Source organism: Cornus florida, unplaced genomic scaffold, assembly GCF_030987335.1.
Source record: "Cornus florida cultivar Cherokee Brave unplaced genomic scaffold, ASM3098733v1 CherokeeBrave_3.0.0_Hap2_Chr11, whole genome shotgun sequence".
In the NCBI taxonomy this organism is placed as follows: Eukaryota; Viridiplantae; Streptophyta; class Magnoliopsida; order Cornales; family Cornaceae; genus Cornus; species Cornus florida.
In genome coordinates this window covers 124,747,988-124,816,685 of record NW_026775581.1, presented here as the reverse complement: position 1 = coordinate 124,816,685, position 68,698 = coordinate 124,747,988, and the positions used below count along the sequence as shown (strand labels likewise).

The window sequence follows — 68,698 nt, the reverse complement described above, 5'->3', positions numbered from 1 at the left end:
GATTGTAAGGATAAATTAGTTGCTACTAATATTTAAAAAGCAAACATTGAAAGATATACATGGATTTGTATTGATATTTTTCTTTAGTTTTTTTTTTATTAAAGATATACATGGATTCATATTGATATTTTTCTTTTGTATATATTTTTTTTGTTTGAAAACATTAATTAGGCGAATCCCGATGCAAAAGGTTTACGAGGTAAGAGAATTGACATGCTTGATGAATTGGCTATAGTTTGTGGCAATGATTATGCAATTGGAGAATGGGCTAATTCGGCCAAAGATATAAATGCTAAGAAGTCAAAACCAATGAATGACACTGGGGAGGAATATACACCATTAGTGGACCTTAACGAAGAAGTTAACATGGATGACTTAGGTGATGCAGAAGAAATTATTGTGCTACTGAGCAAGGTAATGCAGGTAACATGATGAGTGGTATTTTCTTTTGTTTTGGCCCATACTTAAAATGCCTTAATTATTTGCACGTACATCTTCTATTAATATTACTAACCGAATTTTTATTTTATTTTATTTTATTTATTTATTTATTTTTAGGTAGCTAACCAACTGGATGTAAAGATAACCAAGGAACTTCAAGCTCATCTAAACGTCGTTCAAAGAAACCGCGAACCATGGATAATGTTGCTGAAACCATGAGTGCAATTTCAAATAACATGGCAAGATTAGCTGATGCATATGAGAAGAGCAAGCCTTGCATGAATTATTTGGAACTTTAAAAGGCTATAATGGATGTTGAGGAGCTTGATCTCAGTAGCCGAATGACTTCATTTGAATTCTTGAATGCAGATCCTGTCAAAGCGAGAGCCTTTTTAATCTATCCTCCAGAGATGCAATACTTATTCTTAATTAGACAACTGATACCAAATGGTCACCCTACTACTGATTAATGATTGAACTAAGTTAGCTCTTTGAATGAATACTTTTGAAGCACTTTGGAACCTTTGATTTGGTCATGTAATTCCTTTTTTTTTACTCAGTTTACTAAAGACATTGTCAAAAATTATGGTTTATGATTTGCCTTTGACTTGGTATTAACGGAAAGCTACTACTAGTGGTGTGTATCATCATTATTTTGTAATATTTTTATTTTTTGTTTAAGGAAATGTTTTATTATTATATGCTGTAAGAAATATTATACTATAGAGAAATCGAAAAAAAAAAAAAAAAACAACAATTCCTATATAACATCAAACATTATCTTAGAATAAATAATTAAATTTATTAACATAATCCATCCATGACTTTTAATTTTTAACAAAAAAATAAATAAAATTAACATAAATTAGATATATATATATATAGAAAACGAATACAAGCTTATTTTCTCACCTTCAAAAATAAAAGATCGAGAATTCAAGTAAATATATATATACACACAATTATATAAACGAGAATGCAAAAAATTGTATTATGATATCACATGCTATTCTATTCCATATTTCACTAATACTATTCCTCTAAAACAAATTTATTTATTTTTATACTATTTAAAATTATAAGGGTATTTTCGGTAAGTGGAATCATTTTCTTTTCCTTTTCATGCTATTCAAACTATCAAAATAAGATTTTCTCACAATTTTCTTCAAAAATTTTCCTGTTAACCAAATGTATTATGGAAACTTGATTTTCCTTTCTTTCACTTCACTTTCTTTCACTTTCACTTTCCTTCAAAATTTTCCGTCTAACCAAACGGACCTTTACTTTCAAGTCTTTTTTTAAAATTATCAGAAAATAAGAGTAGAAAAGAATGAAAAACTTGTGAAATTATAAATTTATCCTCTCCCTTGTAGGTTGTCTTTCTCATCCTTATTTTCCTTGATAAGGAAAAAGAGAGAGAACTTGTTCTGACATCATATTTTTCTTTTTCCTCATTAGATGCGTGAAAGGAACAGAGTCCTAATAAATAAAATTTTATTCTAACATGTCTTTTTCTTTTACTAAATGATTTTAATGTCTTTCATTCCAGCGAGAAAAGGGAAAGTCAAAGAAGAAAAAAACAAAAAAAAAAGAAATATATACTCATTTTGTCCCTGTCATGGGAATCACATGACGGGCTCTGCACGTAGTAGACCGGACGGCGAGGTGACCTTGTTGGGGAAGATGCTGCTAGACTGGTCACCTCTGAGTCTGTCTTGGCGTGCATTGACGACATTGTTTTGATTCTATGATCAACCAGCTGCTCCACCCAGGACGAACAGAAGACACAAGACTGATCTATCTCCCTCTCCCTCTCTCTCTCTTTACATACGTGTGCGTGGAACTCGCTGTAGCTAGCACACTATTTTATGTTTATTTATTCGGATTCTTTTCTATTACTGATTGTATGTGAAACACAGAAGCAATGCATGAAAGTTGATCATTATATAGTGTATATATATTACAAATTGTCAGCTGATTCCCCCACTCATGTTGGTTGTGTATTAATTTAGTAGTATTTAACTTTACGGACCCAAAAGGTCAAGGGAATACGGGTATGACTATGGCCCCGTATAGAAATGGGGCCGTTATGCACTCAATGATTGTGTTTATATATATATATATTATATTTTTATTTTATTCGACAAGAACCCACACCACACATCTACTTGCGTGACACTGAAAAAAAATATTTCTTCGTCACTGCAGTTTTCTTATACAATAAAATTAATCACTGTACATAATAAATCATTATTACTGTTTAAATTATAGATGAGTTATGACTTATGATATACATTAGTACTTTGTTGCATCTTATGACTTGGTTGTTTTGGGCCCACGCTGAAATGTTCGACTAAAAGAGCACTTTCCTTTAGTTATATGAACTATTCGGTTTAATGGGCTTTGGTTTGGGCTTTTTAAAGACCTATTAAGTTCACCAATGATATGGAATGAATGGTCTTTTAGTTTCCATGTCCAGCCCATTTATGACTAGTAGAAAAGTTCTTTTTTAAAAAAGGAAAAAAACTAGTAGTAAAGTGAATATTTCATTCCAGCTAGTAAGGGGAAAGTGAGAAGAAAAAAACTTAAAAAGCTTTTTTTGAGAATATAATATATTTTTTTTCTTTGACAAGAAATACACACTCATTTTGTCCTTAAAACTAAGAGTCCAATTTAAAAAAATAGGTGAGATACCACTAGATTATAAGGCCTTTGGTTAACTTCTTAGGGCAGCCGGTATAACAATAGCTATATTGGCTAGCAATGCATATATTGATTGCTAGCCACGCCAGCAATTGTGTTGACGTGGCTAGTTACAATAATTTGCTAGCAAAAACCGATGGTATGGTGATAAATATTTATTATTTTATTAATTTTTGTTGCTCAAAATTTATTGCCTTTTTATTAACAAAAAGGAAACAAACAAATAGGGAAGCTTTGGGCCCACTTTGGGCTAGCAATCAGGCTGTTGTTATCGATGCAGTTTGCTAGCAAAATATGCTGGCCCACCATTAGCCAGCACCACACCGTCCCTTAGTATCGCAATAACTGATTTGCTGGCAAAAATCTATCCATACCGGGTGCTCTTAGGATGATACTTTTTAGTTTTTTTTATTTTTTATTTCATTATTAATAAATGAATTATCAAATTTATTCATAATAGATCAAGAATTTACTTTTTATAAATTTAATGTAGGATAAAATACATTGATGAGGTTTGGGAAAAGACTGAAAGTTAGTCAATTTTTAGATAATGACATCCTTCAAGTTTGAAAAATAAACAAAAAGACTCTAAAGATGATAAATTGACCTTATTACCCTTTGATATAAAATTGACATTTTAATTGACTTAAATACTCTTGGATTAAATCCAAACCCATCTCAAACCCTAACCCAAACCCGAACCTGCCTGTGTAAGAACCCTATCCCCTTTTCTCTGTGTCTGTGTGTGTGTATATATATATACACACACTACATCTTCATTACCACTGAGCCGTCGCCGGGCAATCATCATCATTCTTATGTGGTGGTGCTTGAACACTCTACAGCTCCTCTTCGGCGTCTTCCAAGTAGCCGCAAAAAGTCTCGACGACCACCACGATCTCGCCGGTAGAATAGGCAATGAAAAAGAGAGATGAAGGCACCCAGCGATACCACCGTCGGCCAATTGGAACTCAAAGCAGTGGACCTGTTAGTGTTGTTTGAGGTCGTTGTCGGCCAATCGGACATCTCGGAGTAATCGGAGTAATAATCTGATCTATCCTTATTCGTGAAGAGGAGAGAGGGGTGAGGTAGAGGATAACAACTTTCTATCAGAGTAACCCACACAGACCGGCGACGTCCTTTCGGCGACCACAAATTGTAAGGCTTCGAAGGGGTTTCACACTGTCACTGTGTGGGGATTTCTATGGCTTTGATGCTATGTGGGTTTTTTTACGTCTTGATTGGGTTTTCTGATTGGAGATGATAGGGTAGTTGAAGATGGGTTATAGAGAGATAAAGTGAGTAGAGAGGGGGAGGGGTGATGCCAACTCGGCCGTCGGCGAAGGTTCAGATCTCGCCGGTGATGGTGGTTGAGGTGTGGCGGTGGTTCGCCGATGGGGGTGGTTTGAGGTTTGGTGAAGGGTTTGTTTCGTTCGGTGTAATTGAGAAGGGTTTGTTCAGCCGGGTTTGGGTTTGTGATGATGTGGTTAACAGGTTGTGTTGGGTTTAGCAAGTACAGAAGTGAGGGGGTGATATAGTAAGGGCAAAAATATCATTTAAAGTTATAATATTTTATAGTTTAAATTAATAAAATTATTGAAGGGTAATACTGGCTTTTCACAATTTTAAGGACATGTCTGGATTCATTTTTTGGACAATGGGGTGTCTTTGTCCCAAAATGACTAAACTTATATATGATTGTTTTTTAGGCAAATCTGAGGGTGTCTCTGTATTTTATCTTAAGGAGGATAAATTGATAATATTTAAAAAAATATATTGACTTTTCAATAGAGAAATAGAAGGGTGGACACATGGAGTATTAATTTTCTTGTGTTTTTTCTTTTACTTTTAAGTCTTTTTAAAAAATTATCAGAAAATAAGAGTAGAAAAGAATGAAAAACACTTGTGAAATTATAAATTTATCCTCTCCTTTGTAGCTTGTCTTTCTCATCCTTATTTTCCTTGATAAGGAAAAAGAGAGAACTTGTTCTGACATCTTTTCCTCATTAGATGCGTGAAAGGAACAGAGTCCTAAAAAATAAATAAAATTTCTAACATGTCCTTTTCTTTTACTAAATGATTTTAATGTCTTTCAAAAATTATTGCAAGTGCACGACTTTTGCTGCTATGTTTCCTTTTCTATATTGTTTTCATGGAATTCAGGACCTTTCTCTTTTTTTTATGTAAATAATGTATAGGAAAAGGACAAAAAATTCTCCTGAATTATTGACAAATCTGCACTAAACCTCTTAACTTATAAAAATTACAAATAACCCCTAACTATATATTTTTTATTACAGATCACTCCATCCGGCAGTACGCCGGTCAAATATTGCCGTTAAACACATCACATGCTTTCACGTGATGCAAATTCTAAAATTTAAACACTATATTGCCCTTATAAATTTAATATTGCCCTTTGCACAGTTAAAACCCCCAAACGCCACCCAACCAAATTCACAAGACTTCGTCAGAGATAAAGCTCATCGACGAGCGTTTCGCCTTGCTAGACCTCAACAACGATGGTGTTTTGTCCTGATCGGAGCTTTGCAAGGCCTTTGAATCATTTCGGCAAGTTGAGATCCGCTTCAGTTTGGACACAGCAACACCATGTGAAGAGTTCGGCTGAAAACCCCAATTCGTGAGCCTGAACATGTGTCATAAATTAGACCAACCCAACCAAAGCATTGTTCTGCAATAACCTAATTGTTTGTTTTACAAAGTCTAATTCTTCTTCGATCATGACTGTAACGAGCACGATACATCGGTGGCGGCGGCACCAGAGGAGGAGAGTTGTCAGATTCCAACAGAAATGGGTGGTGACAGTGGATTTTTGGGGTTTCAATTGGGTTTCATGGTGTGTGATTTTAGTATGAGTTGCTAATTTTTGAAGACCACGGTGAGAAAGCCGGGTCGTGGTTGGTAAGGTGGATGATGGTGGGGGCAGTTGATTTATGTACTACACCCTAGATTGATTGACGCCCCCAATTCCTACTACACCCTCGAAAGCATAATCTCCGAAACCGTCGCCAAGACTTGGACATTCTCCTCGTCTGTCCACCGAGCCGCCGTCATATTCGAGTTCTCCCCGTACAGTTTGCTGAATGGCGGTGTGCTCGACCGATGGAAAAGGCTGGTTCGGGACGGCAACGAATCAGTTACTAAAGAAGTCGCGATTCCGGTGATGGGCTGTTATGAAGAAGCTTGGCTGTGATTGGGTTTGATAGCTGCCGGCGGGACTGAACGGCTGCGAGCTTGGCTTCGGATGATGGCGGGCGGCGGTGGAAAAGACGACTATGAACTTGGCTTCGGATGATGGCAGCCGGCGGTGGAAAGGGCGGCTGTGGACTCCACCGCGATGGGGCGTTTCGCGGCGAGCTTAGCAAGCAAGACCGCCCTTGTTCCTTTCTTTTCTCCATTTTACCTCCTCATTTGCTTTTTAGATTAAGAGTTCAGAGCTGAGTTGATCAAGGTCTTGGCAGAATTTCAAGGATTTCTTCATTCGCATGGGCTTAGATATACCTGGATTGGAAATGATCATTTTGTTATAAGGAAAATCTTTGTTAAATTGAGCATATGAGAGAGCATGAAGCCGGTAGCCATAAGACCTACCTCAGCCTGTAGGGACCAAAAAAAAAAAAAAAAAAAAAAAAAAAAAAGAAAAAACCTTAAAGGTATACTTGTCTTTTAGATTTTCCGGCATTGACAATTAACACAATGGATTTAATTGCAACAAAATTAAAGTTTAAGGGGTTTTTTTTTTGTAATTTAGGGGTTACTTGCAAAAGCCCCATAGTTCAGGGGGGTTTTATGCATTTTTCTCTAATGTATATAATACAGAATACAATGGTTTTACAAATTTGAAAGAATGGTGATATTGGTTTGATTTATTTTTTTATTTTTTTGGCAAGAAACTCTCCGATTGTAATTACTGGGACTCAAACTCTTATGCTATGTTTGGTGTGCAATAATGGAATGGAATGCAAGTGGAAATGAAACCAAAATAGGAATTGAATGGAATGGTCATTCTCATTCTATTTTTGGGTTGTAAATATGAAATGTGTACGAATGGAATAATAATAACAATTCTAATGTTTGGTTGGACCAATTTAAAATTTACAATGAAATAAAATTCAAATTGAGTTATCCAAAATATCACTCTTAGTAACAAATAAATTAAATTAACAACATAACATTCTTTTATAATTTTATTTTTAAAAAAATAAATGGTGGTTGTGGTGGTGGTGGATGATGATGACGGTGGTGGTGGAGGTGGTGGTGTTGGAAGGCGGCGGCGGTAATGGTGTAAGGCAGCGGTGGTAATGGTGGAAGATGGTAGTGGTGTTGGTGGAAGTAGTGTGGTGGTGATGGTGGAAGAAGATAGTGGTGTAAATGACGATGGTGGAAACCAATGGAGGTAACTGTGGTGGTGGTGGTGGAAGGCAATAGAGGCAGCGGCGATGGAAGGTAGTGGTGGTGGAAGGCAATGGAGGTGTTGGTGGTGAAAGGCGGTGGCAGGGGTGGTGGCGTGAAAGGCGGTGACAGCGGTGAAAGGCGATAGCAACTGCGGTAGTGGTGAAAGGCGGCGATGGTGGTAGCGGTGATGGAAAGTGGTAGCGGTGGTGAAAGGTGGTACCTGTGGTGAAAAGCGGTGGCGAAAGGCAATGGCGGGGGTGGTGGAAAGTGGTAGGTGATCCAGAAATTGTTGGAGATAAACAAACCTTCTCAAGCACACTGATATCAACTTCTTCAACGTGATAACCCAAACAAAATACTGACTTTGAGGCGTGTATTCACTTTCCTTAAAGTGTTATTTGCCCCCACTCAATTTGAGTTTACTAATGGGTTCTGTAGCAAAACACTCCCATGATACAATAAAGTCTGAATTCCTGTAATTAACAATATTGAAGGAATTCCCTAAATACTCGTTGAAACTGTTACAACTCGACACAACACAAGAAAGGGAACATAAAAACTTGAATTCATAATATTATGCACCATCGTTATTTATAAACTTCAAAACACTCCCATGATACAACAAAGTCAAAATTCCTGTAATTAACAATATTGAAAGAATTCCTTAAACACTCGTTGAAACTGTTACAACTCGACACAACGCAAGAAAGAGAACATAAAAACTTGAATTCATAATATTATGCACCATCGTTATTTATAAATTTCAAAAAGTTGCAAACCAGAAGTCACTTATCATTTGAATAGTTATAACCTATTCAGGAGGTGCAAATCAAAAGTCACGTATTATCTTAATAGTTGTAACCTATTCAGAAGATGCAAACCAAAAGTCATGTATCATCTTAATAGTTGCAACCTAAAATGAAAAGGTCACGTGTGTATGTGTGTGTGTGTGTGTGTATATATATATATATAATAATATATTAAATAGGTGGTGGTAGTGATGAAAGGTGGTAGTGTTGGAAGACAGTAGCGATGATGAAAAATAGTAATTGTGGTGAATGTGGTGGTGAAAGGCAGTAGCGGTGGTGGAGTTGAAAGTCGACGACGGCGGCGGCGGCGAAAGGCAAAAGTGGTTGCGGTGGAAGGTAGTGGTGGTTTTTGAACTTGGAACATGAAGGTTTTTTAGGAAGTTGATTTTTAAAAAATATTTACTTAGGAATAGAATGGTCATTCTATAAGTTTAGTTGTGGAGTAATTTTTATTTTCAAGAATAGATTTTTATTTCAATTAAATAATCATTCCCATTTTAAATTGCATATCAAACAAATAAATAGTTAGAATGGACATTTCAATACTCCACACTAAACGTAACATTACTTTATACTTCGACAGTAGAAGATATATCATTTGGTTACGGTTTTTGATTTGCTTCAATTTAATACAATACTTTTAAAAGGCAAATAAGATATTACTAGACTAAATATTAATTATAATACTAATCTACCACAAATATTACATGACGTGTATATCAATCCCTTGTGTGCACTATCATCTAGGCTAATGAAAAATACATTGACCATTGACTAAATTAAGGCCACGTTATTAAAGTAATACATTAATCAAATTACTATTATATACACAATTTTTACATTATTTTTAAAAAAGGCGTAAGATTAAGTATTACAAATCAATTCAAAAATACTTTATCTTCATCAGACAGCAACTACTTTAATATATAGTTATATGCGCACCTATTTAACATTTGAACTTTTAATTAAAAATAAAGACATATATACGCATGAAAGGGATGGAGTTTGTAAATTACCCATTACATCCTTTAATGTGAACATAAGGTTGTCACATGGTATGAAATGCTAGGACATCTACAAAATAAAATAGAGTAATTGTACCCATCTTGAAAGGAATTTAATTTTTTATTCCCAAAAAACAACTCTCCATTCATTTATACTCTTTTAAGTATTTCCTCTACTTGCTACCATTTTTTAACTCTTACAAAACAACGTTATTATTGAACAATTGGGATACCGGATACAAATATATATATATATATATAAAAGAAAATACAATATATTGTTTATAACCTTTCACTGCAGCTTCCTTCTTTGCATTATCAACCTCTTCTTAAGGATTTGAGATTCTAAATGTCTGAGATTGTTTAGACAGAGTCTAAGCAGACGTAAATAGGATTATTTGGATGTTTAGTCTAAGCCTAGATTTGGTTAAACAAATCTAGAAGCACGGCAGACTCGGTCAATTTCTCGAAAGTTTCAAAAAATCTGCAAGCCAGTGTCTGGAAGGCGGTTATGATAATACCCAGACAGGACAGGATATCAACTTAGCCTATGATATCATCCTATTTACGGACTAGTATTGTTTGGAGAAAAATCAGGTCAGATCTGTGATTTGAAACTTAATTCATACAAATCATATACGTGTCTAATTTACTTTTCTTTCATCTTTTGTTTAATTAAAAAAATAAAGTAGAAGAAGCAGAAGAAGAAGAAAAAGAAAAAGACATAACAAACGCACTAAAGATAGAATCATACTGCACACGCAATTGACTTGCTTAGAGAATAGAGACGAGTAAAACAGAAAACCAAAGCGTAGGTTTTTTGTTTTCTTCTTTCAAAAATAAATATCTATTTACATTCAGAATCCATGAGCATTAATTACTAAATATGTGCAAGGCAGTATAATATGCAAACCTTTTCTTTTATCTCTCTATATATTATATAGTATATATATTTATATATATATTGCCTAATGAAACTATATATAGGTATATAACAAATTGTAGGCTTGTAGTAACATAAAACAAAATTTAGCTTGTAGTGAGTTGTATATACTAACAAATTTAAGAATCTTGGAAGTTATTTTAAATTTTTTTTTATAATTATTTTTATATTTAAAAATAAAATAAAAGTTTTTTTTTTTATTTTTTATTTTTTATGATGAAAATAAGAGTCGGTTTTCTGAATGCAGTTGGATGACACAGATTTGACACTTGCCCTTCCAATAGAATCCGAATGCAGTTGGATGACACAGACTTGAAACTTGCCCTTCCTATAGAATCAAAGTCAAATGAAGTAACTTCCTTTTTATGACCCCATTATAAAACCAGACAAACCGAGAGACAGACGTTCACCGAACCCTCTGACGCTCTCTTCTTTCTCTCTCTAAAAATAAACGGAAAGTCCGATATGCAGGCATGCATTTTTAATCGCCACATTTTTCGTTTTTGCTTTTTCATATTGCTCTAAGAACCCTAACACTCTTTCTTTTTTTTTTCTCTCTCTTCAATTGCAGAGAAACAATTTCCTCTGCATCAAGGTTCTCTTCATCACTGTTTGCCTCTTGGGATTTTCTTCTAGTCTCAAGGTACTCCCATTTAATTTCTTTTCCCTGAATCCATTTTCAAGATCGAGTTATTTCTTCTGCAAAATTAATCGTTTCTTCTCATCACAGATCGGCGAGACCTGTTCGGAATCTTCCGATAGTACCTGCGACACCGGATTACACTGTCTAACGTGCCCTGCAAATGGCAACACCCGTCCCAGATGTACTCGCATTCAACCACTCAGTCCCACATCAAAGGTAATACAAAATGCACAGTATATATATATATATATATATAATTATATGTAATTGATTTTGTGTTATGTGAGTTGATGATATAGGTGAAAGGTCTAGCGTTCAATAAGTACTCATGGCTAACGACCCACAACTCGTATGCTATAACCGGGTTCAAGTCGGGGACCGGATCTGTTATTCTCGCTCCGACGAATCAGGAAGATTCCGTTACCAGTCAGCTTCGCGTAAGTGATTTATTTATAAGAAATACTATTTCAATCTCTGTGCCACCTGAATGTTTGTTTTCGCCGGAAATTTCTCATGGCTTACCATGTAAGCAGCACTAGGATTTTTTTTGGGTCAATCAACCCAAATTTTTAGGAGACGAATTAACTTGATTACCCTTGATTTCTCGCATTACCCTTTATGCCCTGTTTGTGTGCGCCAGACCTTTTAGGTTTATGAAAATTGCTGATTTTTGTCTTTTAAGCATGTTACTCTTAAACTATTTTTTATTTTATTGTTATTATTATTTTTTTGAAATTTGAAATGACATGTAATTACAAGTTTGAAAATAATTGTGCGCCAACTTTTGCCTAGCTTAAAGAATAAGCATCCCATCCCATCCCATCTTACCTACCTGTATCATTGCACATTGTTCAACGGAAATGTGTTAGTATTATATCCTGTTTATGATCCTAGATATATTCGTTTTATATTTTTAAATCTTATTTTGTTCAATTCAAAAAAGCATATTTTATACTTAATTTTGTTCTTCAGTTCCAATTGCCAACTAATCTTGCACTTGGGTTAAAAAGTGGTGCAAAGCCTATACACTCTTTTATGCCGACTGTAGTTCTTGTTTGGAATCTACAGTGGTTAGAACTCAATTTTTTACAACTCTACTTTTTTATGTCTGTATGTAAAACGTGATTTTTTTAAAAAAAAATTTTATTTGAACTTTGAATTTATTGTTTAATCAAACAATACTACCTTGATTTTTATATGGGATGTTGTGAAAGGTTGATCTATATTCTATACCCTGTTCTAGTCGATTTCCCCCCCCCCCCCCCCCCCCCCCTCTCCAAAACTCTAAATTTAAACAAGGTGAATCTTGATTTAATTGAAAGTAGGGTGCTAAGAAATGTGTTTCTTGTAGAATGGAGTTCGAGGACTAATGCTTGATATGTATGACTTCAACAATGACGTCTGGTTATGCCATTCCTTCGGTGGGAAATGTTACAACGTTACATCATTTGTAAGTGTGACAGTAGTGGTATTTTTCAATTCATTGTATGTGTATGCTTTTAACTCACCTTTCTTCTTATGGTTGATTATTTGTGACATTCCCTTCCAGCAACCTGCTATTAATGTGCTCAAAGAGATTCAAGTGTTTCTGGATGCAAACCCAACAGAAATCATTACCATTTTCATTGAAGATTATGTGACATCCCCACAGGGTTTAACAAAGGTTTTTAATGCATCTGGCCTCAGTAAGTACATGTTTCCATTGTCTCGGATGCCTACAAATGGTGACGATTGGCCTACAGTGGATGATATGGCCCAAAAGAATCAACGTTTGGTGGTTTTCACCTCAATCTCGTCTAAGGAGGCTTCTGAAGGGATTGCATATGAGTGGAGATATGTTGTAGAAAACCAGTGTGAGTTATTTTTCACCGCCTCTTAAAACCCTTAGGGGTGCTGATAAAATGCAATATGTTGAGAAAATAATTTGCACAAGACTCATCAGTGATTGGGAGAGTTGTGATGGAATTATCATTGTGCCCAAATTTTATTAGACAGTTAGTTGAAAATTTTCTTTTAAAGACTTATTAGTTGTTATGCAGTCCGAAGGACGGTAACATCAGTTAGTTCAAAGGAGTATTTGACATCGTTAGTTGATAGCTTATATCTGTCAATTGTTGAGTTCCATTTAAAAACTTTTCGCAGAGATTTAAACTACAACCACCAAAAACTGAGAATTTTCTCTGAGTAATATTTTATCGTGGCTGAAATTGCAGATGGAGATGGTGGGATGAAAGCTAATTCCTGTCCAAATCGTGCTGAATCGTCTCCCATGAACACGACAACAAGATCATTGGTTCTTCAGAACTATTTTCGCTCAAATCCCAACTTAACAGAAGTTTGTGCTGATAATTCTGCTCCATTAACTAGTATGGTGACCACTTGTTATGAAGCTGCTGGCAAACGGTGGCCAAACTTCATTGCTGTTGATTTTTACCAGGTCTTGGCCGATTTCTTTGCAGATTTTCTTTTTAACATATTCTTCATTCCTGTTAGAGAATTTTTGCTGAATTTATTCGCTCGTTAATGTAGAGAAGTGATGGTGGGGGAGCCCCAGAAGCTGTGGATGAAGCAAACGGTCAACTGACTTGCGGTTGTGGCAACATTGCCTATTGCAAGGTATGCTGCTTTCCTGTTCTTTCACTTTGCCAACAAATTTGGCATCTTAATGATCTCCCAATTATTGAGTACAATCTCAAGTACTTAGTTAAATTCTCGAATTCTTAAAAATGATTGCATGTGATTGTATTTTCCTTTTCTTTTTTTTATTGGGGGTTGTTAACCGGCATTGTTTTATAATTTTGTAACATTTAAACTTGTTTTGTTAGGAGTAATATTTATTCATGGAAATTCCTGTCTTTTGAATTATTGTTGTCCCAAATAAATTTGAAATTCTAAAGCATTTTAAATTTATTACTTCCAAGTTTTCAAAATTACCTTTGTATTTGTCGGAGACGTGCACTTGTAAAATTCTTGTGTTGCAAAATTGCACTTTTTGAATATGAGCATAAAGAGATGCAAAGAAAAGTAGTCCAGACTAGTTAATTAATCAGACCACCAACTAATAATGGTACCTAATACGTAATGCTTTGTTGTAATTACCTAAACCATTTGGGTGTTGGTGGGTGCACTATGTGCAGAAGATAAGACACAGATAATATGGAAATCTTATAATCAATTGAAAGGTACTTGGAATGTTTCAACCTAACATTTTATAACCAGTGACTTTTTCAAATGTGCGCAGACAAATGCGACTTTTGGCACTTGTGATGTCCCTGTGATTTCACCTCCACCTCCGGCAGCAGATACATCTCAAGGTGGAACTTCGCAAGAACCCAGTAATGATTCTTTGAATAGCAGAACAGTCAAAGTGCAGTTTTTGATTGGGGTAGTTTTTACCACCTCTCTCTTACTGTTGTTATGAGATAGTAATTGTTAGAACGTGTTTGTAAAATTTATTCTCTTGTTTTTTCATTTTTTGTACCGCGTGTTTGTTAGTTTTTCCACCCGCTTTCTTTTTATTGATTTTGTATTTTTTTTCTATTTCAATTTAGCTTTGTTCACGAGTCTTGTGGCTCCGAGTGATTGATAACTTATTTTTTGTATATATAAATGCCGCCAAATTTGTTGTTCTGGTGAGTTGTGACTGATTGAGATACTCACCTTAGGGCAAAAGCCGTCTGGCTTAAGGAGCTGCTCAATAAAATTTGAGGCCTTGGACAAAAAAAATAAAGTGACCTTCTAATTAAATCTGCCTATATATTTATACCAGTAATATGATGGTGATTTTTAAACCTATCATTAAATATAATTCAAACTCTAATTCCATTGTTAATTAATTGGTTATGTGTTTTTTTATAGTCACATTTAACAATATAAATAAAAATTATAAACAAAATATATAATTTTATGATAACAAAAATTAATAAAACTATAAACTATTTTAAGTTATAGAATAATAGAAAGCTATTTTAAATAATTTGGTCTAATGCTCTAATAAATTCTTTAATAAAATATAAGTGTATTCAAAATCTTCTTACAGAGTGAGATTGTGAGATTGTAAATTGTAACAGTGGAGAAGATGAAAAAAAAAGGAAAAAAAAAAAACCTAATGAGAGAATAGAAAAATATATAAGGAGTAAGAAAATAAAAGTTAATACGAGTCTTAAAAAAATATAGAAAGTTTTACCAATTTTTACTTAAATATATATATAATATTCTGCGTGTGTGTATATATGGTGATGTAATGAGGATTGGAGAGGGCAAAAAAATTAAATTAAATTAAAAAAAAATAATAATAATAACAATAATACAAGGATAGAAATATTTTGGGCACACTATTAAATTTTGTATTTGTTAAGGTTTAATATAAGAAAATAAAATATTTAGGTAAGTTATAATATATAAAGAAAAAAAATTTGGGAGGAAAAAGATAAAAAAATATAAATCTTTTAGATTAACTGTCAAACTTCTCTATGCGTTAAAATTTAATAATTAAAGCAAATATTATAATTGTTTTAGGAAAGTTGTAATATATAAAGAAATAAAAAATTATGAAATCTTCTTATTGATTGGGGCCTTAGGCAACCGCTTAACTCGCGTAAGGCTACAGCCGCCCTGGCTTATTAATCTACGATTCCTCAAATATATATATATATATATATTATGATTGAAAATTTAATGAATTTTTAAAATTTCAACATTTTTTTCTCTTTCTAAGTTGCTTTTCAGATTACTTTATAGAGCAATACAGTGCCCCCAAAAGCCAAAAGCAGTAGAGGATGATGTATAACCGGCTATCATGTCATCACTAATCTCAGAAAATGATAATTTGTGAAAAAATGAGGATGATGTATCATGACATCCTAATCTCAGAAAATGATAATTTGTGAAAAAATGATAAAAGTAGGATAATAAATCAATTACGGCAGGCGCAGGTTGGAGCGAAACCCAACACAACCCAAAATTGAACATCTGTTTGTGAAAAAATATATATATATTGGGTGCAAACCTATAATATTCAGAAATTTTTGTTGTTCCAAGCATAAACAACTACAAATTTAGTTTGATTTTTGAATGCCAAATGTGTACGTTCAAGAGCATGTTAGACTTCAAACACTACAGAAACGGCAGCAACCTGTGAGGTTGATCGACCCACATTCCCTGAATGGAATGTTTAAAACCAAAAGAGAGTGTTATGACATTGTATTAAAATATCCATTTGCACCAGAAAGTATTAAATACTTTGTAATACCGGAAAAAAATCTTCTTCAGTTATTTTTTCATTGGACAACGTCCAGTGAATATCTAATGATAGTGATTAACGTCACCTCCTCAACATAACCTTGTCATCGCCAAATGTTAAAAACAAAAATTTACTTTTGTTTTATCATATATACGAATACCATGTTTTTAGTTATACTTTATACAATGTATTATTAAACAAATATCACTCTATGCGTTATATTTTACAAGTATAATAATATATTATTATACAATTTAACTTTACATTTTTTTAAAAATTAAAATGCATTTTTTACTTCTTCTATTATGTGTGGGAAATAAAAATAAATTGTTGGTTCGCGGAAATTTTTTTTTTTTCTTCTTCACTTTTGTTCTTCCCTCTATCTGGTAAAATGTCTGTTCTCCTTCCATGATAGGTCTGATTTTGTTTATTTGAAGAAAGAGCTCATTAATCACCAAGCATTACTTATCCAATGCGTTCTAAATTTGCTTTACGTTTGGTTTGATTTTGCTTCTTTCATACTTAAATTTGATGTGATAAAGTTTTAATTTCATTTTGACAGGAAGTTGACTATTTTGGGGAAGGGTTTTGTTCTTTCTTTTTTTGAGACTTGTAAAGTAAAAGTTAAATTCATTAAACAATGTAATATATATATATATATATATGAAAAATGATATGAGAACAAACCAAACAACCAAATAAGGCCAAACTTAACATGGCTCGGATACGTCAGATTATTTCCTAAAAGTATAAATGTGTGAGACGTTCCTATCTTTTAGTTTATCTCTTCTTGCTTCTTATAATTCTCAGTTTTTTTTCTCTATTTAATCTTATCTTAATTGATTATGTTTTTGTCTCTCTCCTTTTGATTTTACAAAATTGAAGATAAAAAAATAAAATAAAATTTCTTTATGCTTTGACAATACGGAAGGCACAAAACAACAAACAAAAAAGGGTGTAAAATATATATATATATATATATATATATATATATATATATATATATATATATATTGTTCTTGTCGTTCAAAATTTGTATCCATGAAAATCTCAACACAGAAACTTTAAGAAGATTTACCTGTTTCTTTTCTCTCAATCATATTTTTTTTCTTTAAATATATTTTCATTAGGTAAGAGATTAATGTATCTTGTAATGGCAGCTCTTATGCATATTTATTTATAAAAAAAAACTCTCTTTGCATATTTTTCATTGAGAGATTTCTTCTTAAAAGATTTATGAATCATAATTTTAAGAGAAGAGCAGGTGATCTTAAAAAATGAGAGAGGATAAGAAGGTATTTATATTCGTTGCCTTGTTTGGAGGTATAATCTTACATGAATTTTAAGTCTTCTCTTTATAATACTTTTGATATGTTTATACGTTCCATTCAAACATTTGGACCCACTTTCAGGCAAGAATTAATCTCTTGGAGTTCATTATAAAGGAGAAATTTGACCACTAAATTTCGAGAGAAATGATAGATAAGAATAATTGACGAAGAACTAAGGAAGAGTAGAAAGAGAAAAAGGAAAAGACAAAAGTTGTATGTGTAAATTGAAAGCTTGGTAAATATGATTTAATTGCCAAGTTAACTTTTTTATGGACCAATGCAACGAGGGAGTAATTGGGAATTTTTAATTTTTTTTATGAGTATTTAATACTTTCTCCATCTGCACATATTTAGAAATTAAAGTATTGAAATATTTCCATTTTAACCATGAACATAGATGTCTGTTACTGTTATTAGGGAACAGAGGACCAAATTAAACAAAACTAGTAAATGAGAAAGTTCATGTGAATGTCTAGCAAACACCATTTCCCCAAGCCATCCAAAAACATTACCACCTAATTAATTTTGTAAAGATGCGATCACTGCGGTGCTTCTAATCAATGAGTGCACGCTTTTATAATAAATAGCTTCGGAGTGTTGTAAATCTTCTCTCATTCATTTTGATGTCATGTCACGGAGTGAGGAATTTATTTTGAAGGTGATAATATGAGTCACAAACGTATTTAGGGACAGATGCACATTCATGGTAGTGGGGGCAATTGTCTCACTAATTTTTTTTTTTGTTTATAGTAATTATCCTTATAACTTGTTTATTTTCAGTAATATACGCATTAAATATTACGTATGTCCCTCATGAATTTTTTTAAAAAATGTACTATTGTCTATGTCCCTCATGAATTTTTTAAAAAAATGTACTATTGTCCCTCTTACCTTACATCTTGGTTAACGTATTAATCACTATGACTAAATTTTGAGGTGATTAAAAATTTTTTATTATTTTTTTCATTAAAAATTTTTAGTGAACTAAAACCCCTACCATTTAAAAGTGTTTTCTTTTTGTTAGTAGTACTAAATAAATACAGTATTAAAAAAAGAAGAAGATAAAAGCATTTTTTAGTGGTTCCCCAACAATCCCCGCTTATCTAATTTACACAAATTAGGATTGGAATATTGGGCCGGATTGAAATGGAATTGATTGCAAGTGGCGGAACTGCGTAGTGAGTGTTGTTGGTGCCTGGCCCAACATTTTGAACCGGCAATGAAATAGGGCTCCACTAGAAAATACCACATTGGCGCGAAAACTACAGAGTTCCCGCCATTTATAGCATCCAAATCATTCCCTCTCACTGAGTGCGAGATTTAGAGAGAAAAAGAGCTTCACTGAGGTCGAGATCCATAGCGAGAGATGGAGGAGGAACAACCAATGGTCGCCGGAAGACGGAGGAACAGAGGAGCCGGCGCGGCAGCGCGAGCTGACGCCCTAGAGCGTCTCAAAGCTATCCGCCGCGGAGGCCGACGCTCCGACGGTGGCGGGTTCCAGATCAAAATGGAAGATCCCATCTACGACACCGTGGAGGAAGATGAGTACGATGCGCTGGTTGCGAAGCGTCGAGAAGAAGCTCGAGGGTTCATCATTGACGACGATGGTCTTGGCTACGGAGACGAAGGGCAGGAAGAGGATTGGTCTCAAACGGGTCTCCCTCCGTCATCAGATGAATCCGAAGGTGAATCAGAGAAACCCAAGAGGAAGAAGGCGGAGAAGAAGGACCCGCCACCCAAAAAGCCCTCTGCTTTATCGGCTGCCGCGGCTTTAATGGGTAAGCAACGACTCTCTAGTATGTTCACTTCTTCAGTTTTCAAGAAGAAGATGGACGATAAGACAAAGAATTTGTCATCTGATAGCATTGTTGATGATGTAATTGCGGAATTCGCACCCGATGAGGCTGACCGAGAGAGGCGACGGAGGGTACAGCCATCTTCTTTGTCGGGTTCCAAGATTTTTGCGCCAATTGATATGGTTACTTCCGTCAAGATTGAGAAGCCACCTGTTGATTGTGTTAGTTTGATGGCTAGGCCTGAAATCACCTGTGTTACTACGAATAGTGATTATGTGTTCGATAATGTGCAAAAATATGATATAATTGAGGAAAGGGATTCGTCCAAGGAATTTGAAAATGGGAAAGATTTGAACATTGAAATGTGTAGGGAGACTCAGAAACCAGAGACAAAATTGCACGAGTCCTCAACAAAAGGAAGTGCCGTTGAGGAGAGTATGCCTAATGGCATTGAAGTGAAGTCAGAGAAGAAGGAAGAGGTATATACTCTAAATGCAAAAATCAAGGAGGAAAAGGACCCTAAGTTGAGTGCGACTTTTGGGTGGCAGGCAGTGAGGAATGCAGGAAATGGGTCTATCTCTTGCAATGGAGTAGAAACAAACCCTAGTTTTAGCTGCGAAGAAAAACTGGATTTCGAGTTGGATTCTGACGGCTCACTGCCTTTTTACATACTTGATGCTTATGAGGAGAACAATGGTGCTAATATGGGCAATCTCTATCTCTTTGGCAAGGTATCTTCTCTTTTCCTTTTCTCCCACTTCAATTTGACATTTCTCAGTATATTACAATGTTTTCATGGTACATGTGTTAAGATTGATACACGAACATGACTAATTCATTTATAATTTTATTCAGAATATGTTGAAAACACTGTGTCGTCACTGGCTTATTACTTATATGTAGGTAGTTTAATCTTGTTTTTCTTCTATTATCTGTAAGTTATTTGACGAGATTTTCAGATATAACTATGACTAGCTGCGTACCTACTATGAGAGTTGATGAAGAATTAATTCAACTAATGTAAACAATATACTTGGCACTATAGTAGCATTTTGTTGTTTTTTTCTTTCACCCATGGGCATTTGATCTCTGCAGTTGGATTTTTTTGGTAGGGCAGTAGGATATCATGTATGACTTTAAGATATAGCTAAGCCAGCAAGTTTTCCCATAGGTCTAGATGGTAGAAGTTGATATGTGTTTCAGTCTGGCTGTATTTTGAGTTTATGAACTCGTTTTTGGTAAAAACATAAGAAACCATATGCAAAACTGGCTAATTCTACGTATAATATAGGTATAGATAGCTTTTCTTTGTTCCATTTAAGTGCGTGCTTGGCACGTCTTCATATTACTCACATGCGTCAGTGATAGTTGCAAATCCTGAAACAAACACTTGAATCAAGGAGTGAAAAATGCCACTTTCATGAAGCCTTAGCTCAAGAAACATGCAAGAACTTATCTGACCTCAACGATTCTCGGTTTCTCAGTGGCATGATTATGGACCTTGAGAAAGATAATATGTTTCAAACATTGGTAGCATTTTGGTGCTGGATAGTTTTAACTCTTTAAACCTGTGACTTGGCATGTGTATGTGCTCAATTATCATGATGGTTGACAGTCTCTCATTTCAATATAGGTCAAAGTAGGAAGTACATATCACAGCTGCTGTGTGGTCGTAAAAAACACGCAGAGATGTGTCTATGCAATCCCAAAATGTTCTTTGTTTCAGAATGACATGATTATGAAGCTTGAGAAAGATGCTGAAAAGTCTAGAATTTCTCCTACAGCTTTCCGTACAAAGCTCCAGGTATATTTATAGCCACAGCATGCTCACATTTTTTTTTTTTCAATTTTTTTTCGCATTTTGTGTTGATTTGCTTCCATTCTTTGATTTGCTAGGAGATGGCATCGGGATTAAAGACTGAAATAGCAAAGCAGTTGTTGGATCGTAATGTTTCAAGTTTTAGCATGGCACCTGTTAAGGTTTGCAGATTTAATTTAATCAATTTCATATGTCAAGATGTATTCTATAACTAACATTTGTACCATTTAGTTTTGTCATAAAATTTTCTCTTTATCTTTTATTTTACCGTTGTTGCTCATTTATTGTGTTGCTTGAACATGTTGTAGAGGAATTATGCATTTGAGCGATCAGACATAGCTGTTGGGGAGAGTTACAACCTCAAGATCAATTATCCATTTAAGGTATTCTGCTCAATTTTAAAATTAAACAAGTTATTTTAGACCATTCATTACCATGTTAAATCTGTCAATTGGTTATACGATTTCCAAAAATTGAAATTCAGATATCCATCATTGCAGGACCCACCACTTCCCTCAGATCTCAAGGGAGAAACTTTCTCTGCTTTACTTGGCACTCATTGCAGGTAAGTAACAAGAGCTGGTTCTCCATGCCTGTTGTTTCTTGTACATGTCATATTTTGAATTGTTTTCTTTCTGAATATTTTTTTACTTTTAGCATACCTCTGTAAGTATGGACTTCTGATAGCACAGACTACAGACTACCTCTTTATTGATCCATAAGAACAGCTTATTTAGGATTTTGTACTTCACAAATTTAGTCATCAGCTGCATATGATGAGAGTTTCTGATTTGTGCCTGTGATTCCTTGAGATGCTCAGGAAGAACGCATTTCCTATTTTACCTATTTCACAAACAGTGCAATATTGATTTGAGAAAGGAATGAAGATGGACAGATAAGTAGATGGAATGGTTTGTGCAATTAGCTGTATTGCTCAGCGACAAACCACAAACCTGATGTCCTTTTATTCATATGGTAAAGTATTGTTTCTAGGCTGATTTCGTGATAACAATGGAAGAATCTGTTCATGGTCAGTCAACTTTTGAATATGGATGAGTGCCTATTTTTTCAATTTTTTACCTACCAAAATAATAACTTTTTCAGAAAAAAACTCCCCTTTTTGTTTCCCTATTATTATTATTTTTTTAATTTTTTTTGTTGCTATAATTCTCATCATATCAAATTTTATTTATGTTATCGAAAAGAGGAGAGAGCTTGAAAGTGGCCCTTCTGAAATTGACTTTCACATTTCACTAATCTACATATGTCGAACTTTTTATGCGTTATCACTTTAGAGTCCTGAAACAGCCTTTTATTTTTCCTTCATTAAGAAGATTAACCAATTAGAACTACGTGATAAATTTGGCTTCTTCCAAACTGGGGGTTGACTGATAGTTCTCCTAGGTTCAATACAAGTGCGGGGATCCCTTATATACTTGTTATGAGCTCAATGATCCTGCACTTCTCCAGTTAAGTTACTCTTCATAGTTTCCCGAACTATACTGGGAATAAGAAATATTAAACCTTGAAGTTCACTTTGCTCTTTTCTATTCAGGTGTGTAAATTATTTTCTTGTTAAATTTATTAACGTAGTGAAAATTCTTTTGGCATTATGTGTGCAGTGCATTGGAGCTTTTTCTTGTTAAGAGGAAGATAAAGGGACCTTCCTGGTTATCAGTTTCAAAATTCTCTGGCTGTCCAGCTCCTCAGCGTGTGAGTCTCCAAATTTTATGCTTGTGTTTTATGCCTTCTTGTAGTTCATTTAAACATATTATCAGTTGACAGTAACAGCTTAGTTTACATTCTGGTACAGGTAAGCTGGTGCAAATTTGAGGTTATTGTCAATAGTCCAAAGGACATACAAATTTCTACTTCCTCAAAGAATACAGCAGAGATTCCTCCGGTGGTTGTTACCGCAATAAATCTGAAAACTATCATCAATGAAAAACAAAATGTCAATGAAATTGTTTCCACATCTGTCATCTGCTGTCACAAGGCCAAGGTACTTCAGATTTAGTTTGTTGGTTGTATTGGTTACCACATGGTTAATTAGTCTTGGGTGGATGGTCTGGGTATAGTGCCAGGAAATCAAGGGCTTTGTCTCAGTCACCAGTCATTATGCATTTCTAAAGTGAACTTTTTTAGCAAGTTTACTTTGGGCATCAAATTAAGGTTCATAAAATATTTGATTTTTGAAAGAGTTCAAAGTGAATTAAACCTCATGAAATCCTGTTCCCAAAGAGTCAATTTCTTCTTTTTCTCCTTTGCATGTGGGCAGATTGACTAACCATATAAATGTTTTTGATACTAGAAATGTTATGTCTAGATTTGACTAATTGAATGGTTTTTGTTAGATCCATTGATTTGGTCCTAGGAAGCACAAACACTTGTACGAAGGAACCGTATCAGTGTCGCATTCATGTTAGACACCAACACTCCATGGACATGCGTCCGATGCTTCATGTATGTGTCCATAATTTAAAATTAAATGTAACTATTTTGGAATATTTCCCAGACACTTGGCCAACACTTCCAAGACATCCCTAATACAAGTCTTGTGAACACGTCTGGAGTAGCCATATTCAACGATCTTGGAAATAATATGAGCAAAGTGTCCAACTTTCTTCTTTAGAGAAATTGGCGTTATACACAAGGTTATATATTCATAATTGAAGCATACGATGATATCTTTTCATATAGAACAAAAACAATAATTGTAACGACAAAGTAGTGGAACAATAGCATATATGATATAACGATAATTACAATAATCGCATAACTCCATCTTCTAAATTATGTCAAAGTAACTCTAAGTATATAAATTAGAAATGAGTTAAAGTTTTTATAATAGTCTTACTCAATAGATATATCTAAAGTATTTATAGCTGTGCCTACACCATATTAGTGTCCTAATTTTTTAGGACTTAACATGTCAGACATGTCCATGTCTAAGGTTCACCTAGATACATCTAGTTTCATTGTCGTATGCATTCTACTTTAATCTAAGTTCAATGTAAAGTCAGAATCCAAATAGCGTTGGTTATGTTATTTATTTCTGCTGCAGTTGATGCTTGAACAGAAAATGTTAAATTGAATTAATTTCATTTAATGTAGTATCATACTAAGGCCAGCTGTTAATTATATGATTGGACCTTATAACAGATTGACACGCCCACATTAGCCTCAGAATGGACAAGGCCTGGTAATCTTAGCCATTTTACTGTCGTGCGTAAGCTTGAGGGGGGCATATTTCCGATGGGATTTACTAAAGAGGCCACAGATAGAAATTCCAAGGCTGGATCAAATGTCATCAGTTATGAAAGCAGGTATGTTTAATTTGTAAATTATGTTCATTGCCAACTGTTTCCTTTATCTGAGTGTCAACTTTACTGGTAACATTATTTGTTCCAGTTATAGGCATTGAAGTATTCGGTATCTTAACCTTTTTGTATAATACTGCAGTGAAAGAGCTCTATTGAACCGTCTGATGATTGAATTACATAAATTGGATAGTGATGTTCTTGTTGGACACAATATTTCTGGGTTTGATCTGGATGTTCTTCTTCACAGAGCTCAGGTGGGAATACTGATGCAAATCTTTTTACATATTAATGTATTCTATATACTCGTTGCTGTACCTTTAATTTTTAATAATCATGGATCGCATGCTGGGCAGTTTACATTTTTTATTTTTATCAATATGATGATAACTATAGTAACTTTAAGTCTGGTTAGAATCTGAGGCAAGGAAGATGGAATCCAACTGCTGACCAGATATATTTTCTATTTGATTTGTATGATGCCATTGAGTGAAGGAGGGGAGCAAAATTTCTACACTGAAAGGCCATCAGCCAATGTGTATACCCCTACACGTGGTGTGCTCGAGAGGGTGTGCTGGATTCATACCTAGCCTTGAACTTATATGCATAAAGTGGATGCTTTTGGACTTGAACTTGCATTCTCATGCGTGATAGCATGAGCTATATTTATTGCTTCAAGCAATGCCCTAAATTGCTTTTCATTGTTTAAAGCATTTGCCCTAAATTGCTTTGCTGTTGAGTTAAATGCTTTATTCAAACAGATCAATGGTTATACACTAGGTTTTTACAGTTTCACTATTTTTGTAACCATCAAACTTCACATTACAATTTTTTTTTTTTTTTTTGGCGTCTTCTTCATTGTCCTTCTCCAAATACAATTTGCTGTTGCCATGACCATCTGGTGTACTCATAATGGGCTGCCACTGTATCTTAGATGTCCATATATCTTTTACTTAATGATGCAGGCCTGCCGAGTGCCTAGTAGCATGTGGTCCAAAATAGGCCGTCTCAAGCGTTCTGTGATGCCTAAGCTTTCTAGAGGAAGCACCATTTTTGGGTCCGGGCCGAGTCCAGGGATTATGTCTTGCATTGCAGGCCGCCTATTATGTGATACATTTTTGTGTTCACGTGATCTACTAAAAGAGGTACAGTAGTAGCTGCTTGTTATCTCATGAAGGCCTTTGATAATCTCAGTATGATTTTTCAGATATGAAATCTGCCTTTTCCAGGTCAGTTATTCTTTGACACAGCTTGCAAAGACTCAGCTGAATAAAGACCGGAAGGAGATCGCTCCACATGATATTCCCTTGATGTTTAAAACTTCCGAATCCCTTATGGAACTTGTAGGTTCTTATGCATAATTTAGATATTTTGAATTACCGTCATGCTTTTTTTTCTGAATTGACATGGAAATATTGGATTTGATTAGTTTTTGTAGATTCCAATAGTAGTTTGTTAAATTACTGGACAGTTGAGAATATTGAGAAAATTCAAATTAAGAAAGAGAAATGAAGGATAGTATGTAAGATAGTACCATCTTACATGTTGGTTGGCTGCCATTTTTATTAATGAAAAATATTATGGTTGCCACAATCAGTGAGTTTAACTACTTTCAATGATTCCAAGGAAAAGAACGAAAAAAAATCCATTGCAGAGCAATGGACTATCATGTTAATACTAGCAATGCTCCCTTCTTGCTCCGTCTAGAGCAGAGCGTCATGATTCTATTAGTCTCTGACTCTCTGCTGACCAGATGAGCTAAAAGTGATGTAGTCTAGCTTTTTGGCTGAATGATCTTGAAATTTGTTTCTCTAGAGGATGGTAAAACTGTTAACTATGCCTATTATGGTTGGAAATTAGTACTGCTCTTTGATGCATCAGCACAATATGCTTCTGATGGTGTATGTGATATATTCAGATTGAATTTGGCGAGACAGATGCATGGTTATCAATTGAACTCATGTTTCATTTAAGTGTTCTTCCCCTCACGCGACAGCTAACTAATATCAGTGGTAACCTTTGGGGAAAAACACTCCAGGTGAATAGTTGCAATATTATTCCAATTATCTACTACTTTTACAAGTTCTGTTTGTGGACTTTACCTAGAAACTAAATATTATCTGTAAAATATGCAATTTCAGGGTGCCAGGGCACAGAGAGTAGAATATCTTTTGTTGCATGCTTTCCATGCAAAGAAATATATCGTCCCAGACAAGTTTTCTTCTCATCCAAAGGAATTAAAAGTGACAAAACGTAAACTGAATGGTGCTGAGGACAAAGAAATGGATGATTTGGATGTTGATAATGCAAATTTTGAAAATGAATCACCACAAAATGATAATAGGAAAGCTAAAAAGGGGCCTGCCTATTTAGGTGGATTGGTTTTGGAGCCAAAAAGAGGTCTATATGACAAGTATATATTACTTTTGGACTTTAATAGTCTCTATCCTTCAATCATTCAGGTTTGTCATATTTCCTCATTTCTCTTCTCGGTCCCTCCCCCCTCCCCATATTTGTTGATTTATATGTGCCATCGGTTGTCATTCTATAACCTTTTTTTATTATTCTCTTATTGTTTTGTGATATATATCAGTGCAGTTTTTTCGTAATATAAGATGTATATTCATACTAATCTTTTAACAGGAATACAATATATGCTTTACAACTGTTGAAAGATCTTTGGATGGATCATTTCCTCATCTACCATCTTCTAAAAAGACTGGAGTTTTACCAGAGGTAATAATACCTCATGATGCATTTTTATGGTAATTGAGGATAGTGGAACTTTGAAACTGTTTTGAATCCTTATATATTGCATCTCAATGAGCAATGAAAACTTCAAATTCTGATATCCAGTATATATAATAATATTAGGGGGGACAACTGTAATTTTAAGGGGAAAGGTTGAGATTAGGGTTCTTAGCTTCAATACAGTTTTATTATGATGAGAACCATGACTACATTTTTAAGGTTTACTTCTTAGTTTAAGTCGAAATAAAGTGGATTTGATACTCCAACCTTCATGTCAAGAACCATGCATTCCATGGTTCGTATCTCCTTTTGTGATTTTGAAAAAAACATTTAATATTATATATTAAGTTTATCGGACGTCCCGTCATGACAAATTTTTGTGTTTTCCTTTTCCTTCAGATTATTAGCTTACATATTTGTGAAGTAATCAATTTAACAATTAAGTTAATCAAAGGTCATGGGAAATGGCTGAATACTGGGAGCTACATAATTATGATTTTGATAAATCATTTAACTCTATCATGTTATATTATTTAAGCATCATTTGTTTCTTAATGGCTGGAAGATTTTGTCACCTTGCAGCTTTGTATTTTGGCATTTTTACGTTGTTGGTTTGACTTTCCAATAGTTTTAAAGATCATTTCTAAATCCATGATGAATCTGCTCAATGGGCTCGTTGAAGTACTTGTATAGCTTAATGTCTCAGTGGCATAGATTGCAAATTCTAAATCGATCAAATTACATTCTAGAAATTGAATAACCTTTCTTCATCACCATATGGAAAAATGCGGAGTAGATATGTCAAGTCTAACAATAGGCTACCTGTTAAGTGTACTACAGAGGCATAGTGGACAGTGTATACCTGATATACTAAGATATTTTTCTTTTTCTTTTATTTTATTTTGCTTTTGCTTTTGCTTTACTTCTTTTTTATGAGCATATTTACATTCAAAATTGTGGTTATGGTCACTTGTGTTGGGAAACTGAGATATTTGTTATTTTTACGTCTATGTTTGTGTTCTTAGTTTATCTTAGAAATCACAGGAATCAGATCTTGTTAGCTTTGATCTATTTATTGAAAATAGAATGAGATGCTGTTGGATAAAGCATGCATCATTACACTGAGTACCATGAAAATATAGAATATACATGGAAATACAAGATGATGTAAACCTTATGGCCAGCAAATTATTTTTGAAGAAAAAAGGGTTATTACTACTCCATTTCGGGAATTGTGCCATGCACTTATGTAAAGCATTACAATTTTCTTTCTGCAGAAATGAGAGAGAACAGACTTGCGTGTTACCTTTTGCTGGATCTTTTTCTTTTTATTATTACATAGTATAAGATGCAGCCTCACTAATTGTTTCTAAGATCTAATTCTGTTGAAAGCCATCAATTTATGGTTCTGTTCCTCTCATGAAATGCATAGCTTGACGGGTTCTTTGCATTTTGAACATTCTTTTGTAAGCAGAGCAAAGCAGTTCCTTTGTAATCCAAACTCTGCTAAATATAATTTTCTTTTGCGGTGGCATGTACCTTTTAGATGCCTTTCTTTTAGTAACAATGGTTTATACTATTCACATGGTTTTTGTAGTTACTGAAAAATTTGGTTGAAAGAAGGAGAATGGTAAAGTCTTGGCTAAAGACTGCATCTGGTCTCAAGGTTCAGCAGCTAGATATACAGCAGCAAGCACTTAAGCTCACTGCAAACAGGTCTGTGCTTAGCTGTGGTGCCTCATTTTCACATCTTTCACCATATCCTATTGTAGCTCTTTGTTTGTTGCTTTAATGGTCCTTTCTTTAATTTTCTCCCCAACCTAATTCGGCATGCAGTATGTATGGATGCCTGGGGTTTTCCAATTCCAGATTCTATGCAAAGCCACTTGCAGAGCTTATAACATTACAGGTAAGAAGTTTGCATTTTTCTGCTGAAATTGCAAAGTGACTTGCTCAAGTGGGCAAATTTTGGTCGAATATTGTATGCTTGTGATATTATTGAACATCTCTCTCTCTCTCTTCTTTTTTGCTGTGCAGGGAAGGGAGATCCTTCAAAGTACTGTTGACCTTGTTCAGAATCATCTAAACTTAGAGGTTACCTCTTTGTACTAAGATTCTGGAATTTTATGAATGTATATTTAATGTTTGTATCTGTGTTTCCACATTTGAGTCCTTAAATTGTTTTGGCTCCCATGTGTTATCTTGTATCTGGCAGGTGATCTATGGTGATACAGATTCAATTATGATTTATAGTGGACTTGATGATATTCCAAAAGCCAAAGCAATTGCAGGGAAGGTCATCCAAGAGGTTCGGTTCGGTTTGGTTATAAAATCGATTAAGTTTGTTTGAGATTCTCTCTGTACATGTTGTGCATAGTGTTTCCTCATTAATAGGTCATCAGTTTCTTTGCTGTTTTCTCGGCAGAGTTTCTCTGTTAAAATTCAACTAGGCAAATATGATTAAAAAATGTAGCAAATTTGCAATTTCTGCATCCACTATAAATTATATAATACACTCTTTACACCAAAAGATTTTTTGATGAGGGTTTAGATGACCCTAAGAATTTAATTTTTTTTTTTCTATTGCCTTCTCTAGTTGAACACAAGGACACTTTGTTACTTACTGGCATGCACATCTGTTGAACTGCTACATCATTTCAATAGATTTCTTGATGTTTTGTTGTTCTAATGCATATGTAACTTCCTTTCTATTACATTTTAGGTAAACAAAAAGTACAGATGTCTAGAAATTGATCTTGATGGCTTGTACAAGAGAATGCTACTTCTCAAGAAAAAGAAGTATGCAGCTGTCAAAGTGCAATTTAAGGATGGGACACCATATGAGGTGCTTCTTTGATATTTTTCTAGTTCTTTTTATAACTGGGTTTAAGATATCCCTTTCTTGACGCATGCCTGTGAATGCGCTTTGTTGGCACAGATTATTGAACGGAAAGGTCTTGACATGGTTCGTCGTGACTGGAGCTTGCTATCTAAGGAATTGGGAGATTTCTGTCTGAGTCAAATATTGTCCGGAGGGTACATTAAATTTACTTTTTTATATCGTTCTTTCCTTTTCTGTGTATTTGTGGTGAGCTGGTAATCCATGAAAGATAAGTTACTATTGTTTATACCTCATTGTTGACATGGCTCTTATACTTGCAGATCTTGTGAGGATGTTGTTGAATCAATACACAACTCTCTAATGAAGGTAAGATCACGACCTTGTGTGTAATTTCATCACCTTAATTTGAAATTTTGATGGTATTTGGTGCTACATTCTGCATAAAAGTACCGACAAGTTAATTGACCAGAAATTGTGACTGAACAGGCTCAAGCACTGTGACTTTGAGAATGCATGATTAAGGAATTTGCTTAAAACAGGAAATATTAGAAGGGAGAAACTTTTAAATTGAAACCTCTCTTTTGAAATGTAATTAAGCTGATCCCGGTTTTGAGCACATTTGATAAACAACCAGTAGGTGGTGTTTAACATATTCAAAATGCCTTGGGCTAGTAGATCTGCTATCTAAGCAACTCTCAATTGTATATTTAGCACTTTATAGGTTGAACTGGCTAGCCTAATCGTGCTTTAGAAAAGGTTGTTGGAGAATTTTATGGATTCAGTATGCATGCACATGTAACAGGTACAGGAGGAAATGAGGAACGGACAAGTAGCACTAGAGAAATATATCATTACAAAGTCATTAACTAAACCTCCAGAAGCCTATCCAGATTCCAAAAGTCAACCTCATGTTGAAGTGAGTCCATTTCATTTATTTGGCTAGTATTACCTTTTCATTTGAAAACATCTTTCATTTATATTATGGGGTTATTTTATAATTTATCCAGCCCGCATAACTGCTTGGGACAACATGTCAATGTGTCATTTTCTAGGTAGCACTTAGATTGAAGAAAAGTGGATACTCTACTGGTTGCTCTGCTGGTGATACAGTTCCTTACATAATCTGCTGTGAGCAGGTCTGTCATGCGGGTGTTTTCTGTTTTCTGCTATTATGGAACTGAATGTACTATAATGTAATTCCCAACATTTTGCAATATAATCTGTCATAACTAGTCTTTGTGCATGTTTATCAACAGGGGACTAGTTCAGGTACTTCAACAGGGATTGCTCAGCGGGCTAGACATCCTGATGAATTGAAAGGAGACAATGGAAAATGGATGATTGACATAGACTATTACCTGTCCCAGCAGGTCTTGCTTACAATTCATTAATCATTATCATGCATAGTTATTTACATTGGTTCTTCATTACCTCCATAGTCCAGCTTGCTTGAGAAAATCATTTATTCTTGTTGTACAGATTCATCCTGTGGTATCACGTCTGTGTGCGTCAATTCAAGGTACAAGCCCAGCACGTTTAGCTGATTGTTTAGGGCTTGATTCGTCCAAGGTAAATAGCATCTTCTCCCCAGAATGGCTTTTATATTTGGAGATAGAGGTTTTTTGCAGTGATAATATAACTAAAATCATAACAATGGGTTCTTTCAGTTCCAAAGTAAATCAAGTGAAGCTGTCAACGGTGATCCTTCCAGCTCACTCTTGGGTGCAGCAGATGATGAGGAGAGGTAAGTGTTTCTTATCTAAAAGATGCTATAATTGCTCTTCCATAATAATTTTTGAAAAGGTTTTGATATAACCTCATACTTCCATCGAGTTTGAGGGTATTTAACTTAATTTATTGATGTAAATCTCAATATATCATTATTCATGAAGGTTCCATAGATGTGTGAATAATAAATTTGGAATTATTTATGAAGCTCCCCGAATGAATCCAGTTGGGAAAAATTGTATTGCCTCGCACTGATTAATTACACATTTTATTCCTCAACTCCAAATAATTTTTCCTTGTCTAATCATTTTTTTTCCCCATCACTAATCTTCCTGATTTCTTTCTGATTATCATTCTGGCTTGTAGTTAAATTTTGGTTCCTTAGACTTGATGCAGTTGAATATAATAGATTTTCTCCAAAGAAAGAAAATATTGATGATCTGTGAACTGAATTGCAGATACCGGGGTTGCGAGCCTTTGACCTTATCATGTCCAAGCTGCTCTGGTTCTTTTGACTGCCCGACTCTGTTTAGTTCTATATGTTCATTCATCAGTGAAAAGCCAACAGATTCACAACCAGGGGAATCTACTAGCAATTTCTGGCGCAAATTGCGTTGCCCTAAATGTCCAGAAGAAGGTGATGAGGGTAGAATGTCTCCTGCATTGATAGCCAATCAGGTAATTCTTGACTTGGCCAATTTGGACTCAAGATTTGAGTGTGTTCAGAAAATTCAGAATGTGAAACCTAAGCCTCTATAAGCATTATGCTTATAATATCAAGTTCCACCTAAGTGATCTTAGTGGTAAATGTAATGACCACCTCATAATTTTTGGACTATCTTATCTCATTCTATAACCCTGGAGAGGAGAGCGTTTAGGTACTCAGAAAGCCTTAAAATCATGAATATACGTACATCCTATGTTGTTGCTGAATTTGTACCACCTTGCCGCCATAATATCTCCTGTTAATACTGGTGGAAGCCCTTTTATTATAGTGTTTGGTGTTAAACATTTGCTGAAATTTGTTGACTTCCTACATCTGTCAGGTCAAAAGGCAAGTTGAAGGGTTCATGTCAATGTATTATAAGGGCTTAATGACGGTACGTACTTGTAGATTATTGTGCTGAAAGTAAGATTGTTCTGCAGAGAATTTATTAGCTTATCAATAATTTGATTTAATTAATGTCAAATTTCTGTTTAGTGTGATGATGAAACTTGCAAGTATATTACACGTAGCCTGAACTTGCGAGTAGTTGGTGATTCAGAAAGAGGAACAGTATGTCCAAATTATCCTCGCTGTAATGGGCACCTTGTGAGAAAGGTTTTCACCTCACTCCCATAAACTCTAAAGAGTATGATTGTTCTTTTCAAAACATCTTTCTTTACTTACAAATTGGTAATGAAATTTACCTGCATCAGTACACGGAAGCAGATCTGTACAAGCAACTTACATATTTTTGCCATGTCTTGGATACCGTACGCTGCATTGACAAGGTTACTAATTCATTCAACTCTGTCTATTATTTCGAATTGGGCATCAGCATTCATTCCTAGGATAGTTAGGATGCCTTATTGGAAGTGAACAGTACTTGCATTTTTTTAATACTGTGGGAGTTTCAGGTAGAGGGTAGCATCAGAATACCCGTTGAGAAAGAACTGGCAAGAATCCGGCCACTGGTGGATTTGGCAGCGTCAACAGCACAGAATATCCGGGATCGGTGTGCCTATGGCTGGGTGCAGCTGAAGGACCTTATTGTCACAATTTGATTGCTAAAATGGCACACATCACTATGTTAGAAGTGAGGTGATTCTTATACATAGGCTCTGTGAAAATTGGATGTCAACGCTAGTCGATGCCTGAAATGCTTCATGTATTACTAATAAATAAATCCTTGGCCTACCTATTGAGGGCTACCCATGTAAATATTTGTTTCACTAATATTTCATGTGGCTGGCTGTATTAGCAATATTTTCATCCTTGGTCGATCATCTTATACATCATTCTGGTTATAACCAAGTCCAGTTCTGCTTAAATATTTCTGGTATATCCATTTCATGAAACTGTTATAAAAGCATCTATCAGTGAACTTTATATTTGGACGCTGTTTAATATTTCATTAGAACCAAATAATGGCTCCTTGAGCTCTATAATTGGTGAATGAATCTGCCAACACTTGAGTGCACTCGCCCCAAAATCAGAAGGATGAATATAAGAATTCGATACAGGAGGTTGGTGAAATTAGATGTTCAATATTTGTATAATCATGAGTTATATTTTACAACAATCCACCCAAATCCGTTCTGAATTCTTGGTAAAAACCTATTTTAAGTCGCTCATGGCAAATATAGAACTTTCTTGGAGTAAAAACCAAATTATTGGACTTAAAACTAGTGAGAGTAAAAATGGTAAACTAAACAAATTTTCTTTATTAAGCAATACGGGAAAAAAAATCACAGTTAATCAATTACAGAGGTATGTATCTCTGTATTAAACATATATATGCCAACTATTTCAGGCTCCTCCAATTTCAATGGATTCATAACTCCTGTTTTATTTGATGTTCTCGCAGTTCATCTTGTCCATACGTCATCACTGCAACTCCCCAACAGGTGCCTCATTGAGCCATAGGAAATGAATAAATTCGTACAACTTTGCACTTACACTGACCTGCACAGTAATGAAATGAATGTTTTCATAGTTATAACCAGAAAAACTTCACAAAACAGAACATTTTCTGCTATAAATCATGCAAGCAAGAAGCATATTATAGTACCTTGTAAGGTGTTGGGTTCAGTCTCCTCATGTGGTCTGGCCGCATTTGCTCCAGCTGCTTAATACAACGATCCCTGATCTCCTCAAGGGGTGGTAACTCTTCTCTTACTTTATCTTCAGAAAGCCAAAACTGAGTTCAGACAAGTGTAGTTCTCAAAAAAGAGAATGAGAGTTTTTCAAATGGGAGTTGACTATCATTGCTATTTCAACTTCTAAGGCCCCAAAAGTAAAGATAAGGATGCTAAATGGATAAATAATAATAATAAATAAATAAATAAACAAAAACAGAATGAGACCCAGTTAAATATGGTGCATCAAAATAAAGGGGAAATTATGGTGTTGCGTGACCCTTTTTTTTTGAGGAAGGTTTGTTGTGGTGTTTGTTTGCGTAAAAGGAGCTGATTATGAGGGTTTGGTTATAATTACTAACAGGTTCAAAATTTCAAGTATTCATGAAAGTCAAACTTCGGATAGGTAGGAAAGCAGAACATATTAGCTCTGCTCACCCAAAAAGACACTGTAAGTAATTAATTTAAATGTGGAAAGCATGCAAAGATTAAAACAAATGCTTAAAGTCATGGATTAGTGTTGACTATCATAAATATCAGGTCATGTAACCAAATTCTCTCACCTTGGCTGCCAGGCCAAAAGCACTTCAGAAGCTCCTCAACACGCTGGGGCACCACATATGCTCTCTTGGATTCATTAAATGGGTGACGACACAGAATCCGTTCGGATACCTGCAAATAGAATACGAATTAAAAAAAGTTAAACAGGCTCAATGGAAGAGTCAAGACCCGGGAGTTCATGATGAAAACAGTCCAACAGCAGAAGCCTTCTAATTTCAAGATGAATTTGACCTAGTAACAGACATCCCTACTCTCTACAAATAGACATAGCTTAAATAAATACATGAATATACACAAAAATGTGCCTGTGTATATGCTTATTATGTACATATAATGTGTTACACTACTTTAAAATTTCAAGACAAGTAAAACTAGGGCAGTTTTTCAGGAACCACAAGAAACTTTATTCCTATTCTGAAACCGAAAATAATTACAATCTAGACAAAACCTTAAAATAGTTCAATCTAATATTCTAATGCTGTCAAAACTCTGCATATAACTGTGAAGAATGAAATTTTATGACAATGCAGTGGTCTGAGTCAATGATGTATTTTCGTAATAGCCAAAAGTCAAATCAGCTTTGTTGACAATGTTAAGAACAGCTTTTATAATCACACAATATGAATGCCAAAAATCCAAATGGAAACTCCAGAAGAAGATTAACGGGTATGCAGTATGTAGATGAGATACCTTTGGAGGTGGTTCATTTTCCCCCGTCATTATGTCTACAAGGGGGTAACCTTCTTTCCCGTACAATCTGTAACACCGTTTTTTACATGGAATAGAAACCTAAAACCAGAAAATAGTTAACCTCTATGATATAAGCAGAATGCCAGTGAATTATTTTAGTGGTGTGATCAAACCTTTGAAACATCTTCAGAGAGTTTGATACGAGGCTGATTATTTATTTCAACAAGCTTGAATACACATCCTAAAGCGGCTTGAGCATAGCATGTAACCAAGTAAGTTCCAATTCCATATGCATCAACCTCGTGACCCTGTTCAGGAATAGTCATCCAATATAGACATTTAGGTACGAAAATGAATTTTCTTTTTCTTTTTCCTTCTTTCTTCAGTAAACAAGAAAAAGAAAAAAGACAAAAGACAAAAGAAAACAAAGAGAGAAAGAACTCTAAAATTTGTCCAGATACAATAGCTAATAATCAATAAATTGGATAGAAAAATTCTAATTGTATTATTTGAAACCCATTGCAAAAATTTTTGGCAACCAGCCAGTGTGTCTATTTATGGTTTGCCAAGAAGAACATAGAAACATACATCAGACGGGTAAGAAGGATCAGAACTGAAATGATAACTAACCCTTCTTATTATGAGTTGCCCTTCTTTATGAATGGTAGGTGTGATATTGCAAAGGTGACCATGGAAATGTAGATAACATGAATATCAATACCATGGACAGTGTTTAGTTTAAAAATAACATATAAATTTTCATTTATACATGGCGTGAATTATTTAAATTCAAATAAATCAAAAGATAGGAACCTCTTTGGTGCATTTACTTTGCATCGCCATTTTATCCACTGAAACGCATGTTTTGTATTTCACCTTTTTCATTTTCAAATATTTCTTGATTCTATTTGCGGGCAAAAAAATTGTTTGATTCAACTTAAACAAATCTGAATGCTCATAATGTGATTTATTATAGATTCATTGCCTCCTTCAAAGCTTCATCTAGCTAGTTAAAGGTTATAATTTAGAAGAAAATCAGGTAGAAAGAGATGAGCCATCAACCTCATTGTCCAGTCCTATGAGTCTATATGAAAAGAAAAAAGGATAAATTTTTATAAATTACAGATTTTCTTTTCTATGGCAATAACATCCTTTTTTTTTTTCTTTTTTTTCATCCATGTCAAATATGAAAATCTGGAATTTCTAAAAACTTATCCTGCAACATTTTTCAAAATAGAGAATTTTGAGCAAATTTAAACTGCCAGTTTCTTGTAGCTGTGTTTTCCAATGAGAAGAAGAGTTGACACTTTAAATTCGTAAGCTGCAAAGTAGCCCAGTGAACAAATACTTGTATATTTGTCCGGCCTTAGTTTTGTAAATAGACCAAAACTAAAGAACTTTACTCAATATAAAATAATTCTATATAATTTCGTCAATAGAAAAAAATCTCAAAAAAAGCAGACTATCATGTTAGGAACTTGGCAATAAATGGGGGCACACCAGAAAAGATCATTTCAATAAATCTATAAGAGACAAATAAAAATAATTCCAGATTGTTAATAATCAAGACAAATCAAGGCAAAGTTTTTGTTAACCACAAGGATCAATTACGCCATATCAATATAGAGCTAACTAACTGTAGTAATTGGCACCAACATGACCAATTAGAGTATAAAGTTCAAATGCTTATGGTGGCACATTTTCAGTTGTTCCATATATCCCACATAGAATGCTCAGAAACTTTTCAAGTGCAAATATATTTAAATTGTTTCAAGAATACGAGTCTTACCTGTTTGTTTAGAGCATCTAAAGTTTCCTCGTTGAGGTCATTACTAGCAGTAATACTCATCTTTCCAAAACCAAGTACTCCAAATTCCTCCTCAATAGTGCGGAAGAACTTCCGTACCTCACATGACAAATATGCCAAGTCACCAGAGTCTAACCTAATGCCAACTGCTTTGTACCTGCACATAATCTAAGCTCATGAATGAAGATAAAGAAAACAAATAGATATCCAAAGTAATCAAACCACTGAAATTAATCCTGAAAAAGTTATGGAAATGACTGGAAATTCAACAAGGGAAAGAGAGGTACAATCAAATATTTTAGAACATACTCTACTTGGTTACATTTATCATTCAATAATATGTTTAAACAATTTATGTTATCTATCATACAGGTCCATAAAGTATAAGTTTTTGGCACACACATTTTCTGGTTCATGTGAAGGACAAGAAAGCATTTGTGGCAAGAACATGAAGCTAGAGCCCCCATCAATAATAAGGTTTGAGCGAAACAGGTCACAATATCATTTTTGAATTCTGAACAAAAAAGGTAATTGGTAATTATATAAACATTATTTCATGCTCCGGCATAACAATAATAAAACCAATATCGACCGAAACTTTATGAAGCTAAAAGGAAAAAAGAACTGAAATTGGTAGATCAATTATTAGACCCAAACAGACTCCATGCAACTCCAACAAGCCTAGCCCTAACTAACTGAGATCAAATATCCACCACTCTTTTATATCAGTCTTACTACAGATTAGCAATTGTTTAATATCAAAACCATTACATTCTTTCTCAACCACCTTTGCATTCATTCTTTGAACATGCCTTCTAAATGTTCACCAATTTTTACCACAAAGCGATGCGGGTCTGTCTTATAACAAAATGCCTTTTACACTAATATATGTTAATCCAAAACACTCCTGAAGTGGATATGATAGCATGTGGTTTAACTGAGGCTAAGGCCTTAGAGCAGAATGAAAACATAGGATTCATGTAGCCGATCCCAAGTAGTTGGGAAAAAGGCTTGTTGTTGTACAAAACACTCCTGAAGCACGGGCTCCATCCCACAAAGGTTTATTGGCAACACTCAGGAGTGAGATTTTGTGTGTGGGTGGGTGGGGGGTTCATATCCCATTTCTTGTATAATTAAATGTGCTATACCCAATTCAGATGATGCATTGTGTAACTTGGTCATTAAAGGTGAATCATAATGTCAAATGTCTTTTCCAATTCAATCTTACCTAAAGCTTGCAAGTTTTGTGCATATGCATTCAATATATAAATCAAGTTCTATATAATTAAGTTTCTTCTATTTGCATGCATAAATGTGAATATACCCATTTTATTGTAATGTGATCATTGAATGTGAATCATAAAATAGAATGAAATCCAATTCAATCTTACCCAATACTTGCATGTTCTGTGCTTGTGCATATATAAACTAAGTAGTATGAAATTAAGTTCCTTCATTATACAAGTGTACCCGTGATTAGCATCAAGAAGGGATACCTTGAGAAGGTTTTAAAAATTGACAATTGGGAATTCTAACAGCTAGTTTCATAATTTAATTTAGTCCCGTCAAAACTTCGGAAAATATTTGCATCAGGTATATACAAATCCTATAATATATGAACATGCTATTCAAGGAAGTACAACATTATGGGGATTTTGTGACATCTAGGCAGGTTCATAAAAAGGCAGGAATTTTTTGTCCACAGTTGTGCAGATGCCCAGTACATTCATCCTTCAAACTTTCAAATCCAAAAATATGAGCAAGGCATTTGAGATTATAAAATAAATTGAAATCATTATGAAGATTATAATTAAAACGTAGAACTTCTAGCATCTGAAAATATATTATCATTTTGGTATATATTCTTATATAGAAATATTTCCTTCTTGTTAAAAGTATTTTGAGAACCTTTACTAGCAATATGTCTGATGCACTACCAGACTGCTATTATCAGGTATAAGCATTGCACTAAGTTAAAATATAACAATTATTAATCGAAAGTATATACTCAGTAAAATTAATAAGATCCTGAAATCATAAATAGTTATCTAGTCATAAGTTATATACTGCATTAAACAGGCCAAATAATAATTCTGTGTGTCTCATGCATCGTGTTATATTCTTTACAAGCTGGTCCTGAGACTGAAAAAAAAGAAGCGTGCTGCTCTAGGTAGTTCATTTGTCAAAACCCTCAGGATACTGCAAACATGAAGCTAAAGATCACTACTGAACTAGACAGAGACAGATGATGCAATATTATAAAGAAAAGTAACTAATCATGATAACGAAATTCCATGCTCAAAAAAAGATAACACTATTATTGAGTAAAGATGCATTCACAAGAGTAAACCTTCCCGACATACCCCAAATCATTGAGTGCCAGAGCAACTGCACAAAAATTAGGAATTCCTGTCCTCATAACCTGGTAAAAATAGATGCAGCACTTTTGAGTTAAAAGAATGCCAAAATCAATGAGTCGTGTAGACGCTGCTTTATGAATTAGGAAGTAAGAGAACGTGACTTGTACAAAAGAAAAAACTGCACTATTGTAATGAATACTCAATCTAGTTGAAATGCATAGCAACATAGAGCACATGTTTACATATATTCTTATCTACTATCTAAAGTATAAGCATACATCAATTTGATTAAATAACGTGGAAGCAAGGGCAAAGCTAATAAGTTATCAAGGAAGAAAAAAAGATGCATAAAGAGTAAGAAAAATGTCTTTAAACTTTATAGTTGGGATCTTCCTTTTCCTTAGGCTAACAAAATATGGTAATCGTAGTTTATTTAAGAAATCATTAAGGCTTAACCCAGTTAGAGTAACAAGAGTAGCCTGGATGGAACGGACATTAAAAGGAAATCACTCAAGTGAACAATGCTAACTAAATGATCATGACAATCCTGACTTAAATAGCTGATCTTAGACCTTAAAATATAAATATTAAAATGAATTTCAAAACTGATTCACAGTCTTTTTTTTTTTTTTTTCCTCTCCTTTCTATAGATTAATGACTTACAATACTGTTTAACTAAGGTTTGAAATTAGAGATGACTGATTTTTTTGGTTCTTTTGTATAACTAGCATGTGGAGTGGGTGGGGGAAGATGGCTGGATATGGCTGGGCTCTAGACAAGGGACCTTTGAGATGAGATCATCTTATAGGAGGCTGTTGGAGCATCGGGGTTCTTATTCCCTTGGAAGGATATCAGGCACAAAAGCCCCCTCTAAGGTGGCCTTTTTTGGGTGGTCAGTTGCTTCTTGGGAGCATTTTGATGATTGACAACCTAAGTAAGAGGTGTTTAATCGTTGTGAATTGGTGTTGCACGTGCAAGAGGGATGAGGAGATCACTGATCATCTCCTTTTGCTCTGTCCGGTGGCTAGAGATATGTGAGACATGAATCTCGCTATCTTTGGTGTTCGTTTGGTCTTGCCAGGTTCCATGTTGGGCATGCACGAGCCTGGGAGAGGTGAACACACTGGTTTCGCAAGCTAGAGGTGCTTGAAGGGTGTCACATTTGTGTATGTAGTGGGGATTGTCGAGGGAGACGAATGGAAGATCTTTTGAGGAAGAGGAAACTCCTATTCCAGCTTTAAAATATTCTATTTTGAGCTCTTTGTTTTTTGGGTTAAAGGGTGGAATTGTAAATCCTTGGTGGAGTTGATTGATTTTTTTTGATAGTTTGAGAGTATGGAGCATATGGTTGTTTGGTGGGTATATAGATTATTTGTATTTCTTTGGGTGCGCTCCCCTCTAGAGGGCTTTGAATAGAATTTTACTTGTCAAAAAAAACACAAACACACACACACATACACACACACACAGAGCATTATATGCAAAATCAACTGTTAGATGCTAAACAACAAGGGATAAACAGAAGATGACATCCAGCCAGGTAACTAAGAAAATACAACAGAACTGTCATATCAGACATACAAGATTAATTGAAACATTTTGTACTTACATCATACGTGTCTACAAGAGCAAGAAAGCTGTTGGGGAACGCTAGGGCATACGAGGTGAAAGCTGCTAACTCACTCTGATTTGTCTCAACAAAAATGCCATGTAATAAATGTGACCTCTGAAAAGCATCCACAACCCAAACAACTTAAAAATGAGACATGTTAAGTGACAAAGAATTAAGAAACATGGTGTTCAATTTTGTCACAGTAAAGATCAATTTTATTTAAATATTACGAGAAGCACTGATGATGATCATTTACACATTAACCCTTTAAGTCTTGCAGGTCACTCTCACCCCTAAAATGGGATAAATTTAATCAAAATTTTGCATTGGACATTAATTTAGAGCTTTTTGAAACTGTAATTATTTTGTGATATGAAAAGAGACAAAGTTGGATATTTCAGGATATATACAAAGATTCTTGATTAGAACCATGTTACTTCCGGTACTGCAGAAAACAGACAAGTGACTTGACAAAACATAAGAGAATTGAACTCAAAGAGCTGATTGGCATACATGTAACATTGGCACACATACTCTGTCCTCTTTCTACACAATGGCATCACATGTGGCACCAGCTAGTTTTGCCAATAAAAGATCCAGATTTCATCAAGTCATACAATTTAATTATCATTCAAGTTGACTTCCTATTTTTATTATTAGGTACGCATTATTATTTGCAGTGCTATAGTGCTTGGGTTTATAATTACTGTTTGCATTATTGTTCTGTTTTAGTGTTGCACAAAAAAAAAATAAATAAAATGCATTATTGATTACACATGATGCATAATTTTCATCACGAACAAGCTTTCAGTCTGCGAATGCGTATTATAATTGGAGATATGCAAGGGTAATCTCAAAAGAGAAAAAGAAACTCAAAACTAAAATGAACAGAAACAAATGGAAGAAGTATCGTAGTGGAAAAAGAAATGCACAAGTTTTATTCGACTTTTGAACTTGTATATGATAGATCAAAGCATGGTAAGGTAACTTTTACCTGTAATTATAGCATGCACAACTATTGATAGATTGATGACAAAAGCAGTTGAAATAGAGCAGTTGGGTAAAGTTCAAATCACCTTCATTTTGCTTATCCATGTCTGCACCAGACTAACAAAGTCCTCACAAATACTTGAATGATCACAACTCTGAAGTGACTTGTCTATGATCTCATCAGGGCTCTGTAAATCACTGGATTAATTAGGTAAAAGAAATAAACTATGCAAGAAGGGCTGCACAGACAACAGAGCATTAAAATAAGTTATCTTTCTTTTTATTTTGGAATAGAAAGAAAAAAGTGTAGTCAAAGCGGTCAGGCAAATAAATAGATGCTAAGGCAAGGCAAGGATCACAGTTATTGCCTCTAAACACCTCAGACAAGCAGGTCTGCTAACCTAGGTAAGTGCCTTAGATAGGACATCCTGCAATGAGGCTAACACTTCCTCTATTAACAGATGTTTTACATGTATGGCCCCAGTTAAGTGGGTTTTTCTACTTCAATAGGAATAGAATTTTTTTGGGACGGATTTTTACAAAATAAAAAGAAAGTAAATGGTCCAAGCAGCAGCCTTCATGTTGAATTAGGCTAGAATCTGAATCTTGCAGAAAAGAATGCAATAGGGCTGGAATCATGCAAAAGAAGAAAAAGAGAGTATCAAAACAGAAAATTTCATCTTAACTTATTTGTTTTCTACTTGATGTGGACAAGCTTGGTGGCTGAATGATACGAGTTATATCAACTCTTTGACCAACTATTATAATGTTGAACGCACTAGATAGTTATCCAGTACTGGATGGAACATGAGTGTTAAATGAAAACTGATATCAGTACATGCAGTTTAAGTTGAATTTAGAAGACTTTACATCTAATGTATTTGTTCATAATTTTAAAAGCCAGGGCTCCTTCTGGCCTTAATTACACTGGTTGAAAACATGATGTCCAACGGATGGATATATATCTGAACATATGCACAAAAAGAGCGATGCGGGTATGAGAATGTTGAGATGGATGTGCGGCAAGACAACAAAGGATAGAAGTAGAAATAAACACATTTGTAAGATGGTTGAGTAGCATCCACTGGAGATAAATGAGAGAAAAATCATTAAGATTGTTTGGACATATGCAAAGAGGGCCACTATGCTAAGTTTGGTAGGAAGGATGAAAAAATGGATGGAATGGAGAAAGGGAGGGAAGGATGAGGAATCCCTTCCATCTGACCAAACAGAAAGGGACATCTTTTCAAATTATCTAACAAATTTTTATTTTTCTCTCTCCTCTTCCTCCCACTTTTGGGTGGAAGCAAAATGGAGAACCAAGAAGGACAGCTCATCCCTCCATCTTCCCTATTCCCTCCATTTCTCCCTCCTACCAAACAATGGAAACTTGTTCCATCCCTCCTATCCTCCCTCCTTTCCTCATCCTTCCCTTCTACCAAATGAATAAGCATAAGTGCAACACTTATGAAGAGTGTCATGGTAAATGCTATGGGATGGAAGAGGAAGACCAAAATTAACATGGGTAGAGTTAGTAAGGAAAGATATGACAACAAGTGGCTTGACTAAGGTTATGGACTTGGATAACGAAAAATGAAATAATAGGATTCATGTAACATAGAAGTCCCAAGTAATGGAAGAGTAGAAACCCACTCAAACTTCTCAGACTAAGGTGAAATCTCACGTATTTGTTAAATCACCAAAACCATTCAACTCTATTTTTCTTCATATAAGCCTAATAATGCACAACTTGTCTAGAGAATTAAAGAACAAGGTACCGTCATAAGCAAACTAAGGTCATCAAAATCCACCAATTTAAGTCTGAACTTCAAATATATCAAACAATATTGAGCCAAAAAAATCAAGATCTATTTAAAAAGTGAAGCTAGAATGAGTTTCTATCTTATGAACTTTAAAAAACTTGCAGTTTTATCACAGATTCCACGGAAGAGAAGAAAACATGAAAAAAAAACAAAACAAAACAAAGTATCCTTACAGCAGTAAAAAAGACTATAATTACTCCAATCACCTTGGAGCCTAGATTTCTAAAGGGAAATTAGGGAAAAGCCTGAAGAGAAGTTAATAATCCAATAATATTTCAATTTTATATTGATTAAGACTTGTTACAGCAAAGAGAAGGCTGTCCCTTATATAATATAATTTCTAACAACTCCTGGTCTCTCCTATATCTCCCTGTCTTAGTCTTGGTCTTAGTCGTAGTGTCTTCCCAGCGGATTAATATTATGCTACTTCTTCCACAACCCTTTTCGCATCAAATAGCATCAAAGCGAGAGACGAATGAAAATGAAAAAAATGCCTTTTGTTGACGAAGCGGGCCTTCTTAAAGAAAAATACTGAAAGGAAGCACCATGGAGGGAGTAAGATGTTTATACAGTGCCGGCTGGAGACAAAAATGAATTGAGTAATCGGCAACTAGCCCTTTTTCCTTGTCTTTTTCGTACACCAGAGAGAGGCATTGAAGCAGACAAGAATGCTGCTTGAACATTGGTAAAACCCCCTGGAAACAAAACCTGTAACAATTCTGGATGCCGCCTCATTGACTCAAGGATGAGATGGTGGTATCTGTCTTGTGCTGATCGTGGACATTCTAAGGGTAGTAGAATTGTTTTTGAATCCCCAAAGAATGCATTTTAGAATCCCCACACTACATTAATAACATTTTACCACTTCCCTAAGCTAACATATTAGTTCCAAACCTTAATACTTTTATAGAAACAAGGATGAACTTTGACTTCACTAAACAAAAAAAGACTTTGTAAGGCACCATTCTTTATTTGAATCAGGAAGTCAAATGATTTTAAAAAGAATAACTTTTTTGTCCTAAAAAAAGTCATATGTTCTATATTCCCTTAATTAAGTGTGATTTTAACATATCTCTTGATTCCATATATGTAAAACTTCCTTGACAGAGTCAAATTGGGCTAGTTGCTAATCAAGTAATATAGAACAAATCTGAGTGAATTGTGTCTAGGGAGTAGACCTTTAGACATTAAACTGTGAGTTCTATTATTCTGTTACATTAACTGGAGATCATGTAATTTAAAATCAAACTTATCTCAAATGAAGTTAACATGCTAATGTATGATTTATTGAAAGTAAAGGGAAATTTTGTATTTTGGAAGAAAAAAATTCAAAAGAATAAACAAAAATTAAAGTCATTGACCAGCATATTGGTGCAAACAGAACTACCCAAACCTTTTCGGCAATATACTGTTAATAAATCTCAAGCTTATGTATCAAAAATTGCTTGTAAATTTCACCAACCATAAATGAGCTAACAAAAGCATGGGAATGTGTTCCACGAAGCGGTATTCCAAATAACTTCCCAGCTGCAACATTGCTGTCAACGCACAACACGAAAATGGAGATGAGCCACATCAAAAGTTACTCTGATCAACAAATTATTGGAGAAATATAAGAAGGATGTTAGATTTAAGTGATTCCCAAGTGATTCAGAAAGAGGCACTACCGTATAAATCATTCAATGTCTGATCTAATTGGGAATTGGGATTTGCTACTAAACTTACACTAATAACTGCAATGCAAGTTTGTGACTTAAATGACTTATTTCGATTTAATGCATTTTGACAGACCAAGAACAAATCCATCACAAATCTACAGCAATCTTTGGTCCAAGATGTGCATTTTAAGAATTAAGAACAGCGGTTGGGTTGCTCCCCATGTCGTAGGGAGATCGGTTTTTAGCCTTCACACCCACTAACTTCTAATCTAACATTTTTGCCATGAAAAAAAAAATTTACTTATAAAAAAATAAAAAAAAAAATAAAAAAATAAAAAAAGAACAGACCCATCACTGCAACAGAGTCTCTAACGACATTTGGTTAAAGACTTGCATTTTGGGAGCAATATGGCTACAGATGACCACAAAGTATCCAGTGAATGAATTATACTACATTAACTACGGATCAAAGCTGAATGTAAGTTCAGCTTGATGAATTTAGAAAACCATCATATCAGCATAGCTAAATGTGGAATAAGAAACCAGGGCATTGTACACTGGGGGCATAAGTTGCCAAGTGATATATTGGAAGAATACACAAAAGCATCACTTTATACAAATATCCAACGCATGAGCAAATTTTGATTTAAAGGGGGGTGGCGGTGTGATAGATGTGCTAACAACTAAAGAAAAAACATCAATTATAAATCAAACCGGGCATCTGGACCAAAGGACCACCAAAAGAAATAAAGGAAAAAATTGTAGAAATTTGAAGCATGTAAACTAGTAGAAAAGCATACAGAATTAAGCCTTTAACATATTGACAAGAGAGGGTAGAAGACCGAGAGCAGAGCTCAAAAAGGAAAGGTGTCGAAGACATATAGAAAGGTGGTATTTGGTAGGTAACTGAAAGAATATATGAAAATTGTATATTACAGAGAAGGTTGGCATATTTTTTCCTTTTCTTTTGGGCTGCGGTTGCGGGTGGAAATTCCCATTTTATGGACAGCATTTCTCATATTGGACTATTTTGTAGGCAGCTTGTGATGCAAAAAGGATTACATCAGCTCATCAAAAGAAACACAAATTTGGAGCTCCCAGAATACAGCTGAAGCATACACTGGATCAAGATCGTCTGTAGCTTTAGAATCCCGACCTTATAGATCTATAAATTCTTATTAATCCACACCTTTAAGAGCAACTGTAGAAGCAATTTCACTTTTTTAACCTAAATATTGTATTTCTACCCTTGATGCCCTGACTCCTAAATATCTAAAACTGCACACTAGTATGATACAAAAATAGCAGGCCAAGGAATATTTGTGATGTCTAGCAGATGGCGTCTCATGCACAGTATACTGAAATATATTTGCTTTCTTTTCTTCTTTTTTTTTCCAAGAGACTGACATCTATGATAATAAGGTTATTAACATACCACAGGAACATACAACTGTCTAGATCGAAAAAGTTATTACAAGTAACTAAAAACAAGCATCCAAAACCTTGAACAGATTCTAAAACTTCACCTAAGCCAAACTCAGGTTACAAATGAGTGTGGATATGATAAACTAATACAAGCTTTGAATTTAATCTTAAAATTTTCAAAAACTAAATCATCCTAAAAATAGCTTCAAATTGATGCAGTGTCACCAATCAAGTAAAAAACAACCTCCAGGAAAATTGATTATAAATCCTAATAAATAAATAAGATACCTAACCAAAAAAAAAATGACAACTGCATAGTTGTAGTAAGAATTAATTACTTCAGTGGGAATCACCTTGTTGCATCAAATCCACCAAGATAGCAATACTTTGATGCGCTTATTCCACCATCAGGCCCCTATGTGTGAAAGAACCATAGAATCTTTTAAAAGGGAAAAATACAGAAAAGCTCTTTAAACCAAATAAAATATATCAGCAACCTGTGCCCGTCGAAGCCCAAACTCAAGAAGAAGTTTAGACTTTCCAGCGACAAACCGATGCCTTGCAGCATTGGTAGCAACTAATGATGCATAATTTATAAGGTTTACAAATTGAGTTTCCAATAGCTGAACCACCTACAATAACAAAAAAGAAGCATTAAGGTTTTTCAGGATAAAGAAAACAAGAAAGTGCATGTTCAGTTTAACACTAGGTAAAAAATATTGCATAATGTAGATTCAGCAAAACATGAAAACATTGGTCAAAAGGGGCAGGTTTTAGGTACTCACAGCAATTGGTCCTTCAACCCTAAGTAGGGGTACCTTTGGGAAAACAACAGATCCCTCCGAAACAGCATACACTTCAACATTAGAACAATCAATTCCTTTAAGATAATCATAGAAGCCATCCTAAAGTCATAAAATAACAGTGATTAGTGAACCACTTGGTCTTTGCTTGTAGAAGCCATAGATTGTATGAAGAATGCAGAGTGGCATAATATCTCATAAATGCAGTTTTAAATGCCCTAGGCAAGAACAAGATATCCTTACTATCTGTGTGAAATTTCTTTCAAATTAATATGAAAATCACTTGATTTTTTACCTTGGGAAAATGTTAATAAAATGGAGTACAATGGTGAACATCCACAATAAAGAGAGTATTATAAATTATCTATGTTTCTTGTTTCAAGTCCACTTCCCACACAGTTCAAATTCTCCAATATATATCAATTTCAGTGTGTTGCTCGGAGTGATAATGCTTCCACCTCTTCACCAAAACCTTGAGAGCAGCATTAGTTTGGGAAATTTGCCACTATGAGGGAAAGAAGAAGTAATCTACATCATATATATATATATATATATATATATATATATTTTGTATGGCATAGCACCATAGACTTGTGCAATAACCAACTAACAAAGATGTTGGATATCCAAAAAATAGAAGTGTGTTATGTTAGTGCCTCTATCAACATGGATACATAGCCCACATAATATATGATACTGGAAGAAACAATGGCTTTAAGTTTCTATTCTCAACTGTATAAATGCATACAGATTTACATTTACACCCATATCTTCCTACACGTCCCACAACCATTTGTGAAGGTGCAAATTGCATTTAACAATGTATATTAAGAACATTTTACCTTTGTGTTTAAAAGAATAAAATTTTACTGCAAATTAAATACATTAAATCATGTGTCTGAAATTTCCATTGAAGACATAAAATTCACTTAAATTTGGTAGCTGATTTAGTTTTGTGTTGAAAAGAATAAAATTTTACCGTAAATTGAATACATTAAATCCTATGTGTCTGAAATTTCCACTGAAGACATAAAATTCAAATCCTAAGAAAATTCCAAAGGCTTATTCTTCCTGTTTCAGTATTACCCATTGCTTTTTACATTCATAACGAGTATATATGAACCAAAATCAGTATATTACTGCTACTCTACAGCAAATATATGCAATGAGTTGGTCTACCTCACATGTATCGGGCAAGGATGTCTTGATAAAACCAATCTCCTCCTCTGTGACTTTAAAGTTAGCAATAAACCTTATGCACTCTTCTAGACCAGCAAAAACTGTATATTCACCGCCAAAGGGGTTCTTCCTAAAATATAAATCGAATCTGAAACATATTGTAGGTTAGAAATAATAGAATTATAAACACAAATACAGAACATATATTACTCGATCTTGTACATTGTAAACATATAATAGGAATCACTAAACATAATCCAAATATTAAATAATAAACATACAGAACTGGAAATAGCCAAGACATGCATTGTAACAACTAAACAGCCGCACACTGAAACATATTGTAGGTTAGAAATAACAGAATTATAAACACAAATACAGAACATATATTACTCGATCTTTTACATTGTAAACATATAATAGGAATCACTAAACATAATCCAAATATTAAATAATAAACATACAGAACTGGAAATAGCCAAGACATGCATTGTAACAACTAAACAGCCGCACACTAAACTCTACCTGCTCAAAATTTTGGCTTATGGTCATAAAAAAGTTATAAACATACAGAACAGGAAATGGTCAAGATGCATTGTAACAACTAAACAGACGCACACTAAACTCCACCTGGCTCAAAATTTTGACTTATGGTCATAATTTAATATAAAATTGTTTAAATTTTACTGGAATCCTGTTCAGCTTGGTGATAATTGATATCAACAATTCATGTTCTTCATCCATGTTAAAGTATAATTGACTATTTTAGTGAGATCATTCAGCAAACCAGAAACATGGCTAGAAATGCTTGTATTTAAGAAAATTTATTAGTAAGTAGAGATAGGAGAGGCTAAAAAAGGTATAAGAGAATGGGATTTATCTCTTGTTCACTCCTTACCTTTCTGATTACTGGTGTAAACCCAAGTTGCCTAGGGATTAATAGCCGTCATCACACTATCGTTGCATAAGTGCATGTATATGGCGAAGGAGCACATTGCTGATAGAGCAGAAGTGTTGCATTTTAGGGTTTTGTTATATTTCCCTTTGGAAAGGTAAGTTTCAATATCCATCTCTTTGTAATTTCTTTGATTTAATGGTACTCTGGCCAGATCAACTATGAAAGTAGGCTACGTCTTGTACTACATAATTAGAATCGGTTGTGATTGTTTGCTTTTTTCTTCTTTTATCTGTTTTTTCATATATTTTTTTTTCTACACAATGCACAAAATCCTTGGGATTCTGATGTAGAACTGATCGTTGACACTTACATGGCTCTTTTGGACTGCTAGAAGCCCAAACAGGCAGGCTGACATGTTGCTGGTGACATATGTTGCTTTCCGATCACATTCCATGGTTTCGGCCCCGATTTTTGCATTTTTCAGTGCTATAGGAAGTCATATTTCGAGATTTTTATTAGAGGTCAAAAATTGTTCTGGATTTTGGTAGTTATCTTAGTTTAGTCATTAGGAACTTATCTCTACATTTTTATTTTTTTATTTTATTTTATTTTTTTGTGAAATTTTTAGCAACAGCATGAAATTTGAATATTTTAGGATTCTATTCGTATACAAATAATGGTTGTGATATGCAATATAGCATCATTATTCATTAATAACAGATCATTTCCTTTTTTTTTCTTCTAAACTTTGTGGATTCAAATTTGGAGCCTTAGTTTCCAGTATGGATTTCTAGAAGTCCCCCCCATCTATAGCCATTGTTGAACCTCTGGCCAATTTGCTAGTCTATATATGAGTCATAAAGCCTAACTACTGAAGAATAAAACTTTATTTTCATGGTTCATCTGCTTAACAACCAACCGTGTAACATGAACCCCAAAATGTAATTATCTACAAGCAACATAACATTTTTTTCCATTTTAGCAAACATTAACATAGTTTTAACACAGTAATGACCCTTTTGACTCTCATGTCCCTCTCATTTACTCCACCAAGCTCATCAATTCCTCAGCTCATGCTACATGGTCTATACTCCTTAAGATAGAGCACTTCTCAAGTTCCCTTTCTATGCTATGTTTTCTCCCATTTTTACAGGAAATCAAACTGCCTCTGACGAAAACAGAGTTTATGACACCACGGAAAAGTTATTAAACTTCAATATCTTCAACTATAAAATGTTGCAATAAACCTAATTATCTAATCTTTGCACATCCAGGCAATCACCCACAAACCATGTGCATGGATTGAGCCCAGGAAGAACTAGTTTCAGACAAATTTCACCATAGAAACAACTCTAGACCCCTTGAAATTATCGAACTTCCTATTACATTATACATGGGTGTAAGTACATATCCATATAGAAACAATCAAAGCAAGTAACATATAGTAAATATATCCAAGACAAACAGAACCAAAAAGAATCCAAGAATTCAGGCAAATTGGCTTAAAAAAAAATGAACTCACACGGCATGTTCATTGTGCTTGCCGGCTTTCCAGTAAGCATAGGCCATAGTGAACTGATATTGATCTGTGAGAAGAGGTGTCACCATTGGATTGGTGGGTCTATCGATGACCGGACGACGATTCTCTTCCTCCCTGGAGCCATTAGCTTTTGCCTCCATTCCTTCAATGAAATACAAGGGTTGCCTCTTCTTTCTATAGACTACTATAATCTGCTATTGTTATTGATATTTTTCTTTGCCCGGTTACATGTACATACACACATACATATATATGTGTGTGTGTTGTGTGCGCGTAGTCGTTACGGACGCGAGCGAACGAAGAATCTATGAAAGAGAATTTGGGTTTCGCGGTCAAAGAGAGAGAAAGTTGTAGAAAGTCTTGTCTTTGAGAGCGTCAAATACGAAGGGATGGAAAAGAATGGTTTCAAACACAGAGAATGCGAACCAGAGCCTGAAATGTAAGGAAAAAGAAAATGTTTATTATATCCGGGTTGGACACTTTTGGCTTGACCGTGACGGCCTGTTATATATATTACCCACAGACATATATAAAATATATCGTACTAATTGGGTTTAATTAAATTTTATTCAGTAGATTTTCATAGACAGCTATTACATTCTCGAATCCTATTCAGCCCCAAAGTCAAGCACCTCTATCGAGTTATTTATGTAAAGAAATTTCAGGAATAAGTTATTTCTGTAACTTGTAAAAAAAAAAAAAGGGAAAAATTAGATTTCACTGATCAAAATCAAATATAATAATTTTAAAGTTTTTTAAAAAAGTATAGGCATCAATTCTAAAACCATATTACTATTTAGTGACCATGCGAGACTAAATTCTATTAATAATTCTATATTTTGTTTTTGTTTATTTTTCTAAATTTTCTACTGTTATCTATAATTGTACCCGGCACAACTAATATTATTGGTATATATATATATGTGTATATATATATATATAATTTCTAATTAGTACTCTCACGTACATGCATTTTCTGGTTATTATGGATGGAGATTATTGTTCTTTATAATTTTATGTTGTTTCTCTCTTTTCTCTTTTCTCTTTTCTCTTTTCTCTCATGAGAATAGATAATAGCCGTTGACAAGCTCCAAGTTTCCTATTTCTTTTTTTTGTGGAAAGCACTTTTTATATTTTTTATTTCTTCCATTTTTCTTATTTTCTTCTATATATCAAAGGCTGTGTTTGTATTTCCTATTTCAATCCTTCTTTCCTTTTCTTTTTGGGAAAATTAGATTTTGTTGACCAAATCTAAACAAAATTATTTAAAACTGATCCGAAAATAAAAAATAATAATATTAATAATAAAAAGATTAATGGTCACCAATTTTGAGACTTAATCACTAAGAAGTAACCATTTGAAGGTATTTTGGTCAAAACATTTACTTATTTATTACACATCCTAAAAATAAATTTTAGATGCTAAAATTGCCCTTGTATTCATCCTCCTCTCTTTATCATAGAACCTTCTTTTTTCTTTTTAGTTTCTTTAATAACCTTATCTCTTAGAATTAGGGTTTCTTTAAACCTTATATTTTTTTCAAGGTTCTTCGGTATAGATAAAAAATATACTAAGTACGTAACCAAAAATAAATACAAATATTACTCATTTATAGTCAATAATACACGTTTATGAACTTGAAGTTTATTTGTATTAATATGTGAGATTCTAAACCCTATATATATGAAAAATGATACTGTACCGAAGAGATAAATCTAATCCACGTGGCTGTCTATGTGAATATATATATATATATGCTTTGTAACTGCTAAATATTATGAGTCGTGATACTTAGGCAGTGGCACAAAAAGATAAATAATATTTAGCAGTGGGTCATTCTGACTCATTACAAAGTATTGAACTTCTAATTTTATTTTCGATTCCCCTAGTTGTTTGTCTTCTATTAAAAATTTAATTCTTTCTTTAATTAACTCCATTTTCTTGTCTTCTATTAAGAATTTAGTTCCTTCTTTAATTATCTCAAATTTTTTCTCCGGGATCTCTATTTTGTCCGTGTAGACTTTTAGGTTAAAATAAATAAATAAATAATAATTTATGTGTTTGATTGGTTTAATTGATAGTAAAATAAGAGAAGATACCCAAAAGGTAAAGATGATACAAATATATAGAGATGATTTTATTAACATTCAGGACTTCATTAATATTCAGGTTTTCATTAACATTCATTCTCTACCATACAATTTAATTTCATCAAAATAATTTTATCATAAAAAATTATACAAAGAGTCTCACCAACCACTTTGGACTCCGTTAACATGCATGCATTCTCTGTAATACAATATGATTTTATTAAAATTTTATAAGTAGGACATCATCAGTAACAATTAATCAAATCTCTAGGCAATTACCAGAAAGTATCAGGTAGGGATGACTAGAGAGAAAGACTGAAGAGAGAGAATGAGAAATATTGAACTGTTGGGATGAAGATAAGAAAGGATAGTACAAAAACAAGAGAGAAAGTGTGGACTTCTAAAATGACGACTTTGTCTGGGGCTAAGTTTACTTTTGCGAAGCTTTTTAATAAATTATGGCCACGCGATAAACAGCAAGAGCCTATTGCTAAACGGTTACAAGTTTTTAAGGTGGCCCGTAATCTCTTTCAACTGTTTATTCCGGATGCTGCTATTCGGCAACGTATTTTGGATGGCTGTCCATGGTTGTTTGATGGTCATTTAGTGGTGATTAAGGCCTGGGAGGAGAGTTTATTAGTGTCGGATCTTCCGTTCCAAGTTTCTCCCTTTTGGATACAGCTATTTGATGTGCATGCCAACTTTCTGTCGGAGAAGGTTGGGGAAAAAGTTGCCTCTTGTCAATGTTTGAAAGTTGAATTGAGGGATAAAGGTTTGGGTGATGGGAAAGAATTGGAGATGAATGCTAGTCGGGTTTTACGTCTTCGATTGGAGTTGGACATCACACAGCTTTTCGAAGGCATTTTCTTCTTACCAGTCCAATGGGTGAAGAATCTAGGGTGCAGATACGTTATGAGAAGTTGCCAATTTTTTGTTTTAACTGTGGTGTTACTGGCCATCAATGGAAGTCTTGTCTAACTAGGTCGTCTGTGGGGCCTGGGGATATTAAGGAGTATGGCGATTGATTGGGTGTTGATGGTTTTTTGGGAAAAGATCTTTGGAATATAGAGCGTGATGGGGTGGACCTGCTGAATGATAATTATAGTAAAAGCTGGTTGTATGTGGAAGATAGCGATGTCGTTGATGTGGCTAGTCTTGTGGGGTCTTAGTCGTCTTCTACTTTCCGCGGGGTGCCTGGGTGGGAGGTTGATCCGTTTCTTCTGTTTGCTCTTCCCAGTACTCATCAGGGACTTCTTTTGGGGGAGCCTTTGAGTTCTGCTGTTGTTGCCTTTTCCAGTGTAGGTGGACCATCCCGCCAGGTGGAGGGACTTGGTATGGGGGATGTGTCGGGTGGCGCGGGTTTGGGATTGACGGGGGTGATTTTGGATCAGGTCCAATGTCCAGGAAATGATGGTTCTCCTTCTGGTATTCTTATTATACCGATGGAGGGTGGTTTCATTCAAGGTTCTTCATCCCAGAGTCATGTGGCATCGGCCCATAATGAAGAGCTTATGGTTTCCGAACCCGTTACTTCTCCTATTAAGGGTCGGATCCTTCCTTTGCAAAGGTGGGATGAACTATCAAAAGGTTGGAAGAAAGGTAAGGGCTGGGCTAAGCCTGTGTTTGGCTTTACTTCTGACTCCTCTGCTACTTCTTATAGTCAGGGCTCTTCTCCCGTTAAGAAAGGTCGGAAGCGTCAACAGTCTAGCTCTGGTGGATCTCCACGTGGCCGTGTGCGAGGGGACAAAAAGATTAAGACTGTGTCTGTTACTGATGTGTCTCCATCTGTGGATATGGATGGGATTGGTGGTGATGTTGGCATACGATCCGATTCTCCAGCCATGTCTGGGGCTCAGTTGGCGGAATCTTTTACTTTCGACTCATCTCAATCTTTTGCGACTCAGGTAGGGTTGCTTGTGGGAACTACTACCCCCACATTTACTAACACCTTTTGAGTATGTCTGTTGTCAAGACTGCAATCTTGACATAGGTGTTAGTTTGTTTTGTTAGCTTTTGTTACGGCTGTGGGTCCTGTTTTGTCCTGTTCTGATGGATAATCTTTGCCATGTAGATGTCGTATGGCGTTGGTGTTTGTTCTTGCCGGGATATAAAAAAAATAATAAATAAAAAAATAAAATAACAACAACAACAACAACAACAACAACAACTTAATAGTTATCACTTTACATATAGTGACATGGCATATCACTTTGACAGCCACATGGATTAGATCAGATAAATATTTTTTTTTAGTTAGTACTCACACACACTTGTCTCTTCTCATCTATGCAAGTTTCATTTTCTTTTATCTTTTTGTAACTTTATGGTCACTTTATGGCTATTATCTTTGATTTTGGTCACCAAATTCTAATTTTCCCAAAAGAAAAAATCAAAGAAACTTTTAGAAATGGAAATAGTTTACTTTCAAATCAACGAAAGCAATTTACAAAAAAAAATTATTTTCTTGATTTTGTAAAATTTTCAAAATGTTAAAGCTCTGTGATGTTTGATAGTCTTAGTCAATCCAAGCATAAATTGCTCTAGAATTAGAAAAGTATCTCACTTAAATATATTGTTTTAAAATTTTAAACCTACCAAAATTAATAAGAAAAGGGTTTTGATTAAAAAAAAACCTTTGCTCTTTGTCTACATTGATATATTTTGCATGTCTAAAAAAGTAGATTAAAATTAAATGTTACATTGGATATTGATAATTTTTTACATTATAAAGTCATATTACCACGCTTGTGTCTGAATTAGGTATTTGCAATAATGTCAAATTGATTTGACCAAACGAACAAATTTGATATAATCCGTAGAAAACATACAAATGCACGTTAATTTCATTCAAGTTTGTTTTTTCTTTTTCTTGGTAGAGAGAGAGAGAGACCGACGGGGTTGCAAAACAAAGGGAGTGATGTAGTGATGCAACTCGACGTTAGGCAATGACAATGTTGACCTAAAAAGCAAAAGGAAAGTAGCCAAAGCTATAAGCGAAAATGGTGGCAAGCAACAAATGCAGAGGACAAGAAGAAACATCATTTTTTTGTTCAATCTTTGTCAAGTACCTGTACCTGGGCAACATACATTTGCTTATATATACAGAACCTGTAAGTTTGTAGAGTATATTTATTGCTCATTCCAAAACATCTGACACGGCAAACTTGGAAGAAAACTCTCTTTGGTGTGTGCCCCAACCATCAAATTTAACTGATCTCATGTAACCTTACAGCATGCGCGCGCGCGCGCGCACACACACTCTTAAAATATGACAAAATCCAACTCATGGGATGACAAGACATTGGTCTAATCCATTTTGGTCTAATCTAATACTTCAAAAAAATATTAGTAATAAAACTTTTACCTACCTGAAGTAAGGTGTAACATTAGAATAGAAAGGAGAAGAAATTACTACATGATCCTGGATTAATCAGTAGGTGTCAATTTTTTTGTTTACTTATTGATAAACATAAATGATTCCGGAATAATTTAATAATTTATCCAAAACCAGAATATACTTCAACTTGGTTCGGGATAAGGTTTGTTTAGAGAACACATAATCATCTGTGGCAATTTAAGTTCAACCATATCTGTGACCCTAGCTCATAAATTTGAGAATTCCATAGTAAACTAGGCTATTCTATCCATTGTAACGACTAATTTGCATAGTATGCCACTGTGGGTAGCACTTTTCTTATGTAGAAAACAAAACATGTGTGGGCAGTGGGCCTCCTCGCAGATTGAGAAAAATGCTAGCTGTAATAATGAAAATTACGGAAATTCTGACTTCACGTGGAATTCATTTTCTTCAAGGTATATTACAAGCGATGGCCAAGTGTTCTTTGCTCCATCTCATGTCTGTTTGAAAACATTTTAACACAAAATACTAGCTCCTTGTCCAAGACAATGCTAGGCTACAACAGAATTTACAAGTACTTGGAAGTTGTAGCTACACTGGATTCAAAAGATACCTGAGTGATTCAAGGCTAGTAAGCTACCAAAGTTTAGAAGGTTTTGAATCTCAAATTTCAAAATTCGGTCTTCCAGTATTGCTGTCATCCTTGGGTGCATTTCTTCCTATGTCCAGGCTGTAAAAAGAGCATATGCTAAGGGATATTAGCGCATAGTTTTTGTCACAAAAAGAATAAAGTAACACCTATCTTCTGAAAGTACACTTACCAATTCAACTGGGAGGACAGGACTGGGTCGCATGCCAAATTCATTAGCAGTAGGCCTTCTGACCGGTCTTTTCCAGGGATGCATTCCCGCAAGGCATTGTCTTTGTAATCAGATGCTTGTGTATCAAAGGGGATTGACATTGGGGCTTTGGCTCCCATTTGAAATTCTTTTAGCACATAAAATACGCCAGAACATGGTAAAAAGAATGCATTCCTTTTAGTTCATCTAATTTTTTCTTGACAATAAAAATAAATGCATGCGAATTACGCCACAAAAGAAACCTCAACGACTCCAAAACTTGAATCCTTTAAGCTACTGTTTAAGTGTTAATATATATATATAAACACACACATACATATATAAACACACACATACATATATGAGGCTTGGTCAACCCACCTATTGGATTTGTCTCAGAATGATCCATGTTTTGTAGCTGATAATGCAGCAAGTCCTCCCTGCAAATTTCCTTTGCATTGCAGAAACATAATGGTATCATTATCTCGCTCTAGATTCAGTACAGTCAGGGATCATTTAGACTTACCTCAGATGAAGTTTGGAGCTGAAAAGGTCTAAGGTGATCCTGAATTGATGGTTGCAATCCAAACGAAGCTTCTGAATGGATTATGTCTGGCAAATTGCCAATGTGTTGCTGGTTTGCATTAGGGCATTGGTTGGGTAGAGTGAATACAGTACTTGCTAGTGTTTCTTGGTATAGCGGAGGTGTGCTTGTCAAGTTAATTGTTGGGGATCCATTTCCCTCATGAAAGTCCATCCTCATCTGGGAGAGTCGAGTTGGCTGCAGTAATCTAGGTACGCACATGGGATACAAACTTAATCCATTTCTCATTGTTAACATCTGAAATGTAAATCAGGTGATAAAATGAATTAACGTAATGATAACGATGAAAATAATAATAATAACAACAAATACAAAAATAAAAAAGGCAATCAGTAATCTTAATATAATCTACAAGAAAAGACAAGAATGGAAAATTAAAACAAAATACAACTCTCCTAAAGACAGACAAACCCAGAGATAACTAGTGTACATGTGGCATTGAAATCATCCAAAAAGAGTTGTATTCTCACTTGAGAAACAGTCATATATACCCTATAACAGAAAACTTATCAAAAAATATATATATACCCTAGCGGAAAATCTCCAGTTCCTTTTCATCACCCACGGGCATAGAGCTTCTTCATTTCATATCAATGATTAGCCTTGAGTTAATAAACGAGGTTAAATCTTAGCAATAGAAGAGTTCTTGAAAGCAAAAACTACTTCAAAATACAATTACGCAAGAGAAAACCTTTCATGAAAACAAAACATTTGGAAAAAAAGAAAATAATTTAGAGAGATTAAATTTTTGAGAGAAAATTCAGAGTCAACTAGAAAACCAGATCCTAATTCCCAAGTAACACAGCTGCATTAGTTCGACATATGCCTCAAGATGCCTTCAGTTGCATGAAGTGTGATTTTTTTTTTCCCCCCCTAAATGAAGCATGAAGTGTGATTAAGAACCCGTGGAACTCAAAGCGCACAAGTGAGGCAATGTCATCCAAAAGCAACAGAGGTTAAGTGGTTGTCATTCCAAGTGTCTAGGTCCAACAGATTCTGAGATGGAAAATACATGTTGGCTCACTGTTGCAGGACCAGTAAAAAATCAAGGGATAAGAAGAGGTGAGACTAAAAGTAAGGGGGTTAGAAAACAGACGAGAAGAGAGAGTGAATAGATAGACTGGACATACAAAGGGGATGAAAAAAACAAGAACAGAGATCAATCTGAAGAGCATGATAATGAATATTCCAGAAAAGCTAATGACTTCAATTGAATGCAGCCTTTTTATAGGCAAACCCTAAGAAGAAAATAAAAATAAAATATCCAATGAACACTTGAAATGAAAAAACTACAATAAATGTCCCTACGCCTGACGTAGGTGCAAAACCCCTCACGATCGCTATCACTCACGCTGGTATCCGAACATGGTTAATGTGGTGGAAGGGAAACAGCTCTATATACGGCCACTTATCTTGTCTGCTGACTCATATGACAGCCAGGGCCATTTGCAGGGGTAGTGAAGGGTAGTACTACAGCAAATGTTACTGGGATGAGATGGCATAACCTTCTACTTTGATTTTACTCCAACTAGGTCACCAAATAAAACCGTCTAATACCTTACAGGGGGTATGAGCATGTTGTATGTTATTCTTGTCAACACACTAAAGAGGCCAGAAATGTTGGTCCATTCCATCAAGATGACTTTGCATGGCAATGAATAATATACTGTCACTGCTCCAGCCAATATTAATGGACTCGAGTACAAGTTTTGGTTGTGGCCTTTGTCTAGGCATCAGATTTTTCTGATTCACAAGGATGTTCGATACATTACAAGTCCAGTAGACAAAACCATGCCCATATTTCCAGCCTCCGGGACCTTGCCTTGATTCCTGCCACCAGTTTCTCACTGTCCAATTGTTTATCCATGTATCATCACTGCACTAACTACCTTTGGGTCTTTAACCTCTGCCACCAGTTTCTCACCATTGTTCCTTCTGTTATGCCATTACTTGTATCTTACTGTGGGTACACGGCCCCTGCACCACACGACATGGCACTAAGGGAGGTAATTGTACGTAATGTATCTAGCTAGAAAAGATGCCTAACGTGGCAGGCGCAGCAGCTCATCTGCCTCAAACAAAGCACACCATCTTCAATATCCCTCAAGGTCAAGCCCATCAAGGTAGAGGTGTTTAATGAGGATGAACCATCATTTGAATGAGTCTCACCGTCGGCATATTGGGACCTTTAGTCCAGGGCTGTGTGGCTGTTGCCCACAAGGACATAACCTGAGGTTGTGTGTTATCGTCTATCCTAAAAAAAAATAGCCTCTGGTTTATGTGACTACTATCAAGTTATAAGGAAATGATCAGGGGTTGTGTGACCATTGTCCAATCTCAACGATTTATATCCTGGGTTTGTTGATCCCTGACATCATGCCTAACTTTATTCAGCATGTATATATTTTTTACACGACGCCATTCCCTATTTCTATGTTGCTTTTTTGCATAAAATACAAAACCTATCATATTTAATCAACATCCCGGTGCAATTAATGTGCCACCACACCACATTAACTAATTAACCTTAAATACAACAGATAATTATATCTATAACCATGCTTCCTCCTAATCACTTTTTTCCTTCAAGTTACTCTAGAGTCCACGTGGATTGTCCCATCAGACTGGCATGACATTATGATCTCTCTTTTATAGGGAGATTATTACCCCAACATCCCCCTCTGAATGCTCTTTGGATAAGTTGACCTTTAGCCTGCATTTAAAGTATCCCAGCATCAAACAAGAGCAATCCTCACTAAGAAAGCCTTATGTTTCTTCAAGAATCCAATCTGTGATCAAGCTCTGATCACAGTCAAACGCCAACCAGACAACTTCCTTTACCCTTGAGAAATCACTTGTTCTTATCCAATAGTTTCATTTTCTCTCTTTTCTACAGGCTTGCCTAAAATTTCAACTAGGTCAATCTCCCTCAAATCTTTGTTGAATCTCAGGTAGCATGTCAACTATCCCCATCAACATTCTAAACCTACACCTTTGAAGCACAAATACTTTTAAAAAGGAATTGTATTTGTATTGGGTACCCATACTCCAAAATATGTGTAGATACTAAAAAAAATCATCCATAATTTAAATATAAAAATTTTGCTTTGAACACATATCTAATATTTCTCAAAAACTTAGGATACATGTATGACACGTTTTGAACAGTAAAATACTGCATTTCTAGTAGAATATCATAACATCAAGGGTTTCAAATAACTTTCTAAGAGAAGAAGAATTGAGATATATTGAGAATACATCATGTGTCCAATTTAGTCCAAACTCCATGTCAATGCACCGTCTCTCAACTTCTTCGTGTGACATCAAATATTATAAACTGGGAGTGCAAAACATTTTAAAGACACATAATATACTTGTTTGTAATAGATTTTTTATAAGTGAATGTTAGTCATGATAAATATAAAATAAGTAATAAACAAATATTATTTTAAATGTATCACATAGAAACATATATATTTGAAATTTTATGCATACGTACATACACGTTGAGAATACATACATATATACACACACCACACACACAAATATTGTTGGATCCCTATCGTATCTGTGCACTATTTGTATCGAGAATGGCATACTCGTATCCGTCTCCATGTCCACACTTCAGAGCTTTGCATCTGGTTATCCTTACCACCTCAATAGCTCATTGTTTTAGATAATTAGAATCCTCAACCTCAAAAAATCCCTTGATCTGGACATACACATTTACAACCAGATTATGGCACCAATACCCAATAGTGCAAGCTCTCAAATGAATCCTACAAACCAACCAAAATATAAATGATCCTATATTCTAACTCCATTGGAAACAAAGGAATGAACAGATTTCTGCATTCATTTGATGAAATTGTGAGAGTTCAAGAAGGAGAGGTCTTTTGCCATTGGCACGCCTATCTCTACTTATCAACACTGATTTCTCAAAATTCTCTAAATACAACACGGTAAGTTGCTATTGAAGTGTTGTATTGCTAAGAGATACAACTTCTCTTTTCAAAATATAAACCAAACCACTAAAATGTAACAAGATCTTCATGTCACCAAAACTTGCACTGCAATTCTTCAAAGAAAACTGCATACCTGTACTTGGAGCTGAAGCTGCTTGAGATATTCAATAGCTTCGTCCAGCATTGAAGCCTTATCAGTCTATCACAAACAAAAAAAACCACATCAATCACTCTATAATTGAAATAAATTTGTGATGAAAAAGGAAGAAATTGAATTCAAACACCAAAATCACAATGTACCTTGTTGGAATTTGGAATCAAATTTTGTAATGCTTTCATTTTCTCATTAATCCGACTCCTCCTCCTCTGCTCAAAAGAACACACACAACACAAAACCTATAATTGAAAATTGAAGCTGATTCGCAACAATTTTAGAAAGCAATCTATTCAACAGACAGAGCCAACCTTTTCAGACAAATTGTGAACTTCGGCTTCTCTGCTTCTCTTTGACGCATTCCGAGGACTCACTTGCTTTACCGGCACCTCTTCCCCCAAAGCTTCAAAACCCCCCTGACACCAAAACACCGTCAATATACGTAGTCACAATTCAAGATGATAAATGAAATGATGAAGGTAAAAATGTGTACTTTAGGGTATATTAATTACCTCGCTTTCGCAATCGTACTCGTCAACGTCATTGTCGAGTGTTCCAACGGAAGAATAAGACATATTCAGTGCGCTCGCCTGAAAATATCCGCCGGGGACGGCGGGGGAGGACAGGTTCAACCCGGAAGTTGAATCGGCCGCTGAGATCCGGTCCGTGACAAGGCGGTCCGATCCTGGAAGGAGAGATGAATGGTAGGGATGGTGTTGATTTTGTTGCATAAGATGAGAAGATGGAAAAGACTGCATTTGATTGTTGTTGTGGGCCATAAGAGAACACGAAGATGATGAAGAAGACGAAGAGGAACGGAGGAGGATTTGCTGAAGGAAAAGGGAAATATCGTCGGGTTCAACTGGAGAGGAAGATGAAGAATAGGTGACTTCATACATATCCGCCATTATATTATTATATAAGTATTATATATCAGAAATCCTGAAGAGATAGAGAGAGAATGGAAGAACCCCAATTACAGACTCCGCTTCCTTTCCTCTCTCCAAACAACACTTCAGCACTTTCTCTCTCTATAATGCTCTGTGTCACCGCCGTCTGTCTCTCCATATAAACAGGGCAGGGTGATGCTGTGGGCGGGTTTATATGCTAAACTCAAATTATGAAATTTTCATTTACTAGTAAGTAATAAAAATAGTTTGAAGAAATTTGTATTTCTAAAGAATGATTGGTCTGTCAAATGTTAAAAAAATGACAGGCGAGGATAGCGTGACAAAAAGAGAAAAATTCGCTTTGTTGTCAGGTCAGGTGAACGCCACATCCCATCGCACGTGAGACACACTATCACAGTCTTCACAGAGTCCGTACTCTTGGAAACTACAAGTACTCAATTGGGTTACCAGTCTGGTTCATTCCCAATTTCTATGCTATTGCTATGACCCCATTCTACGCTAACATTAGTGGTGGCTTGGTTTATGTGACTACTGTGTCAAAGATGACGCGCATGTAAGATGACGCCCAGGAAATTATAGTAATTTTATTGTGAGTGTATCTTGTTACAGAATTTATAGTTGTGACTATGTCCAATTATATATTGATTATGAAGTTTATTTTATGGATGAACTAGTTTGTTCATTCTAAATTTCTCATAAATTCTAAAATTCGGCAAATTTTTCAAAACAATTTCGATTCGTCCCAATTTACATAATCTGTTCTCTAAAATGGTTCCAAATACGTCGAAATCCGCCTAGGTAATAATTTTTGTCATCCTTATTCGCGATTCTTTTTTTTTCATTAGACTTAAGACATGAAACCAAATAAGGATTAGGATTAATAACAATATATCATAGTATATAAGGGTAATTTAATAAATTTATAATATATTTGGGGTGGGGTGGGATGGGGTGGAACAACCCTTTTCTGAAATCTCCTCAAAGTCATCGAGTTTTTCAAGATAACTTCTATTTTTGTATCCGTTTATAAAATTGGATTCTCAAAATCCCTTCTAACAACATGGACGCCGCCTCCTAACAGGACGGACACTGCCAAGATTGAAATTTTTGCCATCGCTCGCTTCCCTTGGCAAAACATTATGAAAACAAAACAAAAGGGAAGAGCCCGCTCTTTATAGGAATACCTCCTCCCTCAAATGCCATATCAATGGATGCACTACGTGTTGGGAGGACAAAATTCGACCTAGTACAAAGATTCTACTTAACTAAATTTGTGAGTTCAATGCGGCAATAATGCTACTTCACTTTTGAACTGAATTTAAAATTGCAACTATGTGTGAGAATAAATTTTTATGGACAAATCGCATTTGTCCAATGCCATGACATCAATACTTGAGTGACAGAGATCAAACACGTCAAGTGACACGCCTGGCCTTTTCAAATGACCATGACATGTTTCATCAACTCATCATAAGTACACTCTCTCTCTTTTGCCCTTTTTGCAGCCCTAGTGTTTTCAATTCGTATCTGTATGGACTTACTTATGCTCCACCCTAATCAGTCTCTCTCTCTCTCTCTCTCAGGGACACTCAGGACAATGAATTGAATGAGGCCCATAGACCACCTTGTTGCAACAACTAAAGAGACGGAGTAAAATGCTCTCCCGCGTAACAATGCATATGTCCTATTTACACCTTACGAAAAATATTTTAATATTTTTATAAAGTGCATCAGAAGGGTTCGTTTGGTAACTATAGTTCTTTTGTATTTTTGTTTTAATTCGAAGCGGATGTAATGTTTTCGTTTTAGAGTGTAGTCAACATCATTTCGAAATTTGTTTGGTAACGGCAAGATTTTTGAAAACAAAAACATGAGAGCATGTTTGGTAAGAAGTGTTACAAATTTAAAATTTTAAATGACTAGTTAAAAATGTTAATTTAGATTTATTATTATTATTATTTTAACAATGCTTTACTAAAATGCAGAAGCAAACAAAAGTATCATTTTGATATTTCTGATTATGGCCTCAATTTTGGAAGCGATTCGTATTATTCAACTGACAACAAACGTTATCAAACATGTTTCGTACTTTTGTTTTGTTACAATACACTAACAAAAGTAAAAATATGCCCAATTCTTCAGACATGTACGCGTATTCAAATGAAATTTGCTCATCACAATTATAAACAAATTATTTTCATTTTTTTCTTTGTAATTAAATTCATTTTCAATTGCACATATGAAATAAATAAACAGTAAGTAACAATCCATCAAAGTTCATTGTCATTATCACTCTTAATGTTTTAATTTAATACATGGGTTGAAGAAACGTTTAAAGAAGGGGAATTATAACATCTACTTTTAATTTTATATTGTTAAATATATCGAATAAATACTTATAATTTTAAATTAATAATTATGTTTTTGAATTATTCATCAAATTTCTTATATATATTATCACAAATATATTCAAATTACATGATTAAAACAATCACTCTGCAAAAATCAGATGTGGTGGATATAAAATGAGAGATAGTCGCCCCATATATTTTTCACATGAGTTGCTGATGGACGGAATCAAAGACTTCTTTCCAAAATGGGGACAAAAATGGGGAGGGTCCCGTCACATACCTTTTTTAGTTGTCATTTTAATCAACTTGTTTTGCTGAAGCCCAAATCAACCTTCTTCTTCTTCTTCTTCTTATTTTTATTTATTTATTTATTATTATTTTTTTTTTGGTTAAAAGCCCAAATCAACTTGTTGCGTTTGTTGAAAATATGATGTTTTGAATTTGAAATTGGAATAAATTTATTGTTTTTAACTAATTTTTTTCGAATACCAAAGACAAATCACAAACATAAAATTAAAGAAATTTTTGTCTTTCCTTCATTTTTTTAATCGTTATATATATATATATAATGATTATATCCAATGGTATTCGGGGATGGACAAAAAAATTATGTGGGTGTATATAAATAAATAACAATTTAATTTATGTGTGTATATACATACATACATACATATATATATATAAATATATATATAGGCAAAAGTGTAAACAATTTCTTAAACTATCAGCAAAAGTTAAAAATATCCTCCTGAACTATCTTGAGTTGCAAATCAAACCCTCATCTATACCAATGTTACAAAAAAGACCTTCCCGATCACTGAACCACATTTTTTGGCGCCGGTTCATTTACACACCCATGTATTTTTAAATAATGCCCAACTTACCCTTTTGAGTGACTATTATACCCCCACAAAAGTGTAAAAAACCCTTGAACTATTTTAGGTTGCAAATCAAATCTGAACTATACAATATATTTTTGTTATTATTTCAAATAATAATTATTATTATTACTATCACCACCACCACTACTACTACTATTATTATTATTATTATTATTATTCTATTTAAACTATTTTTTATATAATTTATGAGCTTCCATAAACTGTTTGTAGATATATATATCCATCAAGCAACTAATCAACCAGATTTTTTGTTATTATTTTAAATAATAATAATAATAATAATAACAATAGTTATTATTTATTTATTTATATTGATAATTTATGAACTTAGAAAAATTATTTATAAGTATATGGATCCATCAACCAACTAATCAACCAATTTATTTTTATTATTATTACTACTACCACTGTTAGTACTATTATTATTTTTATTGTTAATTTGGAGGGACTAAAAGTGATTCACATATCTTGCAACTAAGTAATTTATTTTTGTTATTTTACTATTATTATTGTTATTACTTCTAATATTATTAGTTATTATTAATATTATTCCTATTATTATTATTATTGATATTGCTTATTATTATTAGACAAAATTGTAAAAAAAACTCCTTGAATTATTAGTTAGTTGCAAGATAGCATCCGAAGGGTATTATGGGTATAGTACATTTATAATTTTTATATAAATTAATAAGTGGAGTTATTTTGGTAATCTTGACCATTTAGATGTCGAAAAATATGGTTTGGTGATTGAAAGGGTCCTTTTTTACCATATTAATATAAATAAAGGTTTGATTTACAATTTCAAATGGTTTAGAAGGTATTTTTAACTTTTGATAGTTCAGGAATTTTTTATTTTTTATTTTTTTAATTGTACTTTTGTGTGTGTATATATATATTTATAAGATTTATGATAACTGATCAGACCATATACACAGTGTCAACATTGGTTTGGTATGTGGTCATCAAATCAAAGAGTTTTCGCTATCCATTGCTTTCCGTTCATTAGAAAGTATATTTATCAAACGTCTTTTTCAGCTCCTTTTAATATATAGAGTGTGTGTATATATATATTTATATATATAGATATCACATAGTAGCGCCATCTCATTGGGGGAAAAGATCTCGTATCCACACTATCAAATTCTCCATCTAACAGAAGTCACGTTGCCAAATATCAAAGGCAAGCTAACTAAAAAGCCCCAGCCTAGCGTGTCCAAAAGATAGTAGGGAATCTTAGGGTGTCTAGTGCTCCGTACCACAGTATAGCTGATCAACGGTATAGATTGCTTCGGAGTCAACACTGAACTGACTGACATCATTCAATGATTTGATTGGTTCGTGAAGGAAATCCATCTGTTTCCGATGATGGATGGATTGACGTGTCGTTCACTTATCGGTACTTTTTGTGTGTCTCAATGAGGAAAGGTTTTTTACTTTCAGATTGAAACGAATCACGAGGAGTATCAGCGGTCCTGATCTAAACAGGACGTACACTCGTATCATTGCTTTCAAAAGAAGATTTTTTTTTTTTAATTTTTTTTTTTT

At 34.6% G+C, this 68,698-nt stretch overlaps 4 protein-coding genes across 5 annotated transcripts; 2 read left to right on the top strand and 2 right to left on the bottom strand.

Moving 5' to 3' along the window:
- Window positions 1-10,699: 10,699 nt before the first annotated feature.
- On the top strand, window positions 10,700-14,552 carry LOC132285657 (PI-PLC X domain-containing protein At5g67130). Its single transcript, XM_059787851.1, has 9 exons — window positions 10,700-10,787; window positions 10,888-10,959; window positions 11,047-11,175; window positions 11,259-11,396; window positions 12,311-12,409; window positions 12,509-12,812; window positions 13,173-13,396; window positions 13,489-13,575; window positions 14,201-14,552. Exons 1-9 carry the CDS (start codon window positions 10,782-10,784, stop codon window positions 14,378-14,380), a joined length of 1,239 nt encoding a protein of 412 aa, XP_059643834.1. The 5' UTR covers window positions 10,700-10,781; the 3' UTR covers window positions 14,381-14,552.
- Window positions 14,553-18,668: 4,116 nt separating this feature from the next.
- Window positions 18,669-33,822, top strand: LOC132285108 (DNA polymerase alpha catalytic subunit). The gene is made up of 31 exons (XM_059787269.1): window positions 18,669-20,059; window positions 20,962-21,132; window positions 21,225-21,308; window positions 21,456-21,530; window positions 21,648-21,712; window positions 22,770-22,860; window positions 22,961-23,149; window positions 24,310-24,473; window positions 24,610-24,724; window positions 25,433-25,612; window positions 25,697-25,810; window positions 26,386-26,505; window positions 26,609-26,929; window positions 27,111-27,203; window positions 28,816-28,934; window positions 29,055-29,127; window positions 29,256-29,312; window positions 29,434-29,526; window positions 29,941-30,063; window positions 30,157-30,254; window positions 30,381-30,426; window positions 30,863-30,976; window positions 31,113-31,196; window positions 31,317-31,430; window positions 31,540-31,629; window positions 31,728-31,804; window positions 32,247-32,466; window positions 32,835-32,888; window positions 32,990-33,109; window positions 33,208-33,282; window positions 33,409-33,822. Exons 1-31 carry the CDS (start codon window positions 18,899-18,901, stop codon window positions 33,553-33,555), a joined length of 4,647 nt encoding a protein of 1,548 aa, XP_059643252.1. The 5' UTR covers window positions 18,669-18,898; the 3' UTR covers window positions 33,556-33,822.
- Window positions 33,823-34,192: 370 nt separating this feature from the next.
- Window positions 34,193-52,433, bottom strand: LOC132282348 (nicotinate phosphoribosyltransferase 2-like). Of its 2 annotated transcripts, XM_059783998.1 has the most exons (15): window positions 51,958-52,433; window positions 49,538-49,685; window positions 48,341-48,460; window positions 48,053-48,187; window positions 47,909-47,970; window positions 45,935-46,010; window positions 42,736-42,837; window positions 41,657-41,773; window positions 40,051-40,109; window positions 37,670-37,844; window positions 36,054-36,188; window positions 35,881-35,979; window positions 35,193-35,301; window positions 34,563-34,675; window positions 34,193-34,456 (listed from the first exon to the last, which is right to left on the bottom strand). In XM_059783998.1, the coding sequence occupies exons 1-15, from the start codon at window positions 52,113-52,115 to the stop codon at window positions 34,379-34,381; spliced, it is 1,686 nt and encodes a 561-aa protein (XP_059639981.1). In that variant the 5' UTR covers window positions 52,116-52,433; the 3' UTR covers window positions 34,193-34,378. The 2 variants fall into 2 exon arrangements, with proteins under 2 accessions (XP_059639981.1, XP_059639982.1); XM_059783999.1 differs by lacking the exon at window positions 34,193-34,456 and having other exon boundaries at window positions 34,587-34,691.
- A 5,407-nt stretch (window positions 52,434-57,840) lies between these two features.
- On the bottom strand, window positions 57,841-64,079 carry LOC132284718 (transcription factor SPATULA-like). Its single transcript, XM_059786845.1, has 8 exons — window positions 63,499-64,079; window positions 63,298-63,402; window positions 63,133-63,198; window positions 62,966-63,031; window positions 58,790-59,104; window positions 58,645-58,714; window positions 58,246-58,411; window positions 57,841-58,154 (listed from the first exon to the last, which is right to left on the bottom strand). Exons 1-8 carry the CDS (start codon window positions 63,892-63,894, stop codon window positions 58,088-58,090), a joined length of 1,251 nt encoding a protein of 416 aa, XP_059642828.1. The 5' UTR covers window positions 63,895-64,079; the 3' UTR covers window positions 57,841-58,087.
- Window positions 64,080-68,698: the final 4,619 nt, after the last annotated feature.

Bases quoted from the DNA above. Each gene is read 5' to 3' on its own strand.
- LOC132285657 (XM_059787851.1), top strand. The intron at 10,960-11,046 runs GTACTCCCATTT...TTCTCATCACAG, and splicing joins GATTTTCTTCTAGTCTCAAG to ATCGGCGAGACCTGTTCGGA. The intron at 12,410-12,508 runs GTAAGTGTGACA...ATTCCCTTCCAG, and splicing joins GTTACAACGTTACATCATTT to CAACCTGCTATTAATGTGCT.
- LOC132285108 (XM_059787269.1), top strand. From the start codon at position 18,899: ATGGAGGAGGAACAACCAATGGTCGCCGGAAGACGGAGGAACAGAGGA. The intron at 21,713-22,769 runs GTAAGTAACAAG...TTATGTGTGCAG, and splicing joins TTACTTGGCACTCATTGCAG to TGCATTGGAGCTTTTTCTTG. The intron at 32,467-32,834 runs GTAATTCTTGAC...TACATCTGTCAG, and splicing joins CTGCATTGATAGCCAATCAG to GTCAAAAGGCAAGTTGAAGG.
- LOC132282348 (XM_059783998.1), bottom strand. From the start codon at position 52,115: ATGGAGGCAAAAGCTAATGGCTCCAGGGAGGAAGAGAATCGTCGTCCG. The intron at 48,188-48,340 runs GTGAGTACCTAA...TTGTTATTGTAG, and splicing joins GGGTTGAAGGACCAATTGCT to GTGGTTCAGCTATTGGAAAC. The intron at 35,302-35,880 runs GTATCTCATCTA...TTCTATTTGCAG, and splicing joins AAAATGAACCACCTCCAAAG to GTATCCGAACGGATTCTGTG.
- LOC132284718 (XM_059786845.1), bottom strand. From the start codon at position 63,894: ATGGCGGATATGTATGAAGTCACCTATTCTTCATCTTCCTCTCCAGTT. The intron at 58,412-58,644 runs GTGGGTTGACCA...ATGTGCTAAAAG, and splicing joins TTCTGAGACAAATCCAATAG to AATTTCAAATGGGAGCCAAA. The intron at 58,155-58,245 runs GTAAGTGTACTT...CTCTTTTTACAG, and splicing joins CTGTCCTCCCAGTTGAATTG to CCTGGACATAGGAAGAAATG.